This window comes from Argopecten irradians, chromosome 3, assembly GCF_041381155.1.
Source record: "Argopecten irradians isolate NY chromosome 3, Ai_NY, whole genome shotgun sequence".
NCBI classification, from domain to species: Eukaryota; Metazoa; Mollusca; class Bivalvia; order Pectinida; family Pectinidae; genus Argopecten; species Argopecten irradians.
This window is the reverse complement of record NC_091136.1, coordinates 69789834-69844886: the sequence shown is the minus strand read 5'-3', so window position 1 is coordinate 69844886 and position 55053 is coordinate 69789834. Positions and strand designations below refer to the sequence as shown.

The 55053-nt window shown below is 38.5% G+C and overlaps 2 protein-coding genes across 2 annotated transcripts; one reads left to right on the top strand and one right to left on the bottom strand.

The window, feature by feature from the left end:
• The first annotated feature begins 3771 nt into the window (after positions 1–3771).
• On the top strand, positions 3772–12775 carry LOC138319441 (serine/threonine-protein kinase VRK1-like). The gene is made up of 3 exons (XM_069262600.1): positions 3772–3954; positions 5870–6284; positions 6593–12775. Exons 1-3 carry the CDS (start codon positions 3817–3819, stop codon positions 6667–6669), a joined length of 630 nt encoding a protein of 209 aa, XP_069118701.1. The 5' UTR covers positions 3772–3816; the 3' UTR covers positions 6670–12775.
• On the bottom strand, positions 12728–25407 carry LOC138319440 (mitochondrial chaperone BCS1-like). Its single transcript, XM_069262599.1, has 5 exons — positions 25319–25407; positions 21884–22664; positions 19710–19865; positions 18868–18985; positions 12728–13321 (listed from the first exon to the last, which is right to left on the bottom strand). Exons 2-5 carry the CDS (start codon positions 22614–22616, stop codon positions 13066–13068), a joined length of 1263 nt encoding a protein of 420 aa, XP_069118700.1. The 5' UTR covers positions 22617–22664; positions 25319–25407; the 3' UTR covers positions 12728–13065.
• Between the last annotated feature and the right edge of the window lie 29646 nt (positions 25408–55053).

Sequence of the window (55053 nt, the reverse complement as noted above, 5' to 3'; positions counted from 1 at the left end):
ATTTCCAATCTGCCCGCTGTTCTAGTGAAGGACCTGGTATCCTGTTAATTACGTTCCGTAAATTATATTTACCAGTGTGAGTGAACATGTGTATGAGAGCCAGAAACAGAGTGTGTAGTCTGTTTCAAGGGGTGAAAAACTATTGTTTATTTTGTTATGTTATTATTTTGAAATACCGTTAAATTCTGAAATAAGAAAGATGCTTGTTTTTATTGATGCTGTGAAACAGCATTCATAGGTACGCTAAGCGAGCCTGAGCACATCAAAGCAATAATAAGAATCCGTGATGAAAACTAAATGCTGTTTTGTTACTTTCACACCCTAGTTGAAGGTAGAAAATAATAAAACACACATGTACTATAATTGTCACAACGATAATCAATGTGTATAATTATGCAATCAGGGATGTTTTCCGATGTTTACTTGGAACTATTTCGTTTTGATCTCGGTTCAGAGATTGTGTATTTCCGAAAATCACACACAACGCCTTCTTGATTTATTCCTCCACAGTAGATTTTCTTAGATTATCTATCTAGTTTAATGGTACAGAATTGATGCTGTAAATGATGATTAATTATATAAGTTTTAATGATTTATACAAAAAATAAGATTTAAATGTGTTTGCAAAAGTCTTTTATTTGGTTGACATTGCGAACTATATCTGTTGTAATTACTACGCTCTCTTCCATCTAGAGATGTGAAATCTTGAGTTGCCTCCCTTTAAATAGGCCTTTCATTGCAGGAATCTAGTATTTATAGCTACCTTTTAATGGTTTATATAAGATCAAATCAAATAAATACATATAGAAATTATACATGAGGTGTCAATCTCTAGTCAACATTAACCCCATCGTCCGTCGTCCGTCGTATGGCGATAAACAATTTACTTTTTCGACTTCTTCTCCAAAACTACTGAACCAAATTTGTTGAAATTTTGCAGAAACCTTCCATAGCCAAAGGTCAACCAAAATTATGAATTATGTGGTCCCAGCCCCCCAGGGGCCTGAGGGGTGGGGCTAAAAGGGGTCAAATAGGCTAAAACTTCAAAAATCTTCTTCTGCAATTCCAGAAATGGTAGGGAGGGGGTCAATTTTGCTATAGTTTATATAGGGAAAACACATTTTTGAGCATTATTTGGTCATTTGTAATAGGAAATGAGTCAAATGTTGTCAGAATTATCAGTATGAGAATGCCATTGAATCCTATTAACAATTTTTCCACGACTGACCCCCAGGGGCCTGAGAGGTGGGGCCAAAAGGGGTCAAATATGCTAAAACTTCAAAAATCTTCTTCTGAAATTCCAGAAATGGTAGAATCAAATACTCTTCATAGATTGAAAGGTCTTGAGGTCCTTTACAAAAATTGTGAATTATATGACCCTGGGGTCTCACGTTCCCCCCTGGAGAGGGGGGGTCAAGTTTACTTTAGTTTATATATGGAAAACACATTTTTGAGCATTATTTGGTCATGTGTAATAATTAATGAGTCAAACTTTGTTAGAATTATAAGCCTGAGATAGTATTTTAACATCATATCTATATTGGTCCTGGCCGACCCCCAGGGGCAAGAGGGTGGGGCCAAAATTGGTCAAAATGGCTAAAATTTCAAAAGTCTCCTTCTGAATTTGCAAATTTGATGGAACCAAATACTCCTAATAGATTGGAAGGTCTTTTTAAGGCTCTTTACAAAAATTGTGAATTTCATGGCCTAGGCATCTCAGACTTTCCCCTGATTAGGGGTCAAATCTATTTTAATTGATATTTTCCTGGAAAAACACATTTATGAGCATTATTTTCTTAATTTTCAATAGGTCAAACTTGGTTAGAATTATTACCCTGTGATAGCATCATCATATCCATATTGGTCCTGGTCAACCTTCAGGGGTAGATGGGCGGGGCCAAAAGGGGTCAAAATGAATAAAATAAGAAAAAAAATCTTCTGATCACTGACTGGTTTCAAGGGCCTGATGGGCCAATATATAGTGTTTTTGTGTCTTTGTTGCATTCTGTATCAGAACTCAGGTGACCGCTAAGGCCCATGGGCCTCTTGTTTGTTCTACACGTGTCTGGTTTCATTGTTATCTTTGACTAAACGAAATGGCGGCCATTATGATCGGCTTGCCTGCCTACTGCAACAGGACACCGTTCATGTTGACTTTGTTTTATTCATGTGAGTAAATCTTTGTCTGAGATCACATGTGTTTGTGCTTCTGAAGAATTTTGAAGATATCATTTCTGATTTTGAACAGTATTAATTGGCCATGTCCAATTTTGCTAGCTGGCTCTGGCTAAAAACGATAATGGACATCGTGATGCATGACTGAATAGAGTAATTGCTACAATTTCATACCTTTATTAAGGTTTGTGTAAACACAAACATAGCTACCTGCATTATACAAGGGCCTGATATGAGTCTTAAACCCCGAGATGTAATTAACATTGCGCTTATGGCTTGATCTGTAGTAATTTTTGTGAGCTTTTTGACACTTTGGTCCTAGTGCTGAAAATCAGGTTATTTGATGACCCGCCAGGTCAATCGGGTTATGCATTCTAAAATGTCTAAAAAAAACGGGTCAACCTGGGGAAATCGGGTGAGTTGGCAATACTGCTCCCTTTAAACCTCATTACTATATTATCATAGTGAAAGTGCACTGCATAGCACTTGCTGTTCGACTTGTTCAAGCCGTGTTTAAACAAACATACACAACATATTTGCAACAATGTGTCATAACATCAAAGGATTGTTGTAATAGGTAACCAAATCATGACTTTTTATTTGACAAAAGTATCTGGCCATGATTTATAAGTCAAAAGTCGGCAAAGCAAAGTGATACACTTGCAAGCAGCTATGTTAGTCTTTCTAACAAGGAAATCACTACATAATCCGAAAATCACAATATTTCTGTTGTTATTGAATGGATATTAAATAACTTGTTTTCTTTTCTTTTAAAGAGACTTTAATGAAATTGATAATTTCAGTAATTATTACATGTATGTAGGTTACTTATATGTAGTAAACGAAAATGGCACTAAAATATTTACCAGATAAATCTACTTATTTCAGAAATAAGAAATTTTAAAATATCAAATATATTTCAGTCATCAACCTATTTAACTTATGGTGGTTGAATCAACTTTAATTATAATAAATATCTTTTGTTTAACTCCAAAGTTCATCATTGTACATTATATAAATACAATGAATGTCAATGCTCTACATGTTAACTAATTTTATATAATGATAAACCAATTCTTTTATTCCTTTGTTTGAGTCCTTCATTCACAGCATCTATGAGTGGCCTTAGCACTTTGATTTGTTCAACTACTACATTCCGTATAAGTCAGTATACAACCTATGGGAAATCAGGGTGCATGCCTATTATCGTGATGATCATGTTACACTATAATATGCTGATCACGGTAATAGACATGTGCCCGGCTATAATAGTCATGAGATAAGGAACGTTACAAACCATGTTCTGATCAAATGGATTAACCTAGTGACATTATGTTTGAGATGAATTCCAGATGAGTCGAATTATTTTCGTTGGTACGTTGAAAATTGAGATAACGAGTTTCGACTCTATATCATTGATATGCTTTAAATTAATTTGAATGAAACAGCTTCTTGCAAGTTGAATCCAAAACTGCATTACATGACACTGTTGTGGCAGGTTCTATGTGCTTAGTATTATTGAATCGAACCAGGTGAGGGATACAGACCCTGTGGGCCTCTTGTTGTTAATATTACAACTGATGACTAACATAGTTTTGATTTTGTTCTTTTCATACAGATGAAGTACAAAAATATTTTGAAATGGTAAAGAAATTACAATATGATGAATGTCCAAACTATGAAGGGATGAAGACGCTATTCCGGAAAGGTCTGAAAAACCTTGGAAAAAAGGATGAATGGAAACTAGATTTACCCCTCAATGGTCCTGTCTCGCCAAAGGTAATAGGTTAGATAGTGATCTTGTCTCACTCAAGGTTAAGGTCAGATATTGATCCTGTCTCACTCAAGGTTAAGGTCAGATATTGATCCTGTCTCACTCAAGGTTAAGGTCAGATATTGATCCTGTCTCACTCAAGGTTAAGGTCAGATACTGATCCTGTCTCACTCAAGGTTAAGGTCAGATATTGATCCTGTCTCACTCAAGGTTAAGGTCAGATACTGATCCTATCTCACTCAAGGTTAAGGTCAGATATTGAAGGTTAAGGTCAGATATGATCCTATCTCATTCAAGGTTAAGGTCAGATATTGATCCTGTCTCACTCAAGGTTAAGGTCAGATACTGATCCTGTCTCACTCAAGGTTAAGGTCAGATATTGATCCTGTCTCACTCAAGGTTAAAGTCAGATATTGATCCTGTCTCACTCAAGGTTAAGGTCAGATTTTGATCCTGTCTCCACTCAAGGTTAAGGTCAGATACTGATCCTGTCTCACTCAAGGTTAAGGTCAGATACTGATCCTGTCTTACTCAAGGTTAAGGTCAGATACTGATCCTATCTCACTCAAGGTTAAGGTCAGATTTTGATCCTGTCTCACTCAAGGTTAAGGTCAGATATTGATCCTATCTCACTCAAGGTTAAGGTCAGATATTGATCCTGTCTCACTCAAGGTAAAAGTCAGATACTGATCCTATCTCACTCAAGGTTAAGGTCAGATACTGATCCTATCTCACTCAAGGTTAAGGTCAGATACTGATCCTGTCTCACTCAAGGTTAAGGTCAGATATTGATCCTGTTTCACTCAAGGTTAAGGTCGATAACGATCCTGTCTCACTCAAGGTTAAGGTCAGATACTGATCCTATCTCACTCAAGGTTAAGGTCAGATATTGATCCTGTCTCACTCAAGGTTAAGGTCAGATAACGATCCTGTCTCACTCAAGGTTAAGGTCAGATATTGATCCTATCTCACTCAAGGTTAAGGTCAGATATTGATCCTGTTTCACTCAAGGTTAAGGTCGATAACGATCCTGTCTCACTCAAGGTTAAGGTCAGATATTGATTCTGTCTCACTCAAGGTTAAAGTCAGATAAGGATCCTGTCTCACTCATGGCTAAGGTCAGATAACGATCCTGTCTCACTCAAGGTTAAGGTCAGATATTGATCCTGTCTCACTCAAGGCTAAGGTCAGATAACGATCCTGTCTCACTCAAGGTTAAGGTCAGATATTGATCCTGTCTCACTCAAGGCTAAGGTCAGATAACGATCCTGTCTCACTCAAGGTTAAGGTCAGATATTGATCCTGTCTCACTCAAGGTTAAGGTCAGATATTGATCCTGTCTCACTCAAGGTTAAGGTCAGATATTGATCCTGTCTCACTCAAGGTTAAGGTCAGATATTGATCCTGTCTCACTCAAGGTTAAGGTCAGATATTGATCCTGTCTCACTCAAGGCTAAGGTCAGATAACGATCCTGTCTCACTCAAGGTTAAGGTCAGATATTGATCCTGTCTCACTCAAGGTTAAGGTCAGATATTGATCCTGTCTCACTCAAGGTTAAGGTCAGATATTGATACTGTCTCCCTCAAGGTTAAGGTCAGATATTGATTCTGTCTCACTCAAGGTAAAAGTCATATATTGATCCTGTATTGGACCCCAAATGTACCTAAAAAATTACTGGATAGCGATGCTGTCTTGCTGAAAGTAAAGATATATATTAAAGTAGGCCAGTTGCGCCAAAGATAAAGATCTGAAAATGATTGTTAATATTCGATTATATCTCATCAGAAGGGCCAACAACTGAGAGCGATACATCAAGGGAGAAAAATTGAATGCAACAAGTGTAGATAACTTTGTTGTTGTGTCATAAAAAGCAAATATTCTCTTTGTCAAATTTCTTATTCTGGTCTTCTGAATTACAGAAGGGAGTCAAACGAAAAAGTTCTGTAGTTGAAGAAGCAAGGTCTAAACCAAAGCAAAAGGCTGTCGCTAAACAAAAGAAATCTACACCAAAAAGGGAGGTAGCATCGCCAAGAAAGAAAACACCAAATGTTCAGTCTCCCAAGAATGTGAAATCTCTAAAAGTGTTGTCACCAAAAAGAATTATCCCAGGTCGCCCTTCTCCAAAACAAATTATTCCAGGCCTTTCTACTCCTAAAGGAATTATTCCAGGCCGTTCCACTCCTAAAGGAATTATTCCAGGCTGTTGCACTCCTAAAGGAATTATTCCAGGCCGTCCATCTCAGTCTCGAAATTCACCCAAAGCTGCAGTGATGAGAGTCAAATCACCCATTTATCACAATGGAAAAGACAGTAAAGATATCCCTGTTAAAAAAGGTTGGACTTGTCGGATATCCTGACCACAACTCGAGGTCACAAAACACTTTCAATGTTACAAAAGGAAAAACCAGCTCTAACGTTAATGTTATACAAACAATAGAGTATTGTGACATAATCAAATTGTTGTTAAGCTTAAAATTTTAGTTTTTTTTAGCAATAGCTTATTATAAATTATGCTAATTTGTTGAAGCAATAACTACTTTTATCATTGTAATAATTAATAAAAGAAAATGAATAACTTCACCATTTTCATATTCATTTGATGAAAAGAATTAAGACTCCTTTTAATATTTTTTGAATTGCAGTGACAGCAACAAGGCGTCGAGTGAAGAGAAGGAGGGTACCAACAGTTGACACCAGCATGCAAACCTCACCACCATGAAAACAACTACTGGGAAACAGACATCAGTAGGACCACTTCTCAACCAACAAAGTAAACAATGACATACATCTTGATTCCAATGGACAGACCAGTATCTTGAAGTGTTCAGTGACGTTATCCGCAAGGAAATGGCTCCTACATACATGGTGGAAACATGTCATTCGTTCGTACTTGACTAGAAAATTCTGCATTGTTGGATAGCCAGTGCTGATTTGACCTATTTTTGGTTTTGACACATTCTACAGGCCAAGGTTTTTGCCAGCACAATTTTTAGGTCATCTGACCCAAAGGGTCAGGATGACCTATTGTCATCATGCACCGTCCGTCGTCGTGCGCCGTCCGCCGTCCGTAAACTTTTCATTCAAACGACTTCTTCTCAATAACCGGAAGGCCCAGGGTACTCATATTTGGCCTGTAGGTTGCTGGGATGAAGGGCTACCAAGTTTGTTCAAATGAATGACCTTGACCTTCATTCAAGGTCACAGGGGTCAAATAGGCTAAAATCTTTAAACGACTTCTTCTCAAAAACCAGAAGGCCCAGGGTACTGATATTGGGCCTGTAGGATGCTGGGATGAAGGGCTACCAAGTTTGTTCAAATGAATGACCTTGATCTTCATTCAAGGTCACAAGGGTCAAATAGGCTAAAATCCTTTAAACAACTTCTTCTCAAGAACCAGAAGGCCTAGGGTACTGATATTGGGCCTGTAGGATGCTGGGATGAAGGGCTACCAAGTTTGTTCAAATAAATGACCTTGACCTTTATTCAAGGTCACAGGGGTCAAATAGGCTAAAATCCTTTAAACAACTTCTTGTGAATAACTAAGAGGCCTAGAGACCTGATATTAGGCCTGTGGCATGCTGGGATGAAGGGCTACCAAGTTTGTTCAAATGAATGACCTTGACCTTGATTCAAGGTCAAAGGGTTCAAAAAGGCTAAAATCTTTAAACGACTTCTTCTCAAGAACTAGAAGGCCCAGGGTACTGATATTGGGCCTGTAGGATGCTGGGATGAAGGGCTACCAAGTTTGTTCAAATGAATGACCTTGACGTTTATTCAAGGTCAAAGGGGTCAAAAAGGCTAAAATCCTTTAAACAACTTCTTGTGAATAATTAAGAGGCCTAGAGACCTGATATTAGGCCTGTAGGTAGCTGGGATGAAGGGCTACCAAGTTTGTTCAAATAAATGACCTTGATCTTCATTCAAGGTCAAAGGGGTCAAATAGGCTAAAATCCTTTAAACAACTTCTTGTGAATAACTAAGAGGTCTAGAGACCTGATATTGGGCCTGTAGGATGCTGGGATGAAGGGCTACCAAGTTTGTTCAAATGAATGACCTTGACCTTCATTCAAGGTCAAAGGGGTCAAAAAGGCTAAAATCTCTAAACGACTTCTTCTCAAGAACCAGAAGGCCTAGGGTACTGATATTGGGCCTGTAGGATGCTGGGATGAAGGGCTACCAAGTTTGTTCAAATAAATGACCTTGACCTTCATTCAAGGTCACAGGGGTCAAATAGGCTAAAATCCTTTAAACAACTTCTTGTGAATAACTAAGAGGCCTAGAGACCTGATATTAAGCCTGTCGCTTGCTGGGATGAAGGGCTACCAAGTTTGTTCAAATGAATGACCTTGATTTTCATTCAAGGTCATAGGGGTCAAATAGGCTAAAATCTTTAAACGACTATGTTGTATTGTACTAATAGTCAGATGACCGTTAAGGCCCATGGGCCTCTTGTTAGGTCTCCTGACCATAGGTCATGGTGACCTATTGGGATAGCCTTTGGTCCGTCATCCGTCGTGCGTTTACTTTTTGTTGTGAACAGGATAACTTAAGTTAATGTGAACCAAAATTGATGAAACTTTGTATGTAGCTTAATATTAACAAGATCTCGGACGAGTTCGAGTTTCAGGGTTGCTGGGTCAAGTTCAAGGTCACTACTACTATTTTTAGAAAATCCCTATCAGCACTCTAGCGGCTTCATTCCTCGAGTGATTTTGATCACACTTCACACATAGACAAAGGATCATAATATCTCGGACAAGTTTAAGTGTCAAGATTGCCAGACTAAGGTCAAGGTCACTGTTACTATTTTTAGATAATTTCTTTGTCAGCACTCTAACGGCTTCATTCCTTGAGTGATTTTGATCAAACTGCACACAAATACAAAGGACTGAACAGTTTGAGTTTCAAGGTTGCAAGGTCAAGGTCACCGTTACTATTTTTAGAAAATCCTTTTCAGTGCTCTAGCGGCTTCATTACTTCAGTGATTTTGATCAAACTTCACACAAATTTAAAGGACCATAATTTTTTCGACAAGATACAGTTTCAGGATTACCAGGTCAAGGTGAATGTCACTGTTACTATTTTTAGGTCACCTGACCATACATCATAGTGACCTACTGCAATAGCCTATTGTCCATCGTGCGTTAACTTTTCTTTGTGAACATAATGACTTGAGTAAATGTTAACCGAGGTTGATGAAACTTTGTATGTAGCCTTATATCAACAAGATTTTGTACAAGTTCAAAAATGGGAATTATTCGACAGTAACGTACAAGTTATTGCCCTTTGTTCTAATTTTATCATTGTGCTTGTAAACAAGATAACTTTGGTAAATGTGAACTGATTTTGATGAAACTCTGTATGTAGCCTTATATCAACAAGATCTAGGATGAGTTTGAAAAAGGGAATTTAGTTTGAAAAACGGAATTTTTCGACGGTAACTATATTATAGAGTCTATGTCCTTTGTAATAATGCTACTATTGGACCTTGTGTTATAAAGATATTGTGGTGCTTTATCAGAATTGTGAATTTTATAACCCTTGGCCTCTTTGTTTGCCCCTGGGGAGGAGGCTAAGTTTGCTATAGTTTATATTGAATACTTCTTAGGTATATTTTGTTTATTTTCTACTAGAAATTGTTCAAACTTTTGATTCACATTATAACCACAAGAGGGCATTTTGCTATTATGTCATTTTGACCCTGTCTCTTCCCCAAAGGCTGAGGGGTGGAGCCCAGTGGGGTCCAAATGGCTTAAATTTTTAGGCCACCTGACCATAGGTCATGTTGAAAATTAACACACCATGTGTTAAAGTCCCTCATAGCTATTATGTTGGCCCTTAAATGACAAATTACTATTGGATGTCAGGTGACCGTTAAGGCCCATGGGCCTCTTGTATAATGAATGTCTCCTACTTGTCAATGCTAGCATGTTTAAAGATAGAAAACCAGTGGTCAAGTTTGTAATTCTAACCTTCTAGTCTGCAGATAGAAAACCAGTGGTCAAGTTTGTAATTCAAACCAAGTTTGTAATTCTAACCTATTAGTCTGCAGATAGAAAACCAGTGGTCAAGTTTGTAATTCTAACCTTCTAGTCTGCAGATAGAAAACCAGTTGTCAAGTTTGTAATTCTAACCTTCTAGTCTGCAGATAGAAAACCAGTGGTCAAGTTTGTAATTCTAACCTATTAGTCTGCAGATAGAAAACTAGTGGTCAAGTTTGTAATTCTAACCTTTAAGGTGACCGTTAAGGCCCATGGGCCTCTTGTATAATGAATGTCTCCTACTTGTCAATGCTAGCATGTTTAAAGATAGAAAACCAGTGGTCAAGTTTGTAATTCAAACCAAGTTTGTAATTCTAAACTATTAGTCTGCAGATAGAAAACCAGTGGTCAAGTTTGTAATTCAAACCAAGTTTGTAATTCTAACCTATTAGTCTGCAGATAGAAAACCAGTGGTCAAGTTTGTAATTCTAACCTTCTAGTCTGCAGATAGAAAACCAGTTGTCAAGTTTGTAATTCTAACCTTCTAGTCTGCATATAGAAAACCAGTGGTCAAGTTTGTAATTCTAACCTATTAGTCTGCAGATAGAAAACTAGTGGTCAAGTTTGTAATTCTAACCTTTAAGGTGACCGTTAAGGCCCATGGGCCTCTTGTATAATGAATGTCTCCTACTTGTCAATGCTAGCATGTTTAAAGATAGAAAACCAGTGGTCAAGTTTGTAATTCAAACCAAGTTTGTAATTCTAACCTATTAGTCTGCAGATAGAAAACTAGTGGTCAAGTTTGTAATTCAAACCAAGTTTGTAATTCTAACCTTCTAGTCTGCAGATAGAAAACCAGTGGTCAAGTTTGTAATTCTAACCTTCTAGTCTGCAGATAGAAACCAGTGGTCAAGTTTGTAATTCTAACCTCCTAGTCTGCAGATAGAAAACCAGTGGTCAAGTTTGTAATTCTAACCTCCTAGTCTGCAGATAGAAACCAGTGGTCAAGTTTGTAATTCTAACCTCCTAGTCTGCAGATAGAAAACCAGTGGTCAAGTTTGTAATTCTAACACCAAATTCATCTGTCAATCTATGCCTTTCAGTTGACCTAGAAATATTTCTGATGCAAATAATCATTACTCCAATAATTACAGCAGTATTTCTGAAATTGAAGTTTAAAAAAATTAACAATATTTACAGTCGTTGATATCCATGACAAGAGAATAGCCAATTCCATCAAAAATAATATAAGTGTGAGAAAAGGAAACAAAAATATTTTCACAATTTCAAGAAGCATTTCAAAATTTCATCAGTCAAATATTTAGAAATGATGGGTCTTATAGACCCTAAAAGCCTATTTGAGATCATTAAAAACTGCAGAAATTTTCTTCATTTTTTTTTTTTTTTTTTTTTTTTTTTTCTGAAGTTAAAATATCGAAAAACTTTGACCAGCGCAAATAAATGGCTAAACGGTACTAGAGAAATCTTTTAGATTAATGTAATCTGGAACACCTATGCATTAAACTTACCTAATCGATCAGTAGAGGATTTATAACTTCTAGCCTATCTCATACAAATCTAGATCAGTAAAGCCATGAGGATTAACTTCTAGCCTACCTATAAATCAGTAAAGCCATGAGGATTTATAACTTCTAGCCTATCTTATACAAATCTAGATCAGTAAAGTCAGGAGGATTAACTTCTAGCCTACCTATAGATCAGTAAAGCCATGAGGATTAACTTCTAGTCTATCTATAGATCAGTAAAGCTAGGAGGATTAACTTCTAGTCTATCTATAAATCAGTAAAGCCATGAGGATTAACTTCTAGCCTACCTATAGATCAGTAAAGCCATGAGGATTAACTTCTAGTCTATCTATAGATCAGTAAAGCCAGGAGGATTAACTTCTAGCCTACCTATAGATCAGTAAAGCCATGAGGATTAACTTCTAGTCTATCTATAGATCAGTAAAGCCATGAGGATTAACTTCTAGCCTACCTATAGATCAGTAAAGCCAGGAGGATTAACTTCTAGCCTACCTATAGATCAGTAAAGCTAGGAGGATTAACTTCTAGCCTACCTATAGATCAGTAAAGTCAGGAGGATTAACTTCTAGTCTATCTATAGATCAGTAAAGCCATGAGGATTAACTTCTAGTCTATCTATAGATCAGTAAAGTCAGGAGGATTAACTTTTAGTCTATCTATAGATCAGTAAAGCCATGAGGATTAACTTCTAGCCTACCTATAGATCAGTAAAGCCAGGAGGATTAACTTCTAGTCTATCTATAGATCAGTAAAGCCATGAGGATTAACTTCTAGTCTATCTATAGATCAGTAAAGCCATGAGGATTAACTTCTAGTCTATCTATAGATCAGTAAAGCCATGAGGATTAACTTCTAGTCTATCTATAGATCAGTAAAGCCATGGGGATTAACTTCTAGCCTACCTATAGATCAGTAAAGCCATGAGGATTAACTTCTAGTCTATCTATAGATCAGTAAAGCCATGAGGATTAACTTCTAGCCTACCTATAGATCAGTAAAGCCAGGAGGATTAACTTCTAGTCTATCTATAGATCAGTAAAGCCATGAGGATTAACTTCTAGCCTACCTATAGATCAGTAAAGCCAGGAGGATTAACTTTTAGTCTATCTATAGATCAGTAAAGCCAGGAGGATTAACTTCTAGCCTACCTATAGATCAGTAAATCCAGGAGGATTAATACTTTTCTATTATACAAATAATGGAACTGCAACTTTTTGAATGGCTCGCTTACAAATGATCACACCAAATGTTTTACAGTCAAATCAAATTTTAATGAAAAATAAATATAAAAAACCACTATTATTGTTTTGCATTGTCCTTTTTATACAGCCATACTGGTCCTGGTAGTACAATGACTGTACCGATGGTCTGTACAATGAAGCCATACTGGTCCTGGTAGTGCAATGACTGTACCGATGGTCTGTACAATGAAGCCATACTGGTCCTGGTGGTACAATGACTGTACCGATGGTCTGTACAATGAAGCCATACTGGTCCTGGTAGTACAATGACTGTACCGATGGTCTGTACAATGAAGCCATACTGGTCCTGGTGGTGCAATGACTGTACCGATGGTCTGTACACTGATCAGGAGGACCATATAAGTTGGGTATGGTCTATAGCAGCCATCGGATCATCCTTTTTCTGTAGAAATAAACCCTGTAGCTGGGCAGGACTACATTTCCTTCCGTGACTCTCCACAGTTTCTGAAAATAATTCTGCCATTTTTTGAGACTGGTCTGGATAAAATCTAAGAAACATCTGCTGCATTTGATAGGGTGTGCTATAGTCAATGAGTTCTTTAATATCCACTCTTCCTGGACGGATTAAAGCTGGGTCTAACCTGAAATAACAAGAACCAGCTTTGTCAGTAGATATTAAATTTCTATAAAAGGAAACATTCATGTTGTACCTTCCCAAATAATTAGGACAAAATCACAAGATCCAATGGGAATTATCAATTCACTGCGTTTTAGATCAGACTAAATTTTATTTTCAACAATGTAGTTTAACAATATATGCTAAAATATTCACAATGTGACTATGCAAGGTAAAATGCATGCATTGGAGATTTCAAAAATTATACTTATATTGAGATTGCAAGCTAGTTTGAATACTGGTAAAGAGAGACAAAGAAAATTGTGGTCTTCAAGTCAACTGGGGAATATCTCACAAACAATCCTTGAAATTCTTTATTTTTTCAAATCTCATTTGAATACTTTTCAACTTGCATTGTCAGCTTAAAGTATAAATCTGTCTATATTTGTAAATAGCTATCCGTCTATATAAGCTAACTTACCTGTCTATTACCTATACAGTATATTAGGTAGCTTACCTGTCCATAAGGGGATTATATTGGGGACCTTACCTATCTGTATGAAGAAAACCTGTGTACATGTATATTGGGGACCTTACCTATCTGTATGGAGATTACCTGTGTATATTGGGGACATTACCTATCTGTATGGAGATTACCTGTGTATATTGGGGACCTTACCTATCTGTATGGAGATTACCTGTGTATATTGGGGACCATACCTATCTGTATGGAGATTACCTGTGTATATTGGGGACCTTACCTATCTGTATGGAGATTACCTGTGTATATCGGGGACCTTACCTATCTGTATGGAGATTACCTGTGTATATTGGGGACCTTACCTATCTGTATGGAGATTACCTGTGTATATCGGGGACCTTACCTATCTGTATGGAGATTACCTGTGTGTATCGGGGACCTTACCTATCTGTATGGAGATTACCTGTGTATATCGGGGACCTTACCTATCTGTATGGAGATTATCTGTGTATATTGGGGACCTTACCTATCTGTATGGAGATTACCTGTGTATATTGGGGACCTTACCTATCTGTATGGAGATTACCTGTGTATATTGGGGACCTTACCTATCTGTATGGAGATTACCTGTGTATATCGGGGACCTTACCTATCTGTATGGAGATTACCTGTGTATATTGGGGACCTTACCTATCTGTATGGAGATTACCTGTGTATATCGGGGACCTTACCTATCTGTATGGAGATTACCTGTGTATATCGGGGACCTTACCTATCTGTATGGAGATTACCTGTGTATATTGGGGACCTTACCTATCTGTATGGAGATTACCTGTGTATATTGGGGACCTTATCTATCTGTATGGAGATTACCTGTGTATATCGGGGACCTTATTTATCTGTATGGAGATTACCTGTGTATATTATATATATTACTTACCTGTATATGAATCATTCTCAGAAAAGTTCCAAATTAATATCTTCTCTATATATTGTCTTTTTACAAATATTTTAACAGGAAAATGCTATGTTTGAGGCTTAAAACTGACTTTATGAAGCAAAGAAAGTAAATTTAAATACACTTTGTTCTAAAAATGAGACTTATGTTGATTTTCTTTTTCAATTCAAAATAGGTCAACCACAGGAAAAAGGCTTGTCACAGGAGAAATGACCCAAATTCATACTTAAATAAAATATCAACTAAATGTGATAAACTGTTAAGTTAGTAATTGTTTTGTAGGTAATCATCAAATATTTAAAAGTTTTAATTAGTTTTGTCAAAAAAAAAATATTTTATTTAATTTTTAACAAAAAGTTTGCCTGTTCTTTGAAAAAAATGTCTGTGGTGTTACCACAATCATTTTGGTTGATGCATTACTATAGGAAGGATAAGTATCCCAAATGTATTAACTAAGCTTTTATTCGGCACATGAAGTCCAAGGGAGGGAAATTTTTAAATTAAATCAAATCAATGAGAAGTTAAGCTATCAATGAAAACTTCAGTGTCCATGGAGTTACCAATTATTTTGAACCATGACATTTATTTTCAATAAAACTCTCTGTTGTATTTTAAAGGAACTACTGGTTAGTTCAAATTCAGATGTAACAGCTTGTACTATGATGAAGAGCAGAAATGAAAATCTTTAAAAAATGAAGAAACGTCTGTGTTGTTACTGTCCTTATTGTTACCAAATAGTGATAAAATAGTAACACCACTGACAAATTTTGGTAACACCACAGACATAAAAGTCACACGAGAAGAAATTTAAGACTCCATGTCATTAAATTGTTATTATATTTGATGTATACATCTCCATAGTTGAAAAAAAATATCAAAATAATGAATCACAAATATAATCAGCAACAGTACCACCACATTTAGTCTTGGTAACACTATGGACAAACATGGAAACACCATAGACCAGGACAAAGAAATACTGTTTTTTTACTCCTTTTGTAACATAAGATATATTTGAAACTCTTTGATATCATAGTATTGTGTCTACCTAGTCCATTTTAAATCTCTAATGAATTTCATTATGATGATCAAGAACTATACAAAACATTTCAATCTGGTAACACCATGGACAAATGTCTGTTGTGTTACCTTTGTCAGCGGTATTCAATCAATGTCCATAGTGTTACCAAGACAAAAGTATTGCAAAGTGATAAGTTTGAGATGAAATATAGAGCATGTTAACACACAAAAAGTTTTCAAATTATTGAAAGACCAAAATAAAATCTTAGTCTCAAAAGGATAATCTTTTTGAGTCATATTATATAATGAAATGAAAAGTATCTGTATGCTATAAAAGTACAACGATGTTGACTGGTGGGATATATTACTTGTCAGCTGATTACGGAGTATTAAAGTCATATAATTTGATATGAACTATTACTTTGACAAAGTATCAAATGAAATGAACAGTTATTAATTAGATTGATATATCTTACAGCGCCGTTACAACAAGTGTTCCTGTTTACATTCATTCACTCAATAGACACATTGGCTGGTAGCTGATCTAGTAGGCTGGTAACTGATGCAGTAGATTAGATTTTAGGTGGCATGTAACGAAGGCACTGATTGGCTGAAGCATCGGCAGCCCGACTGATTGCCCCTTGACTGACAAGATCGCCGACAACATTAAGTAGGCGGAGCTTTGATGTTCAAACCCGACTCTGTTGTACAATGTGTATGATCACGTTGTGCACTAATTTATTTTTTTACAATGAATACATTCAATCACTTTACAAAAAATTCGTAATTGTTTTGTTTCACTTATTAAGCGAATGTTTTGTTAATAAATATTCGGTAAAATTGAAATGGTACAAAGAAGAGCAGCAAGATTTGTCACCAACAAACAAAGAAACACCTCCAGTGTTGGTGACATGATTCAACATCTAAACTGGCGCTCTCTAGAACACCGTAGGAAAGACATGCGACTAACCATGCTTCATAAAATAACACATAATAAAATAAACATCAGAAAAGACTTACTCGCTCCTCCAGTCCGCAACACAAGACATGCACATCCGTACACATATCAGGCTTCCTCATGCAGAACACAAACAGGTAAATATTCATTTTTTTCCTAGAACCATAACAGACTGGAATTCCTTACAACCACAAATTCTCTCAAACCCTTCAACTACAGCATTCAAATCAGCAATCCTTTCTGCCTATTAAACTTTTTTTTTTTCTTTTTTTTTTTTTACCACTCACTCCAATTTGACATAAACTTCAGCTTGATGAAGGTGGTCAATATGATATAGATGTAGATGTAAATTATTGGCCATTTCTCTCGACTGCTGGGAGTAGTCATACTGTAGCGTAATGTTATGTAACGTATCTACCAACGTTCCAATGTATCAAACTTTTCATCGTGTTGATTAATATGTTGGGTTTAGATCTATTGTATCCATTCTAATGTTACATGTTGTACCTTCTGACTGACTTTTCCGCTGCAAGGTCCGTTTGATGTGGAAAAACAAATCAGGTACGGCTGACAATAGATTATGTCTTATCAGAATATATTCCGATCAAACACGGTTTTGATACATACCTGGATGTTACATGTAGTAGGGGATGTTATTCAAGTTGTAGACTTTGAGTTTGAATGCATTGCCTAAATATTTATAATTTGATTTTATTTATATTCCAGGTAATGTTCTCGGACGTTGGCGCATGCGCGGCGGTAGTTTACAAAATGTAGGTTGATTTTAGCCGAAAAATTGTCAACACTAGTTTCAAATGCATCTCTCTGATTAAATACTGGTGACAAAGTTAAAAAAATCTACGCCTACAGCTGGAATAGCATCCCCTAACATCCAGGTATGTGTCATAGCCGTTTTTTATCGGAATATATTTTGACAAGACACGATGGTCGGTTCCGGGTTGTACATTGTACCCGATTTGGTTTCACACACCTTGTGGTAAAGTTATAATTAGTCAGAAGCAGGCGATTTCTTTTCCGTACAATTTCTGACTGACTTTTCCGTAAGTAGCTCTTTCCATACGTACTCCACTGATTAGCGCTGATTTAGAGTCTATACATGAGGTAATTAAAATGTATTTGTGTAACCTTTTTACATTATGAAGCTTACGATGCCAATCATTTTATGTAGTAATCGACGACAGACATTTCCAACTGTATTAGCTCCGCCCCTACTTTGAAGCGACAGCCAATGAGGGCCATGCTTAGACAGCTTATTGAATGTCGTTGGCAAACTGACTAACTACCATGCAACCTGATTGTCTACCAATCAAGTCAACCACCTACTAGATTGGCCGTCACACGTACGCTTATTGTAACGGCACTGTAAAACAGGATATTATGTAGTATTTCAGTATGGTAACACCATGGACATTTGACCTTTACATGTGATCTTTTGGTCGTCATAGTAACTTATTGCGAGCTTATCAGGAATTACCAATATTATTTCTGATATCTACAATGATCATTCTTTAAGTTTCTGAACCAAAGTTATCTATTTATTGAGGTAAATTTTCAATTTTCTTTATGTTGGATTTGGAACATTTATGAGAATGACTCATATATTGGGGTGCTTACCTGTCCATATGGAGATTACCTGTGTATATTACATACCTGTCTATATTTGGTAGCTTACCTGTCCATATGGAGATTACCTGTGAATATTACATACCTGTCTATATTTGAGAGCTTACCTGTCCATATGGAGATTACCTGTGTATATTACATACCTGTCTATATTTGAGAGCTTACCTGTCCATATGGAGATTACCTGTGTATGTTACATACCTGTATATATTTGGTAGCTTACCTGTCCATATGGAGAATACCTGTGTATATTACTTACCTGTCTATATTTGGTAGCTTACCTGTCCATATGGAGATTACTTGTGTATATTACTTACCTGTCTATATTTGGTAGCTTACCTGTCCATATAGAGAATACCTGTCCATATGGAGATTACTTGTGTATATTGCTTACCTGTCTATATTTGGTAGCTTACCTGTCCATATAGAGAATACCTGTGTATATTGCTTACCTGTCTATATTTGGTAGCTTACCTGTTCATATGGAGATTACCTGTGTATATTACTTACCTATCTATATAGTTAGTTGTCATGAAGATGATCCTGGCCTCTGCTGATGCTACACCATCAATAGCATTTAACAATCCACTGAGAGTTAGCCTGCCCATACCCTGATAGGCCACTGGATCTGAAATTAGACAGGGCTAGTATAAAATAAATGTCAACAAAAAACAAGAGATCCCAGAGGAATATTGGCGCCCACCAAAGAATGATATATATCTGACAATGATAAGAGGGATCTTTTCTCTGCTTTCAAACTTTTACTACATACTACAGAAATTTGAGAAAGATCCTTTCAGTACTTTCCGAGATATATAGCAGTAATAAACTTCAATTATCAAAATCGAAGATTGCAGCCTATCAACTATCTTGTTCACCAAATGGTCCCAAAATGCAATATGCACAACTAGACCCCTAGGGGAACCTGCATGTGAAAATTGAGACAGATCCCTTCTTTACTTTCTGTGAAATAGCGGTAACAAGAATTGCTAACAGATGGAAGGACAGAGGGACGGACCACGGACAAAAGGCGATTTGAATAGTCCACCATCTGATGATGGTGGGTTAAAAATATCAATTATTTCTTAATTGATTTGCAATTATTGCATCTACATCAATTGATGTACTGTGAAAAAGTTCTGTTAAAGAAACCATGAAATTTGGACCCTGTAAGCACTTTACAGTAAATGTTGGATCGTGAGTTGGACATGTTTTAGGACTTGAATAAGACAGGGTTATAAGTATTCATAAATGGATCCGAAATTTGACAGCGTTAAATGTTATGATATTAGATCAGTATAGTAGGATCATCAGTGTATATTTTGATCTCAATTTAAAGATTGGACACCCACTCTCCTGTGATAGATCCCTGTTAAGGAAGGCAGCATCCACATCCTCCAGGAGTACGATGCTTTGTTCTGGTGCTGTAGTTAAAAGGTGATTCAGCCGATCATCAGACATCCCTCTCTCACTTAAGTTCATTACACATATACTGAAGTCCAGTTCACCTGTCATATAAAACCATAACTTCATACAACAACAAGTAAACAAAACAAAGTGAAGATGTTTGGTTTGTAAGTATTTAAAAGGACCTTGATGAGTTATTATTTTACTCACTGTTGTTGTAGATATAAATGGAATGATATTAGCATTAATGTACTTGTATTAAGAAACACTTTAACTTTATCCAAAATACCCTAAACTCTCGATAATAAGCCGGAGCCTGAACAAGAAATCACAGGGGGATCTTGGCGCCCATCAAGAATGATGTATGTTTGAGAACTGAAAGAGGGATCTTTTCTCTGCTTTTCAAACTTCAACTATCAGAATCCATGATGGCAGTCTGTCAGCCATCTTGCTGACCAATCGCTCCGAAAATGTATTATGCAAATCTAGGGCCAATATGGACCCTATACACATGAAATTTGAGAATGAGACCTTCAGTTCTTACTGAGAAATAGCAACCTTCAACTATCAAAATCCAAGATAGTGGCTGGTTCGTCCTAAAATACAATATGCACAACTAGGGTCCAAGGGAAACCTACATCTAAAATTTGAGAAAGATCCCTTTAATACTTGGTGAGAAATAGCAGTAACAAACTTTAACTATCAAAATTCAAGATGGCTGCCTGTGGCCATCTTATCAACCGATCTGTCCCAAAATGCCAACCCTAGAATACAGACGTCTCAGGAGTGATATGGTGGAAGTATACAAAATTCTCAACGACATAGACAAATGTGATAAAAATAAATTACTTCCCCGAAGTCATACTCAAACAAGAGGTCATAGTAAAAAACTTGAGAAGGGACGTTCCAGACTTAACACCAGGAAAAATAGTTTCTCACAAAGAGTAGTAAATCAATGGAACTCTCTACCTGAAAATGTCACATCATCAGAAACTTTTAAACCAGTTTAAGTCAAGACTAAACAGCCATTGGAAATTCAAGCAAGAGAAGTTCAACCCTACCTGCTACGAGAACACACAACCGCTAAACAATATGAAAAATATTCAAATGGGTCAGAGATGCCAACGGCATATTTAAAGACCTCGACGACAAGTAACAGGTTACAGGTAATATGCACAGCTAGGGTCCTTGGGTACTAAATGACATATAAAATTTGAGACAGATCCCTTTAGTACTTTCTGAGAAATAGCAGTAACAAACTTTAACTATCAAAATCAAATATGGCTGTCTTGAGGCCATCTTGTTGACTGAATGGTCCGAAAATGCAATATGCAAAACTAGGGCCCTAGGGGAACCTACAAATCAAATTTGTAATAGATCCAGTACTTTCTGAGAAATAGTGGTAACAAGAATTGTTGGTGGACAGACAGACCTCGGACGAAAGGCGATTTGAATGGTGGGCTAAAAAGGCCAGTGTTGAAATTCCTGGATTTTTGGATTTCCTACAGTCAAATGTACCTTGAATATATGCTGGTTTTGAAAATAGGCCGCACTTAAAAGTAAGCCTTAATTGGATTCCTTCCAAGGAATTTTTTTAAAAATAATAAAACAGGTTTTTCTGTCGTGTGGTCATTAATATAAAATTATCATACCGTTCTATAGTGATGGTAGTGTTATTATTTTATGACGTACATAAATATGAATATATGTTGAAATTAATACATATTTGTACTTTATTTTTCAGTTGTGTTGTAATTTATATATGCAATTTAAACACCGATGAAATGTTTCCAAAGTAAGCCTATCCCACCTTTCTGGATAAAGGACTTCGAAAATAAGACGGAAAATAGGAGTCCTGAAAAATATGCCTGGGATTTCCAACCAAAAAAGAATATAAGCTGCCGCTTATTATCGAGATATTAGGGTATTACTTAAACTTCCTTAAAAGAATGCTGACACTACATAAAATAAAGTTCCACATACATCATACTAAATGTCCCCATACAAATACAAACCTATTTTTGACAGAAATAGAACAATCCATACTATAGTGTAGTCTTGTGATTCCTAACCCAGATATAATCAGTACTCATGATCAATTGTTGATTACTTGATTTACCTGCTAATGCGGTGATGTAGCTACTTTTGCCACAGCCAGGTGGACCATAAAGAAGATATCCTCGTCTATAAGGAATACCTCTGTCCATGTACCATTTAGGGTTAGTTGTAAATTCTTTGATGTCTGTCAATATCCTCTCAGAAACACTTTTATCTAGAATAACTGAGCTAATGGGACGTTTTCTCCGTGGGTATCCAAATGGTCGCCATTCTGCTCCCATAGCTGTGTACATGACAGTTTTTCCTTCTGATTGTTCAAGAGCAAGAACTTTGGCTTCCTCTAATATGCTGAAAAATAGATTTCTATCACGACCGAATGCAGTCAGGGTCACAGACTCCCATGGTGCTCCTCGATGCAGGTCAAGCATCTGCTTTTCTCGTGTTCGTTCCACACGAATCCAGGTGGATTTATGGACAATGAAGTGAGCTCCTGGACTAGGAACAAAGTCAAAGTGAGTACTGATTCGTCCAGTCTCCGTCTGAGAGAATGTGGTTTCTACACTGAGATGCTGAGTTCGAGTACTTCGTAACGTGATCCAGTTGAGCAGCCAGTCATAACTCTTGTCCTTACTGGGTACTTCCATACTCATCATACAATGTCTCCTAAACAGAATCATACCAATCTGAGAACTTTTCCTCAGCACTGCTGTGGCAAACCCCAGTCCAAACAAACCTGCCCCCGCACCGAAGTAGGGATTGTCTGTAAGGGATGAGGCCATCTCCATCACACCCATATTTAATTGTAGTACTATTGACACTACATGAAATTAATGCATTTATTCCTGAAACAAATAAAGGATGAATTTATTTTGGTATAATAGTCCTCTAATTTGTCAGGGCAGCTTTTTAGGAAGTTCATTTTAATATCCTCTTATCTTAGCTTCTCTTGTAGTGCAAAATTATGGCGATCCCATACCCATTCAAGCTTGTACTCAAACAAACTCGTAATGTACCCAAGTTTGGAGAACCTATACCCAAGCACAGTGAACCTGTACCCATCAGAAAATATAGAGTTCATGTAGTTAGTTGTGATATATATAGACCTATTATGTCTGTGTTCGATGAGATGCTACAAGCAGAAACATACCCCGGTATGTCAAATATATGTTTCTGCTACAAGTCAGTGATCATAAAACAGTACACAAGGGATTCCAGCCAAGACTTATTCATTTTTAGTAATTTTAATTTTTTTTAATTCCTCGTGTATTTTTCTGTAGCTTAATAATTATTTGTATAAATATGAAGTAAGAACAAATTGATGTCAAATTTTGTATGATTGTGTTATAGTTTAAACTGCACGTAATCATTTATTTCACAAAAAGTAAATACCAGAGGGATCTTGGCGCCCACCAAACAATGATCTATGTATGACAAACGAAAGAGGGATCTTTTCTCTGCATTTCAAACTTTTTCAACATAGAGACAGATCACTTCAGTACTTTCTGAGAAAAAGCAGTAACAAACTTCAACTATCACAATTCAAGATGGCTGCTTGGCGGCCATCTTGTTGATCGATCGGTCCTTAATCGCAATATGCACAACTAAGGGTCCTAGATGAACCTACAAATGAAATTTGAGAATGATCCATTCAGTACTTTCTGAGAAATAGCTATAACAATTATTAACTTTAATTGTCAAAATTCAAGATGGCTGCCTGGTGGCCATCTTGTTCACAAATTGGTCCCAAAATACAATATGCACAACTTGGGCCATAGGGGAACCAAATATGAAATTTAAGAATAATCCTTTCTGTTTTATCTTAGAAATACCAATATTTTTATTATCAAAATCCAAAATGGCTGCCTGGCGGCCATCTTGTTGACCGATTGGTCCCAAAATGCAATATGCACAACTAGGGTCCTAAGGGAACCTACATATGAAATTTGAGACAAATCCCTTCAGTACTTTGTGAGAAATAGCGAAAACAAACTTTAACTATCAAAATCCAAGATGGCTGCCTGGCGGCCATCTTGTTGACCGATTAGTCCCAAAATGCAACATGCAAAAAAAACTAGGGCACTATGGGGCCCTGAATATGAAATTTGAGACAGATCCCTTCAGTACTTTCTGAGAAATAGCGATAACAATAATGGACGGACGGATGGAAGGACAAAATGTAGAAAAATATTTCAAAAAAATTTACACACTTGAATATTTTGAATTTCAAGAATGTTTCAAGAAACAACAGTATCAGGAGAAAAACATAATACACGATTACAACCCTTCATAATACAAGTTAGTATATCACACAACAGAATACTGGATCCTAATTGGCTACACATATGGGTACTATTTGCAATAGTGCCCGGGCACGCAGGCACTATTGAAGTGGCGCGAAATTGAATGTGAATGTATTGTGACCTCACCATCACATGACGTCATTATAATGTTGCGTTTCGACCAAGACGTCAAGATGGCGGTCACTGGACATGCTGTTATGTGCGGGAATGAAAACAAAAAATTTTGCTTTTCTACAGAAGATAGTTCACTCATTGATCTTCATAAAGCTGAATCCCGTTTTATAGAAACATATTTCTGCGATAATTCATAGGTTGTACTTTTAATGTAACATTGTGGCGTAGAAATGAAGGAGCTTTACGAAGTGTCGCTCGACGTGCTTCTGATACGGTGACATTAGAATGGATCTCATTTGAGAGTGATATACTAAACCCATTATGACCTGGTTGAGAGGGCACTGTTGCCTCATAGTATTGTCTCTTGATGGGATAGTTCCCGAGCCGAAATAATAGATAAATAACAACCCTTCATAATAACAATTGTATATGATAGAAATTAAAACACATGATTACAACCCTCAATACAGGCATATCTTTACCAGGTTGGGCACCTGTAAATTTATTGCTATTATAGCGATATATAGCTATAATAGCTATTTATAGATATACAAAACTAGCGAAAAACAACATTTCTGGAGATAAAAATGCTTGCACTCAAAACCGACTCCTGAAACTTACAGGGAATATGTATAAGGATTATTTGAACACTATGCAACCACTTTTTGTTCGAAACAACAGAGTAATACTTAACTTAATTAGCTTAATTATACCTCATCAAAATTGCTTTCAATATGTCTGCAAATTTCAGGAGTCGGTTTTGAGTGGAAGCATTTTTATCTTCAAAAACGTTGTTTACCGTCAGTTTTGTATAGCTATAAATCACTATTATAGCTATATATCGCTATAATAGCAATAAATTTACATGTGCCCAACCTGCTTACTGTATACATTGACTAAAAAGAATTTTCGTCCTGTGTGTCACCTTGTAAGATAACTTCATATCTAAAAAACAATTAGTTTTCGTCTAGATAATTGCTATTTTTGCCCGATCTTCTATTGAATATATTTGTAATTCACAAATAATCCGATTTCTATACACTTTCGCTAAATAACGTAAAGTTTTAAATATGTGTCTGTACCTAATGTACCGATTCATGCTTCCACTTCATGGGCGCAGCCATATTGAAAGCGAGCGACATCTGGTGACAGTATATTATCTAAGGGCACATAACTCAGTATATTTTCCCCATCGAAAATTTTAATCAAAGTACTGAAATTACTGCTGCGGTAAAACTTCTGGATGATAGGAGTTGATTCGAGTGTTAAAGGTTGATAAGTCAATGGTTATATTATCAGTATAACTGCAAATTGGAAAACGATCCAAAGAAAACAGGACTTAAACTAAGGCTGAAAAACTAATACAAATAATTGTTGTTTTATTTGGTCGTAATAATTTATCACATTGATTTATTTTCTCACATTTTGTACAGGTCCAGTTATTCTAAATACACATAATGCATTTCAGTGCAGAACCTTCAATCAAAGAGGAAGTATTTATGTTGTCAAGTTTATATAAAGAAAAGTTTCAGCATTATGGTGACTTGTAATGTCAAATTAAATTGATTTTTTTTTTGTTAAAAACTAAACAGGCATTCTTCAGATATCAAGAAAAAACTTACTGGTTATATTATATAAAATCTCATATAATGTTTAAGCGATACCGTACACGTATTTGACCTTTAATGACTAATATGAATGACATCAAGGATTTCCTTTTCAACAAAAATGTATCTAGCAAGTTTAAGAACACCATACTATCTATAACTACAAAAATTAATGGTTGTCAGACCGTGTAACATATATAACTAACGTATATTGTCATAAAGGATGACTTTCATGCTTCATAACTTCACTAATACTACTTTGGCAACATATCAGGGAGAAAGAGGGGAAAGAGAGAGAAAAAAATCTCTGTCAGCTATCAGCTGTTTACCGGTATATGCTTTATCAAGTTTCAAGTACATGAATGTATATATATCAACTATAAAACTAAATAACCTGAGTTAATTAACTAAACGACATGTAAATGGCACGAAGGATGTTTTTTGTCAAAACATGTTAATATTTTTTCTCTATGTCTATCAAGTTTGTAGTACATTACAACACATATTCTAACAAACGGTAACTGCACGAGTTACCTAGATGACAAATATTGTAATCAGTGTCCTTTTCTAACTACAATTTGTAAATATCTTCTTATTAAACATTATGGAAAGTTGTTCAGCAAAATTTGGAGCAAGGATAGGTCCAAAATTCGGATCGCAAATTCACTCAGAAATTTTACTTTGACATGATAATTTACTTTGAAGTTTGACTATTGGTTCCAAAACTGTTTTCATAAGGCTTGAACATGATAATTTACTTTGATTGGTAGAAAAACAGTTCTTATAAGGCTTGGTTCAAGAAAAACATAATTGTAGTATATGATTTAATGAAGGATAGTGACACGCTTACTTTTTACTGTTTTGATGAATTGATACAAATCTATCAGATTAGTACTAATTTTGTGGAATATCACGGTTTTATTATCTGCTATCAGAGAATACCTGAATTAGGCTGACTCTGAAATATGTCAAATTTGTTTCCTACTTACATTAAATATTTCATATTGATCTGTACAATGTAATGAAAAAATAACATACTCCTACCGGGAGGAGAAGATGGGAAGACTTAATTAGTTCAGTCCAATCATTTGAAATGGGTTGATATTTCTAAAATTTCCTTTACAGTAACGAAAATTATAAGCTTCAGTGGTTTCAATATATATTATAGCAGATTCACTCAGCAATTTTACTTTGACATGATAATCTACTCTGAAAAAAAACATTGTGTTACAAATTATATAAGTACATTTGCCTAGTACAGAATAGTACGTACATGTATTACAATTTCATTTATATTTTAAACACCTCCGAATTTTTTTCATTTAATTTGCATAAACAACCAAACGATAAGATATCGTTATAAAATGACACCTAATCCTCTAAACAATAGAACAGCCAACTCTAGATCACTGCTTATTGTTTTGATGTGGTCATGATCAATGTATCACACCTTCACGCTTGACTGCACACTGCTACAGATACGAAGAGATGTATATATGGGGTGGTATCTATCCTTTAATCTTTGAAATATTTTTCTCGAAATACACTTGTATTTGTTTTATCCCTTGTTACACATTATAATTGGTGTAAAATAAAATCGTTGAAATCGAAAACCCAGCTCCCTACCGCTCCGAACCGCTGTAAATGAAAATGTGTATGAGCAAGGGACGTCAGAAACATTATATAACATGTGTTGAGAATATGTATAACAGTATTTACATTAAAACCCCTCTATTAAAACCACCCAGTGGTCTGAGTAAAAGTGGTCTTAATAGCGAGGTGGTCTTAATTCTGAGGTGGACCAGGTTTCTTCTATGATCATGACGATCAAGAACAGAAACTCTTTTTTGTTTCAAAATTGAAATTTTATGAAAAATGCAATATACATGTATATATAAATGTATATTATATATATATATATATATTTTTTTTATTTTTTTGTTCAATTTTTTGCATTTAACACATTTACAAATACATGGGACATCAACATAAACTTGACATGACATATACATTACATTTATATAAAAAAAACATAAGAAACATAACATAGCATGCTGAGTATGTACATGTACGTGTGGGGAAAAAACCAGTTTGATATATTTTGGTTAAGATAAATTTGCAAATTACTATATTTTATCAATTAGTTTTGTCGGCCATTAGAATCTTAATCATATCATATTTTAATGCATGCGTATCTAATCAAAACCAATAATTTACAAATATTTTTTTAAAGTTTGATAAATTAGGGACATATAATGGCTATACCATTTATTTCTAGAGCATAGACATATTTTTTTAAATTAAATAAAGTTAATGGTGTGTGCTTATTTAAATCTTAAACTGAATTTCACTGAAGTAATTGTTGACAATCTAAATGAAAATACTTTTTCTAGACATTACTTTCTATTATGTTTTAATTATAATTCAAATACATATCGTTAGTTTAATCAGAGATTTAGATAGTTATTAAATTATCTATGTCTCTGGTTTAATTATCACATAGTATCACCTGAGGTAAATGAGAATTATGTGTTTTAAAATTGGTATTGATCTGTGTAAATTATTATTAATATTTACGTAAATCGATTTTAATTATCCCGCCATGTGCAATGATTGGTCAAATAATAACTTACGATCACAATCGGTAAAGTGTTTGAAAGACTACTGTGCAATAGTCAAGCGTACTTTTAACTAATGCAAAACACCGATTGTTTACCGCAACAAAATAGATGACACATCTATTGAAATGAGATGATTGACGTACGGTACTTCATAAATATCTGAAATAAGATCAATATATCTCATATATTAAAGAATTTTAATTCCATTGGCGTTACACGTATGAGAAAGAACTGCCTAAATCGTTCGATTTCGCCACCAGGGCTATCGAAAGAACGTTGCATTACTTGTGGTTTCGATCACGTCAACTGCCAGTCACAAGTATGCAAATGATGGCGATTAACACTCTCCTAGCACAGGTAGATAATCTGATAATTAGGTCGACGGAAACAAAAGACTGACTGATGTACCTGCGGGTAGTTGTTCACGGGTTGCTGCGTGCGGGAAGGTGAGGCACAGCGAGGTGTGAAGTCACATGTGCCTGTTGTCATAATCAAAGGGTCAATTAGTGTTAATTTAGTGGTCGTTGGGACTATGAAAATCGGTCGTAAAACGGAATAGCGGTGTGATTGTATTTCTGAAGAGAAAAAAAATCGGAAATGAAAATAAGTGGCCGTAATAGTGGGATGTTCGTAATTTAGTGTATATGCTATACAGTACATGTCTATGTTTGGAATAAACTTTTGGAAAATAAAAATAAAAAAAAAAAAAAATAAATATAAAGACAAAATAAAAGAATATTTTCAAGCATGGTGAATTAACAACAAATAAAAATATGAAATAAAAAAAAAGAAGAACAATCTGCCTCCGATAAGGGTTGAACCTGGGCCGTCAGCATAGAAAGCTCAGGACTTACCACGACACCATTTGTATCTGTTGAATGCCGTGGGAATATTATTTTCTTTATAATCAAATGCAATTCACTATATTTTCTTATTTTCTTCGCAATCCACTTAAAATGATATTGATGCTGCTGAATAAGTTTACAGAATGATTCTAAACTAGTTTATATTGTATCTGGGTGCAAATTACAACTACATATACCACAAATGTGTGGTTATTCAGTTTATTCTTCACGACACCAGCCGGGGGGGGGGGGGGGGGGGGTAAAAAGCTAGTTCCGGAATTGCGATCCCAATACTGGTAAAACCAAGTTTTACCGTAAAAATGACAAATAAAGAAGTTCACATTATGATAAAAATGCTTTTCCATTTCGATTTTATCATAATAAACAACATTATAAAACAAATAAAAGATTTTACAACGTTTTGACTTCAAGAAAAATCCGGTTTTCTGTGTTCGGGAGAAAAAAGACCAACATTTTTAAAAGCTTAAACTTAAGAATTTGACACGAAATTGAAACGAGAGTTGGAAAACGCAAAAGACATTATAGAACAATTAAAATATTTTATATGTATCAGGTTTTTTTTAAAAAGAAATGTCAAAATAGTTTTTAAAATGTTAAAAAGTGTTATAAGGAAATACGAGTCACCTCCCTTAGGCCATACAGTGCAAGGATGGGACAGAAGGAGGGACAATTCGCCTTAATGAATTAAAAAATAATTTCTGGATATAAAAACGTAGGATCAAGTAGTGCTAGATACTCTGGCCCTGACATCAGACTTAGACATTATGACAGATAGATGTCTGGTGTAGGGCCAGAGCGCAGTGCTATATCAAAAGGTGGAACTCGCTGACACCGTTTGGTATCGGACCAGGTCATCTCCAATTCAGCTGACCTCCGAGAAGCCCCACCTACCTTAGCCTTTCAACAAATGAATAATTTATTTACCAAATATAGCAATTCGTCGAAATTACAGGCGATTTGCATACTATGAGAAGAAAGAGTTAAAGTTTCGTTAAGGAAACTAAATATTGTATTGTCATAATTGTAGCGTCATTTATGATGTTTGTGATCGACATAAACCCAACACACTTATCAGCTTGACTGTATTCATTCTCCATCATAACAAGCACATGGTATACACAAAAACTGATGACATCATAAACCGGAAGTACCATTTTCAAGGGAGTGTCTATTATGGGGAGAAACCATTATTGTAATTTCTATATTATCGTTACATCCCCTTTCTTTAGCACTGTTCATAACTCATTATATTCATCAAGATCAGAGTCTCTTTCGCGATGGTGCCACTTTTACTTAATTCACAGTCTTCGCTGAAATTAACATAAACAAATGAACTATTAAAACAAGAACAAATTAAGAAAAGTCTTTGGTAAATTGTCCCTTCAATCGAATGACTAGAAAGACTAAGTTACTGAACTGTTTACCACTTGCGCATAAAGTAAACATCACGAGACACACAAAGTCCTTCAAGTAACCTGGTCGATGTACTTCTCGAGTCGATCTCCTCAGTGGAACCTCTACGACTGTCTGTTCATGCGTCCTTTGTGGCGGCCTCTCATCTCCTTCATTGACGTTCGTCATCGCTGGTTCAGACACCTCCGGATCCAAAATGGATTGATTGTCATCCTCAGTGAAGACCTCTTGGGTCTTCTTGAGATGATGCCGATTTCTACGATATTGGTGACATCCGACTAGTGTTCAAACATCTATTGGTAGACATCCGACTAGTGTTCAAACCTCTATTGGTAGACATCCGACTAGTGTTCAAACCTCTATTGGTAGACATCCGACTAGTGTTCAAACCTCTATTGGTAGACATCCGACTAGTGTTCAAACCTCTATTGGTAGACATCCGACTAGTGTTCAAACCTCTATTGGTAGACATCCGACTAGTGTTCAAACCTCTATTGGTAGACATCCGACTAGTAGTGTTCAAACCTCTATTGGTAGACATCCGACTAGTGTTCAAACCTCTATTGGTAGACATTCCACTCAAGTGTTCAAACCTCTATTGGTAGAATCCGACTAGTGTTCAAACCTCTATTGGTAGACATCCGACTAGTGTTCAAACCTCTATTGGTAGACATCCGACTAGTGTTCAAACCTCTATTGGTAGATATCCGACTAGTGTTCAAACCTCTATTGGTAGACATCCGACTAGTGTTCAAACCTCTATTGGTAGACATCTCACTAGTGTTCAAACCTCTATTGGTAGACATCCGACTAGTGTTCAAACCTCTATTGGTAGACATCCGACTAGTGTTCAAACCTCTATTGGTAGACATCCGACTAGTGTTCAAACCTCTATTGGTAGACATCCGACTAGTGTTCAAACCTCTATTGATAGACATCCGACTAGTGTTCGAACCTCTATTGGTAGACATCCGACTAGTGTTCAAACCTCTATTGGTAAACACCGGACTAGTGTTCAAATATCTATTGGTAGACATCCGACTAGTGTTCAAACCTCTATTGGCATACATCACACAAGTGTTCAAACCTCTATTGGTAGACATCCGACTAGTGTTCAAACCTCTATTGGTAGACATCCGACTAGTGTTCAAACCTCTATTGGTAGACATCCGACTAGTGTTCAAACCTCTATTGGTAGACATCCGACTAGTGTTCAAACCTCTATTGGTAACATCCGACTAGTGTTCAAACCTCTATTGGTAGACATTCGACAAGTGATCGAACCTCTATCGGTAGACATCCGACTAGTGTTCAAACCTCTATTGGTAGACATCCGACTAGTGTTCAAACCTCTATTGGTAGACATCCAACTAGTGTTCAAACCTCTATTGGTAGACATCCGACTAGTGTTCAAACCTCTATTGGTAGACATCCGACTAGTGTTCAAACCTCTATTGGTAGACATCCGACTAGTGTTCAAACATCTATTGGTAGACATCCGACTAGTGTTCAAACCTCTATTGGTAGACATCCGACTAGTGTTCAAACCTCTATTGGTAGACATCCGACTAGTGTTCAAACCTCTATTGGTAGACATCCGACTAGTGTTCAAACCTCTATTGGTAGACATCCGACTAGTGTTCAAACCTCTATTGGTAGACACCCGACTAGTGTTCAAACCTCTATTGGTAGACATCCGACTAGTGTTCAAACCTCTATTGGTAGACATCCGACTAGTGTTCAAACCTCTATTGGTAGACATCCGACTAGTGTTCAAACCTCTATTGGTAGACATCCGACTAGTGTTCAAACCTCTATTGGTAGACATCCGACTAGTGTTCAAACCTCTATTGGTAGACATCCGACTAGTGTTCAAACCTCTATTGGTAGATATCCGACTAGTGTTCAAACCTCTATTGGTAGACATCCGACTAGTGTTCAAACCTCTATTGGTAGACATCCGACTAGTGTTCAAACCTCTATTGGTAGACATCCGACTAGTGTTCAAACCTCTATTGGTAGACATCCGACTAGTGTTCAAACCTCTATTGGTAGACATCCGACTAGTGTTCAAACCTCTATTGGTAGACATCCGACTAGTGTTCAAACCTCTATTGGTAGACATCCGACTAGTGTTCAAACCTCTATTGGTAGACATCCGACTAGTGTTCAAACCTCTATTGGTAGACATCCGACTAGTGTTCAAACCTCTATTGGTAGACATCCGACTAGTGTTTCAAACCTCTATTGGTAGACATCCGACTAGTGTTCAAACCTCTATTGGTAGACATCCGACTAGTGTTCAAACCTCTATTGGTAGACATCCGACTAGTGTTCAAACCTCTATTGGTAGACATCCGACTAGTGTTCAAACCTCTATTGGTAGACATCCGACTAGTGTTCAAACCTCTATTGGTAGACATCCGACTAGTGTTCAAACCTCTATTGGTAGACATCCGACTAGTGTTCAAACCTCTATTGGTAGACATCCGACTAGTGTTCAAACCTCTATTGGTAGACATCCGACTAGTGTTCAAACCTCTATTGGTAGACATCCGACTAGTGTTCAAACCTCTATTGGTAGACATCCGACTAGTGTTCAAACCTCTATTGGTAGACATCCGACTAGTGTTCAAACCTCTATTGGTAGACATCCGACTAGTGTTCAAACCTCTATTGGTAGACATCCGACTAGTGTTCAAACCTCTATTGGCATACATCACACTAGTGTTCAAACCTCTATTGGTAGACATTCGACTAGTGATCGAACCTCTATTGGTAGACATCCGACTAGTGTTCAAACCTCTATTGGTAGACATCCGACTAGTGTTCAAACCTCTATTGGTAGACATCCGACTAGTGTTCAAACCTCTATTGGTAGACATCCGACTAGTGTTCAAACCTCTATTGGTAGACATCCGACTAGTGTTCGAACCTCTATTGGTACACATCCGACTAGTGTTCAACCTCTATTGGTAGACATCAATCTAGTGTTCAAACATCTATTGGTAGACATCCGACTAGTGTTCAAACCTCTATTGGTAGACATCCGACTAGTGTTCAAACCTCTATTGGCATACATCACACTAGTGTTCAAACCTCTATTGGTAGACATCCGACTAGTGTTCAAACCTCTATTGGTAGACATCCGACTAGTGTTCAAACCTCTATTGGTAGACATCCGACTAGTGTTCAAACCTCTATTGGTAGACATCCGACTAGTGTTCAAACCTCTATTGGTAGACATCCGACTAGTGTTCAAACCTCTATTGGTAGACATCCGACTAGTGTTCAAACCTCTATTGGTAGACATCCGACTAGTGTTCAAACCTCTATTGGTAGACATCCGACTAGTGTTTCAACCCTCTATTGGTAGACATCCGACTAGTGTTCAAACCTCTATTGGTAGACATCCGACTAGTGTTCAAACCTCTATTGGTAGACATCCGACTAGTGTTCAAACCTCTATTGGTAGACATCCGACTAGTGTTCAAACCTCTATTGGTAGACATCCGACTAGTGTTCAAACCTCTATTGGTAGACATCCGACTAGTGTTCAAACCTCTATTGGTAGACATCCGACTAGTGTTCAAACCTCTATTGGTAGACATCCGACTAGTGTTCAAACCTCTATTGGTAGACATCCGACTAGTGTTCAAACCTCTATTGGCAGACATCCGACTAGTGTTCAAACCTCTATTGGTAGACATCCGACTAGTGTTCAAACCTCTATTGGTAGACATCCGACTAGTGTTCAAACCTCTATTGGTAGATATCCGACTAGTGTTCAAACCTCTATTGGTAGACATCCGACTAGTTTCAAACCTCTATTGGTAGACATCCGACTAGTGTTCAAACCTCTATTGGTAGACATCCGACTAGTGTTCAAACCTCTATTGGTAGATATCCGACTAGTGTTCAAACCTCTATTGGTAGACATCCGACTAGTGTTCAAACCTCTATTGGTAGACATCCGACTAGTGTTCAAACCTCTATTGGTAGACATCCGACTAGTGTTCAAACCTCTATTGGTAGACATCCGACTAGTGTTCAAACCTCTATTGGTAGACATCCGACTAGTGTTCAAACCTCTATTGGTAGACATCCGACTAGTGTTCAAACCTCTATTGGTAGACATCCGACTAGTGTTCAAACCTCTATTGGTAGACATCCGACTAGTGTTCAAACCTCTATTGGTAGACATCCGACTAGTGTTCAAACCTCTATTGGTAAACACCACACATCACACTAGTGTGTTCAAACCTCTATTGGTAGACATCCGACTAGTGTTCAAACCTCTATTGGTAGACATCCGACTAGTGTTCAAACCTCTATTGGTAGACATCCGACTAGTGTTCAAACCTCTATTGGTAGACATCCGACTAGTGTTCAAACCTCTATTGGTAGACATCCGACTAGTGTTCAAACCTCTATTGGTAGACATCCGACTAGTGTTCAAACCTCTATTGGTAGACATCCGACTAGTGTTCAAACCTCTATTGGCATACATCACACTAGTGTTCAAACCTCTATTGGTAGACATTCGACTAGTGTTCAAACCTCTATTGGTAGACATCCGACTAGTGTTCAAACCTCTATTGGTAGACATCCGACTAGTGTTCAAACCTCTATTGGTAGACATCCGACTAGTGTTCAAACCTCTATTGGTAGACATCCGACTAGTGTTCAAACCTCTATTGGTAGACATCCGACTAGTGTTCAAACCTCTATTGGTAGACATCCGACTAGTGTTCAAACCTCTATTGGTAGACATCCGACTAGTGTTCAAACCTCTATTGGTAGACATCCGACTAGTGTTCAAACCTCTATTGGTAGACATCCGACTAGTGTTCAAACCTCTATTGGTAGACATCCGACTAGTGTTCAAACCTCTATTGGTAGACATCCGACTAGTGTTCAAACCTCTATTGGTAGACATCCGACTAGTGTTCAAACCTCTATTGGTAGACATCCGACTAGTGTTCAAACCTCTATTGGTAGACATCCGACTAGTGTTCAAACCTCTATTGGTAGACATCCGACTAGTGTTCAAACCTCTATTGGTACACATCCGACTAGTGTTCAACCTCTATTGGTAGACATCAATCTAGTGTTCAAACATCTATTGGTAAACATCGGACTAGTGTTCAAACCTCTATTGGTAGACATCCGACTAAGTGTTTCAAACCTCTATTGGTAGACATCCGACTAGTGTTCAAACCTCTATTGGTAGACATCCGACTAGTGTTCAAACCTCTATTGGTAGACATCCGACTAGTGTTCAAACCTCTATTGGTAGACATCCGACTAGTGTTCAAACCTCTATTGGTAGACATCCGACTAGTGTTCAAACCTCTATTGGTAGACATCCGACTAGTGTTCAAACCTCTATTGGTAGACATCCGACTAGTGTTCAAACCTCTATTGGTAGACATCCGACTAGTGTTCAAACCTCTATTGGTAGACATCCGACTAGTGTTCAAACCTCTATTGGTAGACATCCGACTAGTGTTCAAACCTCTATTGGTAGACATCCGACTAGTGTTCAAACCTCTATTGGTAGACATCCGACTAGTGTTCAAACCTCTATTGGTAGACATCCGACTAGTGTTCAAACCTCTATTGGCATACATCCGACTAGTGTTCAAACCTCTATTGGTAGACATCCGACTAGTGTTCAAACCTCTATTGGTAGACATCCGACTAGTGTTCAAACCTCTATTGGTAGACATCCGACTAGTGTTCAAACCTCTATTGGTAGACATCCGACTAGTGTTCAAACCTCTATTGGTAGACATCCGACTAGTGTTCAAACCTCTATTGGTAGACATCCGACTAGTGTTCAAACCTCTATTGGTAGACATCCGACTAGTGTTCAAACCTCTATTGGTAGACATTCTACTAGTGTTTGAACCTCTATTGGTAGACATCAATCTAGTGTTCGAACCTCTATTGGTAGACATCCGACTAGTGTTCAAACCTCTATTGGTAGACATCCGACTAGTGTTCAAACCTCTATTGGTAGACATCCGACTAGTGTTCAAACCTCTATTGGTAGACATCCGACTAGTGTTCAAACCTCTATTGGTAGACATCCGACTAGTGTTCAAACCTCTATTGGTAGACATCCGACTAGTGTTCAAACCTCTATTGGTAGACATCCGACTAGTGTTCAAACCTCTATTGGTAGACATCCGACTAGTGTTCAAACCTCTATTGGTAGACATCCGACTAGTGTTCAAACCTCTATTGGTAGACATCCGACTAGTGTTCAAACCTCTATTGGTAGACATCCGACTAGTGTTCAAACCTCTATTGGTAGACATCCGACTAGTGTTCAAACCTCTATTGGTAGACATCCGACTAGTGTTCAAACCTCTATTGGTAGACATCCGACTAGTGTTCAAACCTCTATTGGTAGACATCCGACTAGTGTTCAAACCTCTATTGGTAGACATTCGACTAGTGTTCAAACCTCTATTGGTAGACATCCGACTAGTGTTCAAACCTCTATTGGTAGACATCCGACTAGTGTTCAAACATCTATTGGTAGATATCCGACTAGTGTTCAAACCTCTATTGGTACACATCCGACTAGTGTTCAACCTCTATTGGTAGACATCAATCTAGTGTTCAAACATCTATTGGTAAACACCAGACTAGTGTTCAAACCTCTATTGGTAGACATCCGACTAGTGTTCAAACCTATATTGGTAGACATCCGACTAGTGTTCAAACCTCTATTGGTAGACATCCGACTAGTGTTCAAACCTCTATGGTAGACATCCGACTAGTGTTCAAACCTCTATTGGTAGACATCCGACTAGTGGTCAAACCTCTATTGGTACACATTCGACAAGTGTTCAAACCTCTATTGGTAGACATCCGACTAGTGTTCAAACCTCTATTGGTAGACATCCGACTAGTGTTCAAACCTCTATTGGTAGACATCCGACTAGTGTTCAAACCTCTATTGGTAGACATCCGACTAGTGTTCAAACCTCTATTGGTAGACATCCGACTAGTGTTCAAACCTCTATTGGTAGACATCCGACTAGTGTTCAAACCTCTATTGGTAGACATCCGACTAGTGTTCAAACCTCTATTGGTAGACATCCGACTAGTGTTCAAACCTCTATTGGTAGACATCCGACTAGTGTTCAAACCTCTATTGGTAGACATCCGACTAGTGTTCAAACCTCTATTGGTAGACATCCGACTAGTGTTCAAACTCTATTGGTAGACATCCGACTAGTGTTCAAACCTCTATTGGTAGACATCCGACTAGTGTTCAAACCTCTATTGGTAGACATCCGACTAGTGTTCAAACCTCTATTGGTAGACATCCGACTAGTGTTCAAACCTCTATTGGTAGACATCCGACTAGTGTTCAAACCTCTATTGGTAGACATCCGACTAGTGTTCAAACCTCTATTGGTAGACATCCGACTAGTGTTCAAACCTCTATTGGTAGACATCCGACTAGTGTTCAAACCTCTATTGGTAGACATCCGACTAGTGTTCAAACCTCTATTGGTAGACATCCGACTAGTGTTCAAACCTCTATTGGTAGACATCCGACTAGTGTTCAAACCTCTATTGGTAGACATCCGACTAGTGTTCAAACCTCTATTGGTAGACATCCGACTAGTGTTCAAACCTCTATTGGTAGACATCCGACTAGTGTTCAAACCTCTATTGGTATACATCCGACTAGTGTTCGAACCTCTATTGGTACACATCCGACTAGTGTTCAACCTCTATTGGTAGACATCAATCTAGTGTTCAAACATCTATTGGTAAACACCGGACTAGTGTTCAAACCTCTATTGGTAGACATCCGACTAGTGTTCAAACCTCTATTGGTAGACATCCGACTAGTGTTCAAACCTCTATTGGTAGACATCCGACTAGTGTTCAAACCTCTATTGGTAGACATCCGACTAGTGTTCAAACCTCTATTGGTAGACATCCGACTAGTGTTCAAACCTCTATTGGTAGACATCCGACTAGTGTTCAAACCTCTATTGGTAGACATCCGACTAGTGTTCAAACCTCTATTGGTAGACATCCGACTAGTGTTCAAACCTCTATTGGTAGACATCCGACTAGTGTTCAAACCTCTATTGGTAGACATCCGACTAGTGTTCGAAACTCTGGCGGTAGACATCCGACTAGTGTTCAAACCTCTATTGGTAGACATCAACTAGTGTTCAAACCTCTATTGGTAGACATCCGACTAGTGTTCAAACCTCTATTGGTAGACATCCGACTAGTGTTCAAACCTCTATTGGTAGACATCCGACTAGTGTTCAAACCTCTATTGGTAGACATCCGACTAGTGTTCAAACCTCTATTGGTAGACATCCGACTAGTGTTCGAACATCTATTGGTAGACATCCGACTAGTGTTCAAACCTCTATTGGTAGACATCCGACTAGTGTTCAAACCTCTATTGGTAGACATCCGACTAGTGTTCAAACCTCTATTGGTAGACATCCGACTAGTGTTCAAACCTCTATTGGTAGACATCCGACTAGTGTTCAAACCTCTATTGGTAGACATCCGACTAGTGTTCAAACCTCTATTGGTAGACATCTGACTAGTGTTTAACCTCTATTGGTAGACATTCGACTAGTGTTTGAAAACCTCTATTGGTAGACATCCGACTAGTGTTCAAACCTCTATTGGTAGACATCCGACTAGTGTTCAAACCTCTATTGGTAGACATCCGACTAGTGTTCAAACCTCTATTGGTAGACATCCGACTAGTGTTCAAACCTCTATTGGTAGACATCCGACTAGTGTTCAAACCTCTATTGGTAGACATCCGACTAGTGTTCAAACCTCTATTGGTAGACATCCGACTAGTGTTCAAACCTCTATTGGTAGACATCCGACTAGTGTTCAAACCTCTATTGGTAGACATCCGACTAGTGTTCAAACCTCTATTGGTAGACATCCGACTAGTGTTCAAACCTCTATTGGTAGACATCCGACTAGTGTTCAAACCTCTATTGGTAGACATCCGACTAGTGTTCAAACCTCTATTGGTAGACATCACACTAGTGTTCAAACCTCTATTGGTAGACATCCGACTAGTGTTCAAACCTCTATTGGTAGACATCCGACTAGTGTTCAAACCTCTATTGGTAGACATCCGACTAGTGTTCAAACCTCTATTGGTAACATCCGACTAGTGTTCAAACCTCTATTGGTAGACATCCGACTAGTGTTCAAACCTCTATTGGTAGACATCCGACTAGTGTTCAAACCTCTATTGGTAGACATCCGACTAGTGTTCAAACCTCTATTGGTAGACATCCGACTAGTGTTCAAACCTCTCTATTGGTAGACATCCGACTAGTGTTCAAACCTCTATTGGTAGACATCCGACTAGTGTTCAAACCTCTATTGGTAGACACCCGACTAGTGTTCAAACCTCTATTGGTAGACATCCGACTAGTGTTCAAACCTCTATTGGTAGACATCCGACTAGTGTTCAAACCTCTATTGGTAGACATCCGACTAGTGTTCAAACCTCTATTGGTAGACATCCGACTAGTGTTCAAACCTCTATTGGTAGACATCCGACTAGTGTTCAAACCTCTATTGGTAGACATCCGACTAGTGTTCAAACCTCTATTGGTAGACATCCGACTAGTGTTCAAACCTCTATTGGTAGACATCCGACTAGTGTTCAAACCTCTATTGGTAGACACCCGACTAGAACCTCTATTGGTAGACATCAATCTAGTGTTCAAACCTCTATTGGTAGACATCCGACTAGTGTTCAAACCTCTATTGGTAGACATCCGACTAGTGTTCAAACCTCTATTGGTAGACATCCGACTAGTGTTCAAACCTCTATTGGTAGACATCCGACTAGTGTTCAAACCTCTATTGGTAGACATCAATCTAGTGTTCAAACCTCTATTGGTAAACACCGGACTAGTGTTCAAACCTCTATTGGTAGACATCCGACTAGTGTTCAAACCTCTATTGGTAGACATCCGACTAGTGTTCAAACCTCTATTGGTAGACATCCGACTAGTGTTCAAACCTCTATTGGTAGACATCCGACTAGTGTTCAAACCTCTATTGGTAGACATCCGACTAGTGTTCAAACCTCTATTGGTAGACATCCGACTAGTGTTCAAACCTCTATTGGTAGACATCCGACTAGTGTTCAAACCTCTATTGGTAGACATCCGACTAGTGTTCAAACCTCTATTGGTAGACATCCGACTAGTGTTCAAACCTCTATTGGTAGACATCCGACTAATGTTCAAACCTCTATTGGTAGACATCCGACTAGTGTTCAAACCTCTATTGGTAGACATCCGACTAGTGTTCAAACCTCTATTGGTAGACATCCGACTAGTGTTCAAACCTCTATTGGTAGACATCCGACTAGTGTTCAAACCTCTATTGGTAGACATCCGACTAGTGTTCAAACCTCTATTGGTAGACATCCGACTAGTGTTCAAACCTCTATTGGTAGACATCCGACTAGTGTTCAAACCTCTATTGGTAGACATCCGACTAGTGTTCAAACCTCTATTGGTAGACATCCGACTAGTGTTCAAACCTCTATTGGTAGACATCCGACTAGTGTTCAAACCTCTATTGGTAGACATCCGACTAGTGTTCAAACCTCTATTGGTAGACATCCGACTAGTGTTCAAACCTCTATTGGTAGACATCCGACTAGTGTTCAAACCTCTATTGGTAGACATCCGACTAGTGTTCAAACCTCTATTGGTAGACATCCGACTAGTGTTCAAACCTCTATTGGTAGACATCCGACTAGTGTTCAAACCTCTATTGGTAGACATCCGACTAGTGTTCAAACCTCTATTGGTAGACATCCGACTAGTGTTCAAACCTCTATTGGTAGACATCCGACTAGTGTTCAAACCTCTATTGGTAGACATCCGACTAGTGTTCAAACCTCTATTGGTAGACATCCGACTAGTGTTCAAACCTCTATTGGTAGACATCCGACTAGTGTTCAAACCTCTATTGGTAGACATCCGACTAGTGTTCAAACCTCTATTGGTAGACATCCGACTAGTGTTCAAACCTCTATTGGTAGACATCCGACTAGTGTTCAAACCTCTATTGGTAGACATCCGACTAGTTTTCAAACCTCTATTGGTGAAATCCGACTAGGGTTCGAACCTCTATTGGTAGACATCCGACTAGTGTTCAAACCTCTATTGGTAGACATCCGACTAGTGTTCAAACCTCTATTGGTAGACATCCACACTAGTGTTCAAACCTCTATTGGTAGACATCCGACTAGTGTTCAAACCTCTATTGGTAGACATCCGACTAGTGTTCAAACCTCTATTGGTAGACATCCGACTAGTGTTCAAACCTCTATTGGTAGACACCCGACTAGTGTTCAAACCTCTATTGGTAGATATCCGACTAGTGTTCAAACCTCTATTGGTAGACATCCGACTAGTGTTCAAACCTCTATTGGTAGACATCAATCTAGTGTTCAAACATCTATTGGTAAACATCCGACTAGTGTTCAAACCTCTATTGGTAGACACATCCGACTAGTGTTCAAACCTCTATTGGTAGACATCCGACTAGTGTTCAAACCTCTATTGGTAGACATCCGACTAGTGTTCAAACCTCTATTGGTAGACATCCGACTAGTGTTCAAACCTCTATTGGTAGACATCCGACTAGTGTTCAAACCTCTATTGGTAGACATCCGACTAGTGTTCAAACCTCTATTGGTAGACATCCGACTAGTGTTCAAACCTCTATTGGTAGACATCCGACTAGTGTTCAAACCTCTATTGGTAGATATCCGACTAGTGTTCAAACCTCTATTGGTAGACATCCGACTAGTGTTCAACCTCTATTGGTAGACATCCGACTAGTGTTCAAACCTCTATTGGTAGACATCCGACTAGTGTTCAAACCTCTATTGGTAGACATCCGACTAGTGTTCAAACCTCTATTGGTAGACATCCGACTAGTGTTCAAACCTCTATTGGTAGACATCCGACTAGTGTTCAAACCTCTATTGGTAGACATCCGACTAGTGTTCAAACCTCTATTGGTAGACATCCGACTAGTGTTCAAACCTCTATTGGTAGACATCCGACTAGTGTTCAAACCTCTATTGGTAGACATCCGACTAGTGTTCAAACCTCTATTGGTAGACATCCGACTAGTGTTCAAACCTCTATTGGTAGACATCCGACTAGTGTTCAAACCTCTATTGGTAGACATCCGACTAGTGTTCAAACCTCTATTGGTAGACATCCGACTAGTGTTCAAACCTCTATTGGTAGACATCCGACTAGTGTTCAAACCTCTATTGGTAGACATCCGACTAGTGTTCAAACCTCTATTGGTAGACATCCGACTAGTGTTCAAACCTCTATTGGTAGACATCCGACTAGTGTTCAAACCTCTATTGGTAGACATCCGACTAGTGTTCAAACCTCTATTGGTAGACATCCGACTAGTGTTCAAACCTCTATTGGCATACATCACACTAGTGTTCAAACCTCTATTGGTAGACATCCGACTAGTGTTCAAACCTCTATTGGTAGACATCCGACTAGTGTTCAAACCTCTATTGGTAGACATCCGACTAGTGTTCAAACCTCTATTGGTAGACATCCGACTAGTGTTCAAACCTCTATTGGTAGACATCCGACTAGTGTTCAAACCTCTATTGGTAGACATCCGACTAGTGTTCAAACCTCTATTGGTAGACATCCGACTAGTGTTCAAACCTCTATTGGTAGACATCCGACTAGTGTTCAAACCTCTATTGGTAGACATCCGACTAGTGTTCAAACCTCTATTGGTAGACATCCGACTAGTGTTCAAACCTCTATTGGTAGACATCCGACTAGTGTTCAAACCTCTATTGGTAGACATCCGACTAGTGTTCAAACCTCTATTGGTAGACATCCGACTAGTGTTCAAACCTCTATTGGTAGACATCCGACTAGTGTTCAAACCTCTATTGGTAGACATCCGACTAGTGTTCAAACCTCTATTGGTAGACATCCGACTAGTGTTCAAACCTCTATTGGTAGACATCCGACTAGTGTTCAAACCTCTATTGGTAGACATCCGACTAGTGTTCAAACCTCTATTGGTAGACATCCGACTAGTGTTCAAACCTCTATTGGTAGACATCCGACTAGTGTTCAAACCTCTATTGGTAAACACCGGACTAGTGTTCAAACCTCTATTGGTAGACATCCGACTAGTGTTCAAATATCTATTGGTAGACATCCGACTAGTGTTCAAACCTCTATTGGTAGACATCCGACTAGTGTTCAAACCTCTATTGGTAGACATCCGACTAGTGTTCAAACCTCTATTGGTAGACATCCGACTAGTGTTCAAACCTCTATTGGTAGACATCCGACTAGTGTTCAAACCTCTTATTGGTAGACATCCGACTAGTGTTCAAACCTCTATTGGTAGACATCCGACTAGTGTTCAAACCTCTATTGGTAGACATCCGACTAGTGTTCAAACCTCTATTGGTAGACATCCGACTAGTGTTCAAACCTCTATTGGTAGACATCCGACTAGTGTTCAAACCTCTATTGGTAGACATCCGACTAGTGTTCAAACCTCTATTGGTAGACATCCGACTAGTGTTCAAACCTCTATTGGTAGACATCCGACTAGTGTTCAAACCTCTATTGGTAGACATCCGACTAGTGTTCAAACCTCTATTGGAAGACTGGTAGAACATCCGACTAGTGTTCAAATATCTATTGGTAGACATCCGACTAGTGTTCAAACCTCTATTGGTAAACATCGGACTAGTGTTCAAACCTCTATTGGTAGACATCCGACTAGTGTTCAAACCTCTATTGGTAGACATCCGACTAGTGTTCAAACCTCTATTGGTAGACATCCGACTAGTGTTCAAACCTCTATTGGTAGACATCCGACTAGTGTTCAAACCTCTATTGGTAGACATCCGACTAGTGTTCAAACCTCTATTGGTAGACATCCGACTAGTGTTCAAACCTCTATTGGTAGACATCCGACTAGTGTTCAAACCTCTATTGGTAGACATCCGACTAGTGTTCAAACCTCTATTGGTAGACATCCGACTAGTGTTCAAACCTCTATTGGTAGACATCCGACTAGTGTTCAAACCTCTATTGGTAGATACCCGACAAGTGTTCAAACCTCTATTGGTAGACATCCGACTAGTGTTCAAACCTCTATTGGTAGACATCCGACTAGTGTTCAAACCTCTATTGGTAGACATCCGACTAGTGTTCAAACCTCTATTGGTAGACATCCGACTAGTGTTCAAACCTCTATTGGTAGACATCCGACTAGTGTTCAAACCTCTATTGGTAGACATCCGACTAGTGTTCAAACCTCTATTGGTAGACATCCGACTAGTGTTCAAACCTCTATTGGTAGACATCCGACTAGTGTTCAAACCTCTATTGGTAGACATCCGACTAGTGTTCAAACCTCTATTGGTAGATATCCGACTAGTGTTCGAACCTCTATTGGTAGACATCCGACTAGTGTTCAAACCTCTATTGGTAGACATCTACACTAGTGTTCAAACCTCTATTGGTAGACATCCGACTAGTGTTCAAACCTCTATTGGTAGACATCCGACTAGTGTTCAAACCTCTATTGGTAGACATCCGACTAGTGTTCAAACCTCTATTGGTAGACATCCGACTAGTGTTCAAACCTCTATTGGTAGACATCCGACTAGTGTTCAAACCTCTATTGGTAGACATCCGACTAGTGTTCAAACCTCTATTGGTAGACATCCGACTAGTGTTCAAACCTCTATTGGTAGACATCCGACTAGTGTTCAAACCTCTATTGGTAGACATCCGACTAGTGTTCAAACCTCTATTGGTAGACATCCGACTAGTGTTCAAACCTCTATTGGTAGACATCCGACTAGTGTTCAAACCTCTATTGGTAGACATCCGACTAGTGTTCAAACCTCTATTGGTAGACATCCGACTAGTGTTCAAACCTCTATTGGTAGACATCCGACTAGTGTTCAAACCTCTATTGGTAGACATCCGACTAGTGTTCAAACCTCTATTGGCATACATCACACTAGTGTTCAAACCTCTATTGGTAGACATTCTACTAGTGTTTCAACCTCTATTGGTAGACATCCGACTAGTGGTCAAACCTCTATTGGTAGACATCCGACTAGTGTTCAAACCTCTATTGGTAGACATCCGACTAGTGTTCAAACCTCTATTGGTAGACATCCGACTAGTGTTCAAACCTCTATTGGTAGACATCTGACTAGTGTTCAAACCTCTATTGGTAGACATCCGACTAGTGTTCAAACCTCTATTGGTAGACATCCGACTAGTGTTCAAACCTCTATTGGTAGACATCCGACTAGTGTTCAAACCTCTATTGGTAGACATCCGACTAGTGTTCAAACCTCTATTGGTAGACATCCGACTAGTGTTCAAACCTCTATTGGTAGACATCCGACTAGTGTTCAAACCTCTATTGGTAGACATCCGACTAGTGTTCAAACCTCTATTGGTAGACATCCGACTAGTGTTCAAACCTCTATTGGTAGACATCCGACTAGTGTTCAAACCTCTATTGGTAGACATCCGACTAGTGTTCAAACCTCTATTGGTAGACATCCGACTAGTGTTCAAACCTCTATTGGTAGACATCCGACTAGTGTTCAAACCTCTATTGGTAGACATCCGACTAGTGTTCAAACCTCTATTGGTAGACATCCGACTAGTGTTCAAACCTCTATTGGTAGACATCCGACTAGTGTTCAAACCTCTATTGGTAGACATCCGACTAGTGTTCAAACCTCTATTGGTAGACATACATCACACTAGTGTTCAAACCTCTATTGGTAGACATCCGACTAGTGTTCAAACCTCTATTGGTAGACATCCGACTAGTGTTCAAACCTCTATTGGTAGACATCCGACTAGTGTTCAAACCTCTATTGGTAGACATCCGACTAGTGTTCAAACCTCTATTGGTAGACATCCGACTAGTGTTCAAACCTCTATTGGTAGACATCCGACTAGTGTTCAAACCTCTATTGGTAGACATCCGACTAGTGTTCAAACCTCTATTGGTAGACATCCGACTAGTGTTCAAACCTCTATTGGTAGACATCCGACTAGTGTTCAAACCTCTATTGGTAGACATCCGACTAGTGTTCAAACCTCTATTGGTAGACATCATCCACTAGTGTTCAAACCTCTATTGGTAGACATCCGACTAGTGTTCAAACCTCTATTGGTAGACATCCGACTAGTGTTCAAACCTCTATTGGTAGACATCCGACTAGTGTTCAAACCTCTATTGGTAGACATCCGACTAGTGTTCAAACCTCTATTGGTAGACATCCGACTAGTGTTCAAACCTCTATTGGTAGATACCGGACCTCTTTTGGCATACATCCGACTAGTGTTCAAACCTCTATTGGTAGACATCCGACTAGTGTTCAAACCTCTATTGGTAGACATCCGACTAGTGTTCAAACCTCTATTGGTAGACATCCGACTAGTGTTCAAACCTCTATTGGTAGACATCCGACAAGTGTTCGAACCTCTATTGGTAGACATCCGACTAGTGTTCAAACCTCTATTGGTAGACATCCGACTAGTGTTCAAACCTCTATTGGTAGACATCCGACTAGTGTTCAAACCTCTATTGGTAGACATCCGACTAGTGTTCAAACCTCTATTGGTAGACATCCGACTAGTGTTCAAACCTCTATTGGTAGACATCCGACTAGTGTTCAAACCTCTATTGGTAGACATCCGACTAGTGTTCAAACCTCTATTGGTAGACATCCGACTAGTGTTCAAACCTCTATTGGTAGATATCCGAATAGTGTTCAAACCTCTATTGGTAGACATCCGACTAGTGTTCAAACCTCTATTAGTAGACATCCGACTAGTGTTCGAACCTCTATTGGTAGACATCCGACTAGTGTTCAAACCTCTATTGGTAGACATCCGACTAGTGTTCAAACCTCTATTGGTAGACATCCGACTAGTGTTCAAACCTCTATAGTGTAGACATCCGACTACTAGTGTTCAAACCTCTATTGGTAGACATCCGACTAGTGTTCAAACCTCTATTGGTAGACATCCGACTAGTGTTCAAACCTCTATTGGTAGACATCCGACTAGTGTTCAAACCTCTCTATTGGTAGACATCCGACTAGTGTTCAAACCTCTATTGGTAGACATCCGACTAGTGTTCAAACCTCTATTGGTAGACATCCGACTAGTGTTCAAACCTCTATTGGTAGACATCCGACTAGTGTTCAAACATCTATTGGTAGACATCCGACTAGTGTTCGAACCTCTATTGGTACACATCCGACTAGTGTTCAAACTCTATTGGTAGACATCAATCTAGTGTTCAAACATCTATTGGTAAACATCGGACTAGTGTTCAAACCTCTATTGGTAGACATCCGACTAGTGTTCAAACCTCTATTGGTAGACATCCGACTAGTGTTCAAACCTCTATTGGTAGACATCCGACTAGTGTTCAAACCTCTATTGGTAGACATCCGACTAGTGTTCAAACCTCTATTGGTAGACATCCGACTAGTGTTCAAACCTCTATTGGTAGACATCCGACTAGTGTTCAAACCTCTATTGGTAGACATCCGACTAGTGTTCAAACCCATATTGGTAGACATCCGACTAGTGTTCAAACCTCTATTGGAAGACATCCGACTAGTGTTCAAACCTCTATTGGTAGACATCCGACTAGTGTTCAAACCTCTATTGGTAGACATCCGACTAGTGTTCAAACCTCTATTGGTAAACATCCGACTAGTGTTCAAACCTCTATTGGTAGACATCCGACTAGTGTTCAAACCTCTATTGTTAGACATCCGACTAGTGTTCAAACCTCTATTGGTAGACATCCGACTAGTGTTCAAACCTCTATTGGTAGACATCCGACTAGTGTTCAAACCTCTATTGGTAGACATCCGACTAGTGTTCAAACCTCTATTGGTAGACATCCGACTAGTGTTCAAACCTCTATTGGTAGACATCCGACTAGTGTTCAAACCTCTATTGGTAGACATCCGACTAGTGATCGAACCTCTATCGGTAGACATCCGACTAGTGTTCAAACCTCTATTGGTAGACATCCGACTAGTGTTCAAACCCATATTGGTAGACATCCGACTAGTGTTCAAACCTCTATTGGTAGACATCCGACTAGTGTTCAAACCTCTATTGGTAGACATCCGACTAGTGTTCAAACCTCTATTGGTAGACATCCGACTAGTGTTCAAACCTCTATGGGTAGACATCCGACTAGTGTTGGTAGACATCCGACTAGTGTTCAAACCTCTATTGGTAGACATCCGACTAGTGTTCAAACCTCTATTGGTAGACATCCGACTAGTGTTCAAACCTCTATTGGTAGACATCCGACTAGTGTTCAAACCTCTATTGGTAGACATCCGACTAGTGTTCAAACCTCTATTGGTAGACATCCGACTAGTGTTCAAACCTCTATTGGTAGACATCCGACTAGTGTTCAAACCTCTATTGGTAGACATCCGACTAGTGTTCAAACCTCTATTGGTAGACATCCGACTAGTGTTCAAACCTCTATTGGCATACATCACACTAGTGTTCAAACCTCTATTGGTAGACATTCGACTAGTGTTCAAACCTCTATTGGTAGACATCCGACTAGTGTTCAAACCTCTATTGGTAGACATCCGACTAGTGTTCAAACCTCTATTGGTAGACATCCGACTAGTGTTCAAACCTCTATTGGTAGACATCCGACTAGTGTTCAAACCTCTATTGGTAGACATCCGACTAGTGTTCAAACCTCTATTGGTAGACATCCGACTAGTGTTCAAACCTCTATTGGTAGACATCACACTAGTGTTCAAACCTCTATTGGTAGACATCCGACTAGTGTTCAAACCTCTATTGGTAGACACCCGACTAGTGTTCAAAACTCTATTGGTAGACATCCGACTAGTGTTCAAACCTCTATTGGTAGACATCCGACTAGTGTTCAAACCTCTATTGGTAGACATCCGACTAGTGTTCAAACCTCTATTGGTAGACATCCGACTAGTGTTCAAACCTCTATTGGTAGACATCCGACTAGTGTTCAAACCTCTATTGGTAGACATCCGACTAGTGTTCAAACCTCTATTGGTAGACATCCGACTAGTGTTCAAACCTCTATTGGTAGACATCCGACTAGTGTTCAAACCTCTATTGGTAGACATCCGACTAGTGTTCAAACCTCTATTGGCATACATCACACTAGTGTTCAAACCTCTATTGGTAGACATCCGACTAGTGTTCAAACCTCTATTGGTAGACATCCGACTAGTGTTCAAACCTCTATTGGTAGACATCCGACTAGTGTTCAAACCTCTATTGGTAGACACCCGACTAGTGTTCAAACATCTATTGGTAGATATCCGACTAGTGTTCGAACCTCTATTGGTACACATCCGACTAGTGTTCAACCTCTATTGGTAGACATCAATCTAGTGTTCAAACATCTATTGGTAAACATCGGACTAGTGTTCAAACCTCTATTGGTAGACATCCGACTAGTGTTCAAACCTCTATTGGTAGACATCACACTAGTGTTCAAACCTCTATTGGTAGACATCCGACTAGTGTTCAAACCTCTATTGGTAGACATCCGACTAGTGTTCAAACCTCTATTGGTAGACATCCGACTAGTGTTCAAACCTCTATTGGTAGACATCCGACTAGTGTTCAAACCTCTATTGGTAGACATCCGACTAGTGTTCAAACCTCTATTGGTAGACATCCGACTAGTGTTCAAACCTCTATTGGTAGACATCCGACTAGTGTTCAAACCTCTATTGGTAGACATCCGACTAGTGTTCAAACCTCTATTGGTAGACATCCGACTAGTGTTCAAACCTCTATTGGTAGACATCCGACTAGTGTTCAAACCTCTATTGGTAGACATCCGACTAGTGTTCAAACCTCTATTGGTAGACATCCGACTAGTGTTCAAACTTTGGTAGTGTTCAAACCTCTATTGGTAGACATCCGACTAGTGTTCAAACCTCTATTGGTAGACATCCGACACTAGTGTTCAAACCTCTATTGGTAAACACCGGACTAGTGTTCAAACCTCTATTGGTAGACATCCGACTAGTGTTCAAACCTCTATTGGTAGACTTCCGACTAGTGTTCAAACCTCTATTGGTAGACATCCGACTAGTGTTCAAACCTCTATTGGTAGACATCCGACTAGTGTTCGAACCTCTATTGGTAGACATCCGACTAGTGTTCAAACCTCTATTGGTAGACATCCGACTAGTGTTCAAACTCTATTGGTAGACATCCGACTAGTGTTCAAACCTCTATTGGTAGACATCCGACTAGTGTTCAAACCTCTATTGGTAGACATCCGACTAGTGTTCAAACCTCTATTGGTAGACATCCGACTAGTGTTCAAACCTCTATTGGTAGACATCCGACTAGTGTTCAAACCTCTATTGGTAGACATCCGACTAGTGTTCAAACCTCTATTGGTAGACACGACTAGGTTCAACTCTATGGTAACATCCGACTAGTGTTCAAACCTCTATTGGTAGACATCCGACTAGTGTTCAAACCTCTATTGGTAGACATCCGACTAGTGTTCAAACCTCTATTGGTAGACATCCGACTAGTGTTCAAACCTCTATTGGTAGACATCCGACTAGTGTTCAAACCTCTATTGGTAGACATCCGACTAGTGTTCAAACCTCTATTGGTAGACATCCGACTAGTGTTCAAACCTCTATTGGTAGACATCCGACTAGTGTTCAAACCTCTATTGGTAGACATCCGACTAGTGTTCAAACCTCTATTGGTAGACATCCGACTAGTGTTCAAACCTCTATTGGTAGACATCCGACTAGTGTTCAAACCTCTATTGGTAGACATCCGACTAGTGTTCAAACCTCTATTGGTAGACATCCGACTAGTGTTCAAACCTCTATTGGTAGACATCCGACTAGTGTTCAAACCTCTATTGGTAGACATCCGACTAGTGTTCAAACCTCTATTGGTAGACATCCGACTAGTGTTCAAACCTCTATTGGTAGACATCGACTAGTGTTCAAACCTCTATTGGTAGACATCCGACTAGTGTTCAAACCTCTATTGGTAGACATCCGACTAGTGTTCAAACCTCTATTGGTAGACATCCGACTAGTGTTCAAACCTCTATTGGTAGACATCCGACTAGTGTTCAAACCTCTATTGGTAGACACATCCGACTAGTGTTCAAACCTCTATTGGTAGACATCCGACTAGTGTTCAAACCTCTATTGGTAGACATCCGACTAGTGTTCAAACCTCTATTGGTAGACATCCGACTAGTGTTCAAACCTCTATTGGTAGACATCCGACTAGTGTTCAAACCTCTATTGGTAGACATCCGACTAGTGTTCAAACCTCTATTGGTAGACACCCGACTAGTGTTCAAACCTCTATTGGTAGACATCCGACTAGTGTTCAAACCTCTATTGGTAGACATCCGACTAGTGTTCAAACCTCTATTGGTAGACATCCGACTAGTGTTCAAACCTCTATTGGTAGACATCCGACTAGTGTTCAAACCTCTATTGGTAGACATCCGACTAGTGTTCAAACCTCTATTGGTAGACATCCGACTAGTGTTCAAACCTCTATTGGCATACATCACACTAGTGTTCAAACCTCTATTGGTAGACATTCGACTAGTGTTCAAACCTCTATTGGTAGACATCCGACTAGTGTTCAAACCTCTATTGGTAGACATCACACTAGTGTTCAAACCTCTATTGGTAGACATCCGACTAGTGTTCAAACCTCTATTGGTAGACATCCGACTAGTGTTCAAACCTCTATTGGTAGACATCCGACTAGTGTTCAAACCTCTATTGGTAGACATCCGACTAGTGTTCAAACCTCTATTGGTAGACACCCGACTAGTGTTCAAACCTCTATTGGTAGACATCCGACTAGTGTTCAAACCTCTATTGGTAGACATCCGACTAGTGTTCAAACCTCTATTGGTAGACATCCGACTAGTGTTCAAACCTCTATTGGTAGACATCCGACTAGTGTTCAAACCTCTATTGGTAGATATTCGACAAGTGTTCAAACCTCTATTGGTAGACATCCGACTAGTGTTCAAACCTCTATTGGTAGACATCCGACTAGTGTTCAAACCTCTATTGGTAGACATCCGACTAGTGTTTCAAACCTCTATTGGTAGACATCACACTAGTGTTCAAACCTCTATTGGTAGACATCCGACTAGTGTTCAAACCTCTATTGGTAGACATCCGACTAGTGTTCAAACCTCTATTGGTAGACATCCGACTAGTGTTCAAACCTCTATTGGTAGACATCCGACTAGTGTTCAAACCTCTATTGGTAGACATCCGACTAGTGTTCAAACCTCTATTGGTAGACATCCGACTAGTGTTCAAACCTCTATTGGTAGACATCCGACTAGTGTTCAAACCTCTATTGGTAGACATCATCCGACTCTAGTGTTCAAACCTCTATTGGTAAACATATCGTACTAGTGTTCAAACCTCTATTGGTAGACATCCGACTAGTGTTCAAACCTCTATTGGTAGACATCCGACTAGTGTTCAAACCTCTATTGGTAGACATCACTATGTTAAACCTCTATGTGTTCAAACCTCTATTGGTAGACATCCGACTAGTGTTCAAACCTCTATTGGTAGAACATCCGACTAGTGTTCAAACCTCTATTGGTAGACATCCGACTAGTGTTCAAACCTCTATTGGTAGACATCCGACTAGTGTTCAAACCTCTATTGGTAGACATCCGACTAGTGTTCAAACCTCTATTGGTAGACATCCGACTAGTGTTCAAACCTCTATTGGTAGACATCCGACTAGTGTTCAAACCTCTATTGGTAGACATCCGACTAGTGTTCAAACCTCTATTGGTAGACATCCGACTAGTGTTCAAACCTCCTAACTGGAGGCTAACCTGGGAGGTAACGGTTGTGTTGGCCACCTTGACATACTTACGGAGGTGCGAGGTACGGTTGTGATTTGTGGTATCGCTACACTAGAGAACGGAGGCCCGTGGTACTGTTGTCTGGGCAACCTAACACACGACGGAGGCCCTGGTACGGTTGTGTGGTAACCTACATGGGTAACTATCAGTGATACGGAGGCCTGCTACGGTTGTGTGAGGGAACCTATCATAATACTGACAGAGGTCCATGGTCCAGTTTGTAGTGTTTCATATCTACATACAAAACAGGTGGTCTGCAACGGTTGTGTGTGGGGTAGCCATAAATATCTAACGTCGGACAATCGCCTGGTACGGTTGTTGTGGGGTTCCTACATACTGACTAGTGAGTCCTTGCGGTGTACGGTTGTGTGGGTTCCAACATACTGACGGATGAGCAGTGAGGCCATGGTCACGGTTAGCATGTGGGTAACCTATCAGTATCTGGACGGAGCGGCCCTGCTATGCGTTTTGTGTGGTACCCTACCATACTTTACGGAGGGAGTCCTATGTCTGTGTTGTGTGGGGTACTAACATAATGAAACTTATTGAATTTACTTAGATCATAAAAGTTGGCGAGAATATTTTGAGGAGTTTTAATTTTATTAGAAGTTCACGGGCGGGCGAGGATAGGAGAACGTTTTTCTCTCAGCGTGTGGGCTATTGGAGCGTATAATAGTCGTAATTGTATGTTTATAGAAATGACAGCGATGGAAATAACTTAATGAAAAAAAGATTTCATTCTTAGTAGTTTACATTTTACCTCAAAGAATTTCTCGATTCTTCAAATTACGTAAACGGAGACATGGTAATGTTATTATAGATCGGGAACAATGGTAAAATGGTCATTAGAATGAATGGTGGTAGATGTTTAGATCTTATAGGCTCTATTTATATGTAACTACAGGGCCCAGTATGAAATGGAAGCAGTGACAGTAAACTAGGTTTTTTCGCTTTTTGTAGTTGTTTCAACCTGCCATGTTAGAACGGCCATATAATGAAGACTAAATTGTAAGAATGCTTATAATAAAACACTATTATGGGTGGGAGGAATATTTTTTGAAATTATTTTCATTTTTGACATGTTGTGGTTGCCTTGACCGGCCGTGTAGGTACCCCCGGGGGGGGTCAGCGGAGGACGTGGAGTATGGTTGTTATAAATGCGTATATCGGGTTGTAGGCTGGTATATATGTCTAATCAAAGTTTGTAATAATTTCCTATGAAAATGTGAGT

Bases quoted from the DNA above. Each gene is read 5' to 3' on its own strand.
- LOC138319440 (XM_069262599.1), bottom strand. From the start codon at position 22,616: ATGGGTGTGATGGAGATGGCCTCATCCCTTACAGACAATCCCTACTTC. The intron at 18,986-19,709 runs GTGGGTGTCCAA...GTCTAATTTCAG, and splicing joins CAGGGATCTATCACAGGAGA to ATCCAGTGGCCTATCAGGGT. The intron at 13,322-18,867 runs GTAAGTAATATA...TTGTTATTTCAG, and splicing joins ACAACTAACTATATAGATAG to GTTAGACCCAGCTTTAATCC.
- LOC138319441 (XM_069262600.1), top strand. From the start codon at position 3,817: ATGGTAAAGAAATTACAATATGATGAATGTCCAAACTATGAAGGGATG. The intron at 3,955-5,869 runs GTAATAGGTTAG...TCTGAATTACAG, and splicing joins ATGGTCCTGTCTCGCCAAAG to AAGGGAGTCAAACGAAAAAG. The intron at 6,285-6,592 runs GTTGGACTTGTC...TTTGAATTGCAG, and splicing joins AGATATCCCTGTTAAAAAAG to TGACAGCAACAAGGCGTCGA.